The sequence below is a fragment of the Gossypium hirsutum genome, chromosome D01 (assembly GCF_007990345.1).
Source record: "Gossypium hirsutum isolate 1008001.06 chromosome D01, Gossypium_hirsutum_v2.1, whole genome shotgun sequence".
NCBI lineage: Eukaryota > Viridiplantae > Streptophyta > Magnoliopsida > Malvales > Malvaceae > Gossypium > Gossypium hirsutum.
In genome coordinates, this window is record NC_053437.1 from 28,711,810 (window position 1) to 28,783,898 (window position 72,089).

Consider the following 72,089-nt stretch of genomic DNA (forward strand, 5'->3'; position numbering starts at 1 on the left):
CTCGTGAGTGTCAAGGTGCTCCTAAAAACGTATTGTAAGAAATAACTTTCTTACCCACTTATATTAAAAAATAATATAAAAAATCTATAATTAGAATATGATCCATTGATGAAAGAAAATGAGTGATTGAGATTCAAGAGTAGACTTTCTTTTTAAGTTGAGAAATTAATACACTAAACTAAAATAAAGGTAATTTTGTCTTACCATTTTTCTTGCTTTCCATTTATATAGAAAAATAACTTTCTCACCATTATCAATGGATTCACTTTCCATTGTTTGTGAGAAAGTAAGACTTTGTTTGGCTTCTGAAAATATTTGTTGTTTTTATTTTTAAGTCTTCATTTTCTATTTTTTTTAGAAATTGAATAACACATTTAAATAAAAAAATATTTTTAATAATGAAAACACATGTTGATAACTATTTTTCTCTAATAGAAATAAAATAAAAAAACTGTATTTATATGAATACGATGGGTACTAGATTTAATATTAGAAAAACTGCTAATTTTTTTTTTTTGCGTTTATATGAGTTTGAATTAAGGTCAATTCATCTAAAGTTAAAAATTTTTATTTTCTTCATTTTCATTTTTGATAAAAAAAATTTAGTAAAAATATTGAAAAACAACTTTTTGTTATATTTTAATTTTCACAACTTTTTATTTTTATTTTTCAAATATCATTTTTAAAATTTTCAATCAAAACATATTTTCTTCAATGTTTTTTATTTTCCAAAAAAACAAAAACAAAAACAAAAATAACTTCTGTTTTCTGAAACCAAACGCAATTTGATTATTTTTCCGTTATATCCTAAAAAAACAAATCATTTTTTATCAAAAGTCTAAACCACATTCCAATTAATGTGATATTTTAAATATATTTAATTCTTACTGTTTTAGATTTTTAGAATAAATATTGATACATAAGGTGTTTTATTTCCATTTATTGTTAAAGATTTTTAAATGTTCATGTTAAATTCTAAGACACGTCATTGTAATTAAATTTGGATATATTAAACTTTTTTATTTCTACTAATTAAATTTAATTAAAGTAGAACCCATCGACCAAAGTACCCAACCATTTATAAGAAAAGACAAGATGAGAAGAACCTGAATCAATTTATATTACGTAAAACTGAATTATTACGTAAAACTGAATTTATATTAAGAATAACCTTTTTTAATAAAAAAAAATGAAAACAATTAGTTGGGTGATATTTGGCATTTAGTTAAATGATCTTTTAAGGTAATTAAAATCATTTTTAGACATATCATTTTCCAATTAGATGATATTCAATCCATAGAAATGAATTAATCTAAAGAAGGATTAGTTATGAGACATTTGGCATATAACAGAATAATTTTTTATAAACATATCAATTTTTTATTTAACAAATAAATTATATTTTGAAGTAGATTGAATCTTAGTTCGTTTACATTGGTATTTTTATTAGTGTAGGAAGACGTGGGTTCGAGTGCGCTGAAATATATTATTTTCTCATTTAAGGTTAAGAAAAATTATAAATAATCTTAGGCATTATATAAAAAATAGATATAATTGAAAAAAATTGAAGAAAATTGATTAATTTTAAAATATTATATATATTTATATACATCATAATTTACAAATTGAAGAAAATTGTAATTGCGAACCTTAAATCTTACCCCCTAAACTGCGAAGATAAAGTTTGAGTTACTTGTTTCTCTAAATTGTGGGCTTCTAAAGGAAAACAAACAAAAAAAAGTAACTCAATTCTGAAGGTAAAGAAAAAGTAATATAGGTACTCCATAGGACTTATTGTTTTTCTTTATTATTTTACTATTACATATTTAATGTAATTAATTACATTTTAAATGTTATTTTATATAATTGTATTTATTTTTATTTTTTAACATTTTAATTTATTTGTATCTTTCATCTTTTCGATTATCGGATGGCATTAATATTTTTATTTAATTAAATATTTTATATTTTTATCATAATTATATTCGTTTCATAATTTTTTAAGCGTTATTTATTTTCAAGCATCCATTTTTATCAATTAGAGAGTAATTATTTAGACATGAACGCTGAGCAATATTTTCAAGCGTCCTTAATATTTTTATTCTTTTTGTTCTCTTTGTAGAACATGTCTACGGATTGGCTGCTTTTTTCTTTTGTGTGTGTTGCAGTTGAGGTGAATTCGGCATATATGCCCAAAAAAATTTGGCAAAATAGGTCGGTATTTTTGAAATTTTTGGCAAAAATTGGTTGTTTTTCTTTTCTTATGATTATTCCTTGTATGGTATTTATAAGGTATCATCTTCGAGTATTCAAAAAGCTTGAACGCGTGACCGCATATTGACCGTCAACTAGGCCCCCAGTTATACTCAAACTCGTTACCGCATAACGACCGTTGATCAAGACCTCTACTTAGACTTTGTCCCATGACCGTATAAAGTATTATCACCCCAAAACCCCACTTCCAAAGGATGGATTTCTAAAGTAATGGTCCCATCTCGACAAAACATATGAAATGTGTCTAGCGCTATCGCATCACCGACGACTCAAGAATACCTTAAAACTAGCACACTCTCTACCTCAAACAAAAATAAATATTTTTGACGTAAAATTTAAACACTAAAGCAAGAGGAAAACCGAGAGAGAAAAATTTTGTAAAGTGGAGGGATGGTGGCCGAGAAAGATGATAGAGTAAGGGGGAGAGCCCCCTTTTATAGGCGCAGGGGAGGGTGACATTGAAAGGAAAAGAAAACCCAAGGTGTGCTTGAAAACGCGTCTTTTTCATCGAATAATAACTTCAATTCCATAGAAAACTTACCTGGATTCCCGAGGCGCAGGGTATCTACACAGGCTTTGGATGAAAATAAGAATAAAGATGCAGCTGAGGAAGAAGATGCAAGCACGAACGAAGGGGTAGCGGATAATCTTGGCGAATCTAAATCTGACCCTAATCCAATTTGGCTGTCCGGGTCGGATAGTTCGAAAATAATACTATTTTTTCTTAACCAGAGCAAATTCCAACTAAGTTAGAACCTTGCGGTTTTGACGGTGACGGTTCAGACAATGCTTCCAAAATAGATTCACGATTCAAGGCATACAAACCTCTGACCCAAATACATAATGTCGACCTCTAGACTAAGGGTAGGTTAGAGTTTTTGGGGCTCCCGCACAGAAGACCTAGCCATGCAAGTTTTTCATCAAATGTCAGGGAATTAGAAGTTGGCATGGAGTATTCCTCCAAAGATTCCTTTCTTGCTGCAGTGAAACAGTTCAGCGTCAAGAATGATTCGAACTACTATGTCACAAAATCCCGTAAGAGAAATTTCAAGTCAAGTGCTCAATACGTGACAATCGGTGCCAATGGAAAATCATGGCATCTTTTCGAAAGAAGATGGGGTTGTGAACAATAAAAAAGTATACCAACCCACATACTTATGTTGTCACAGGTTCGTTATGCAATCACCCGATATTTTTATTTGACCTGACAATGGTCTCCATATTTGCAATAATGTAATTTTGACTCCTCCTATTGCAGGTGTAACCCAAGATCATCCAAAGCTAGACTTTAACATGATAGCTGACATAATTTTACCTATGGTGAAAGTGAGTCCTAGGATTCCCGTGCAGATTTTGATTGTCAATATCTGTAGTCAGTACGATTACACGCCATCATACTACAAGGCATAAGTCACAAAACAAAATTCTATGGAGAACTTGCATAACGGGTGAGACAAGTCATAGAATGATTTGTGGCAATGGTGTCAAGTACTGGATCGATACATACTAGGCTCTGTAACCGATCTAAAAACATATCTAGCATACTTTCGTGATCATTTGGTCCCTAGAAAAAAAGCTTTCCATAGATTCTTTTGGACCTTCGACCAATGTAGAGAAGTATTTTGGTACTACAAGTCATTGGTACAAATTGATGGCACCTGATTGTATGAGAGGTATGAGCATCAGTTGTTGATGGTCGTTGCCAAGGATGGTAATTGGAGGATTCTACTGATCACATTTGCAATAAAATTGAGAGAAAGGGAAAATGAATGACATATGCGTCATGTTGTCCTATAGCCCAACATATGCGTCATCTCCAACAGGGTACCCAAAATCTTAGTCGTAATTGAATGACAAGGTAGCCTTTGAGATTGCACACACCGTATGTATTGTATAAGACACGTAAACTCTAACTACATGGAAAAATATGGTTTGGATAGTTAGCAAGAACAAGTCATTAACATGGGTGTGTAGTTGCCACTATTTCCACAATAATGTTATAACATATATAGTGTTTGCATTGATGACTATACTATTATACTTTTAATTTTCAACAGGGTATGAACTCGTCCAACACCTTTTCCATGAAATGTTGGATAACTTGCACGCCATCAACAGCCACAATGTGGTGTACCTCACTAACATACCCTTTGACCAGTGGACACAATTGTATGATGGGGATCTACGATACGGGCACATGATAACGAACCTAGCAGAATGCATCAATTCCGTATTAAAGGAGACGCGCCATTTTTCGATAACCTCGATTGTGAAAGAAACATACTTTTGCTTAGTAGCCTTACTTCCAAAGTGGGCAGAGAAATATGCTGGATAGATAGTGGGTGATCACATTTGGTGCGAGGATGTCATAAAAGAAATTAAACAAAATGTAGAGAGAGCAAACACTATGTATGTAGTGTGTCACTTGTGTTCAAACCTATCATTTCAGGTCACGGAGTACGCTAAACCCGACCAAGATATTATCGGGGAAGCATACCGTGTTTCCCTAATACGAGGGACCTACGATTGTATGATATTCTAGGCACTTCGATTCTCATGTGCACATGCAATTGCTGCATGTGCGCAAGCACAAATATAGTAAACATCATATATTAACGAAGTGTACAGACTGGAACGTATGTACAATGTATGGGAATCTAAATTCCCATAGATCCTAGATGAGAGTATGTGGTCGCCTGTGTCGAGCATCCCGTTCGAGGTGGTACCGGATATTCGATTGCGTTGCCACTCAAAAGGTTGACCGAATTCTACTCAGATACACAACAATATGAATGTTCGTGAGAGGACCAATCAACAGAGGTTATGCAATTATTGTAGGAACTCAGAGGCATATTAAGGAAACATGTCCACACAGTTGGGGGATACATTGAGTACAACACCTTGTCAACATATGTTTTTCATTTTTTTACACAATTTTATTCATTTTTATTATACACAAATTTATTCTTCGTCTTTTTTTGTACAAAATTTGTTCATTCTTTTATATACCCTGTTGAATCGTTGATATATAATTATCTATCAACGGCCAAGAATCGCTTGGTCACATTACATATTTTACTTTGAATTTTTCATAGAAATAAGTTATAGATAATTTTTACCCCATTTACTATTTTGTTTGCCAATGTTGAAATAATGAATAAGGATAAACCAGGTGTAATGGGTAGGTTGATGCTCTCTCTCAAGGTATTGGATTTAATTTTTGGGTATAGTTTATTTAATATTATTAAATTATGAGTTGATTTACACAATAATAATTTACCTTTAAAAATTTATAAAATTATCATTAAATGTTGATATCAATTATTATGGATGGAAAATTCTTATACAATATACCTTACAATTTAGCAAAGTGAATTATGAGTTGCAACAAAAATATAAAAAAACCATATTTTATTGATATAAATTATATTTACATCCCAAAAGTAAAGGGAAAAAACACCATCGACGTCCTCGGGCCAAATGTGTGTCATAGGACGGTGGTCGACGGTTGCGCATAGGAATCCCTTGTGCAAGTTAGGGTGGGGACTCCTCCTCTTCATCATCTTCATCTTCACCTCAACCCCTATCTTCATCTTCATGTCCTTCTTCCGTTGTTTAGTGTGGTGTCATCCTAGCTTCTCATCATGTTTCATCCATTCTACAATAAGGTGGTTGTGAAGATGAGTCGCTTTGATAAAACAATGACGCAAAAGTGTTTGAGACACCATCAGTGGATAATTGTACGATGTCGCATAAGTCGATTGCGTATAATATCTAGGAATTATTATTGTTGGCAAATACGTCGACATTGGTGTCGGCATCGATGTCGTCATTAGGGCATAATGTACTGGGACGGAGGTGTCGTAAGAAACACACTTAGAGGAGGTGTAGAAGCATGGTGCAATGGTGCATAGTGTGGTACTTGTGTAAAATACATGGGGTTAGTGAAAGGAACAAGAAAATATGAAAGGAAATGACTGGGATGTGGTGTAGGCATCAATGTCCCTTGTTGGGTTGGAATTGATAATAAATTCGTCATGCCACGTGCTTCGGACCTACGATTCTGGGGCAGTCGTCGTGGCCTTAAACAAATTTGCCTATGCCTCGCCTCCATTGACAGTAGATATGGCTTCCTGACGAGTCTAACCGATGGCATGTACTCCGCGAAGGTCATCGTATCCGGTGCGAAAAAGGTTCACGCATGGGTATGAAATCATTCCTACGATTCCAAATGTTGATATATTCCTTGTGAAATTCCTTCTAATTTTCATTGGTTTTCCCCCACAAATCAAGTTTATGCAGTGCTTCGATGTCTTACAGTGGCAACGAAATATTTTGCCTCCACTTGAACTGTCGCATCACTCGATCGGATTCATGCATCTCCATTGTCGTGTAAACTACCAAAAACACCTTCACGTCGCACATACTCTGATTGGTTAAATATTCAAGGGGATGTATTGTATGATTGTCAAGTCGACGTATGTCATCTATTCAAACTGCAGTACACAATTATAAATCTTGTTATCTACAAAATATTAAATTTGAAATCATTACGTAATTATTATATGTTTGAAAATTTTAATAACTAAATTCAAATTTCGAGCGTTGATCTAACAGCAACCGGATATCTTTGAGTTGCTCCGGTAGTCCCACATACCTTGGCCCATGGTTCCACCTACAAAAACAATATGTTAATTCGAGCAAATAATAAATAAACAGAATTTAATATGGTAACTATATTATTATCAAATGATTTTTACCTTGTCACCAATGGGAATGTATAAGGGGTATCCACTCGGGACGTAAAAATGGTAGCCGCCACCATGCCCATGACTGCAACAAGAGAAGACAACCACCAATAGACATCTTATTTGGTTTTATTACCCGATACAACTCCTGGTACAACGTGGCCAACACAGCTAATCCCCAACTCAGTTGACCACATTCTTTGAAGTCGACCAGACGTAGTAGCCACTTTATGTGTGCAAAATTTCAAGATTTATCGAGCATTAGAATACCCCCGATTAACCTCAGGATGAATGTTCAAGCGTATTTTTCTTTTTCGAAGGTAGTCATGTGATCATCAAGTTTGTCAAAATTATCTTCCAACTATTTCATCTCTATCCGGCCACCTTGAAACTTGTTCGGCACCTTCCCTAAAAATGTCTCGCAAAGGTCCTCCTTACCAGGAACGATTACTGCCCCCATAACGAATGTCCATTGCTAAACTGAGTTGTAAAGTTATGTTTTCGAGCGTAATTGTACACTCATCCATGTAAGATGGAATGGGTATGTTTCAGGTCTCCATCTTTCCACCAATGCGTTGATAAGTGTGGGATCCAATTTACAGCCCCTAGCATACGATATGCATATAACAATCTTGCATCTTGCAAATGAACACGAATTAGATTGGGTGCGCTCTTTAATAAATTGTGTATAAACCCCTCAAAAACCCGATTATCTGCCTATTTATATCAACAAAATAATTTAAAATTAACTTAATTAAAATTAATAAAAAAATTATACCATTGCAAATTGTGCGGCGGAAATGTACTTGTCGTCGAAACGAATAAGAGAACTTGCAGTTTGTGAAAATTAATCAAAATTAATAATTTACGAAATAATAAAATAAAGCTAGAATATTTTTACACAAATTTAATGGAAATTTGGAACTAATCTTGAGAGAATTGAAAGAATTGTATTTGAGTGAAAATAGTGGAAAATGACTTGAGTATATATAGGAAAAAATTTATTGTTGGATCATTTATAATTTTACTGTTGGCGGGATTTGAAATTTAATAATTGGGAATTTACTATTGGAGGAAAGTGCGTCCAGTGTCTAGTTGGACGCGCTTTCATACCCCCTCTCTCCAAAATCGACCACTTTTTCTAAATTAAAAAAAAGGCCATTTGAGAAAAAAAAATATTTTTTATTATTTAGTGTTGTAGTTGTTTTTCATTTTTAGCATTATTTATTTGGTGCTTTTTATTGTGTTATTTAACATTTCTTCTTGTTTTATTGAATGTTTTCTTTATGTGATAAGTTTTATGCATGATATCTTTTTATTGTGAAATAAGTCATGTCAGTACGAACACATCAAGTGAGTTTGGTGGTTAAGATTGATATAGGTTATAACTTTAAGTATGTCCTTTGACTTATATATGTTCATTAATACATATGTATTAAATTCTTTATCGAGAAGGCTTAGATCATATTTTGATCCATGTTTCAAGGTGGTTTTTCTTTTTTCTTTTATTGTCTTGGTTTAAATCTGTCAAATGTTCTTATACTTTTTGAAATTTAAAATTTAATCATTCCATTTTTTTTATTTAGAAATTTTGTTGCTCTTATACTTTTTGAAATTTAAAATTTAATCATTCCATTTTTTATTTAGAAATTTTGTTTTCACCGTTTAATTTTGTTGTTAAAGTTTGTTAATACTGGAGTCAACAAGGGAAGGATGCAAAGGGAATGAGAATGGTTGTTGAAAAGGTTGATTCACCCAGTTTGAGCAGAGAGCCGGAGGCTATATAGAATGATGGTAGGAAAAGTTTGAAGGCTAATGGTTGGGAGAATCTTGAGAGAGTATAGGCTTAGTATTCTTGAAATTTCAATTCTCTTTTCATCGGTCTTAAGGGTATTTATGGGTAGGGGTTCCGTGTAATATGGTGTTAATGTGTTGGACTTGTCATCTGGCCGAAGCACATGGGAAGAATGTCTTTAATGGGATGAGGATGCCTGTGATAAGACAAATATAGGATAAAAAAATTGAACCCATGTGATGTTTAGTGACTAAACGGTTCCATGTTTCCAATGAAGATCGGGCCATCTGTTGCCCAGATAGTCACTTCGAGAGGGTGAGCTCACAGGCCCGGCTTGCTGATGGCAGACTTATTGTTAAGATATCTCGTAAGTTTGGCACGTGTCTTGTCGTGGATGGGGTATAACAAAGTTAATGATGTCAAAGGTAAAATCACTTTTTTAGCCCTCAACATTTACAATTTTTTTGTCAAATTGGTCCTTACCTTTAAAAGTATATAGAAAATTTTAATTTTTTTCCCTATTTTAAATAAAAAACATAATAATTTATAATTTTAAAAAATGAAAATTATAATATGAAAAAAATAAAAAAATAAAAAATATTTTTAAAATACAAAAAAATCCAAAATTCAATGTTATCTAAAGCAAACTGTTTACTCAGATTCAAAACTGACCGGGATATCAGTCTAGTGAGAGTTAAAAAACCAATTTACATGTTAATTGGTATGGACTAATTGAATCGACGTTTGAACAAGTTTTGAATTAGTCTGACAAATTGGTTCCTAGAACGACTAGCTCAAAACAAATAAATTATTAAAAATAAAAATTATAAAAATTGGTTCAACTGCTAGTTCAACTGTTTGTAGCCTAGTTCAACCGATTTGTACTGTTCAGGAGTCAACCAAATTTTAAAATTTTTTAGCTCTCAAAATTTATTTATTTTTGTCAATTTAGTCCATACCCTTTAAAATTATGTAAAACTATTTAAAAAAATTAAAATTATTATTTTTTCATATTTTAAACAAAAAAATAAAAATTTTAAAATTATATTTTAAAAAATGAAAAATATTTAAAATTCAAAAAATAAAGAATAGTTTTTAAACAATATTTTAAAAATATAAAAAATTCAAAATTTAATGTTATCTAAACTGGGTTGATTGGACCAGGAATCAGCTAGTGGCGAAGCTAGAAAATTTTTTTTGGTGGGGGGCAGAATTAAATTGTATATTTTTACGATAGTAAAAATAGAATTTCACTATTTTAATGGTTTATATCTTTATCAATTTTAAAGGATTTAATCAAATTTTTATCATTTTTGGGGGTCAAAGTGCAATTTTATCATTACTAATTTAAAATTTTATAAATGATAAAGAGCCTAAATGGAAAATTTTCAATTTTAGGGGGGTCGGGGCCCCTACTAGCCCCCCTTGGCTTCTCCACTAGAATTAGCTAATGTATTGGTCTAATGAGAGGTAAAAAAATGATTGACCCACAAACTGATATGAACTTGTTGAACCTGATTAAAAATCAATGGAACCGATTTTATAATTTTATAATATTTTTAGTTTTAGCATTTTAATAATTTATTTGCTTTGAACTTATTGTACAATCGTTTTGGGAATCAATTAGTCAGACTAGTTCAAAATCAGTTCAACTACCAGTTCAACCAATCCGTGCCAATCCGATACTCCATTCAGTTCCTAGTCCAATCGGTCCGACTAGCCGGTCCAGTCAAGTTTAGATAACATTGAATTTTGGAATTTTTTATATTATAAATTTTTTTATTTTTTATTTTTTATTTTTTAATAACTTTTTAATCATTATTTTTAAATATTTATTTTTTATTTAAAACATGAAAAACAATAATTTTAAATTTTTTTATGTAGTTTTAAAGATAAGGATAAAATTGACAAAAAAATGTAAATGTTGAGGGCTAAAAAATGAATTTACCTATGACACCGTTAACTTTAACGGCAAAATTAAACAAAAAGATTAAGAATTTTAAATAAAAAAATATGAGAAACGCAATGTTTCAAAATTAAAATATAGAAACTAAATTTTAAATTTTAAAAGAGTATAGGAATCTTTTCGAGTAAATTTCCCAAAAATGTCATTTTTCAAAAAAAAAACATACTAGATTAAGTTGTATTTCCTAAAAATTACGAGACTAGGCCGTATTGACAGAAAAACGTTTCCAGCTGGAATCGTTTTCTGCCCCCAATATTTTTTTTTTACTTTTTTGGTGCCACCTCTTATGAAAATAAAACTTACAAAACAAATTTTTATATAGACCTCAAGTCTCATTTTCCTTATTTTCTTAAGCGATGTGGGATATGAGTCTATATAGGCTCATAATCCATTTACAATTTGTTCCTAGACAATGTGGGATTGCTTACTCTTTTTTCTTTGGTGAATTACAAGAGAAGGGCAAAGCCTTAACAACAACATGACTAATGCGACTCAAACTTAGGTCACACTTGGGGTGATGAACACCATGACTACAGGCCAGCACATGGAATTCGGATTGCTTACTCTTTTAACTAATAACATAAGATTAAATGCTACACATATTATCATCAATACGCAAATAGATTATGAGTCTATATAGACTCATATCCCACATCGCTTAAGAAAATAAGAGAAATGAGACTTGGAGTCTATATAAAAACATGTTTTGTAAGTTTTATTTTCACAAGAGGTGGCACCAAAACAATTTTTTTAAAAAAAAAATATTGGGGGCAGAAAGCGCTTCTAGTTGGAAGCGTTTTTCTGTTAATATGCTAAGTGTTTTTCTGTAAATCCGTTGAAAGCACTTCTAGCTAAAAACGCTTTCGTTATTTCAGCTTAGTTTCATAATTTTCAAAAAAAAAAAACCTAATTCCGTTAATTTAAAAAAAACGATAATTTTGAGAAATCTACTCTATCTTCTTAATATATTTAAACCTACTGTCTTTTGTTTTGTGGTTTTGTTTGTTTTGCCTTTGAGGGGTGTACGAGAGAGCTTAGATTTCCTTTTACTTGGCCTCTGTCCCTTTTATGAAAGAAATGTTCATTTTATGAAAAAAAATAATCTAATACTGATTGTAGAGTATATTTAGACATAAGCCTGCTATAAAATAAAAGAAAATTGACAAGAGCTCCTTATCAATTTGATTATTAAAATAAATAATAACTTATTATATGGCATCATTTATATAATAATTTTGAATAGAGATATTCAAACTATCAATTTGATTTTTTTAAAAATAAAAACAAATTAAATCAAATTAATTGTTTAAAAGCACCACAAGCTCTATCTTGTTGAAGAGCTCCCAACACCTCATTAGGCGGCACATCGAAAATTCGTAAGCTTGACTTCCATGCTAAGCAAAGCTTAGCCAAATAGCCCGCAATTAGAATTTTCCCTTTGGGCACATATCTGACCCGACACTGTCCTATAGAACGCATAATCCTTTGAACTTGTCTAAGTATTGTGATGCCTGAGTCTTCCAACCCCTTATCTGTCAAGGTTTTAGCCACATCTAAATTATCTGTCTAAACTGTGGCCCATTTGTATCCTTTATTTAATAGAATGAGGATCCCATCTAGGATACTCTAGAGTTTCGCCTCAAAAGGAGTACAACTACCCAAGTAGCGATTATATCCCAAAATCCAATTGCCTGTCTGATCTCGTAACACACCACCAGAGAAGCATTCCCAGTGGTTAGCTCCACTGCACCATTAGAGAATAGGTGAACCCACATTCCTTCAGTGTGTGTTTGGTAATTCACATTTAGGTAATTGGGCTTATAAATGTTCTGACTTGATTCAAATTGTTGTGCCCAACTAAAGGAAGCTTTGACAGTTTCGTAAGTTGACCAAGTAATGTTTTGAAAGATGAAGAGATTTCTATTCTTCTGAATTCGCCAACTAATTAGACCAAAGAGACATGACCAAATAACTCCATTATCCTGCAATTTCATGTGACAAAAAAGATTAGAAGAAAACCAAATTTGAAAAGGGTTAGAAAAGAACCTGTTTTGCTGTTCAATTGGGACCACATGCATCCATGCTTCTTTTGCAATTGAACAATCCCGAAGTACATGGAGAGTATCTTCTGTTTCATGGCCATTTATAGGGCAAGAGATGTTGTAACCCAATCCTCGCCTGGTGCATTCCGAGTTAGTTAGTAATCTCTGCTTGTAAGCAAGCTAAAGAAAAAAAAACGAACTCTTTGAGGTCCTTGATATTTACAAGTATTCTTCCAATGGATATATTTGGGATTCCAAGAATCTTGTTTTAATGACCAGAATGTGCTAAGAACAAAAAAGGAACCTGAAGTCGAGGAAGCCCAAATCACCCCATCCAAGCCTGAATCAGGATGTGGAGGAGGAATACTTACTATTCGTTGAATCACCTTGTCAGATAGTCACACACGAAATAGATCAAGATTCCAAGTTCCATCAGATGTAACCAAATCACTAAGGATGCAATCCAAATCTAAATTTGCACGAATATGAATATGCGAAATTAAGGGGCCAATTCTCGGGACCCAAGAATCCTTCCAGCATCGAGTATTGTTACCACTACCCACTGACCAAGCTAAGTTCTCACATAAAAAGGGCCATACCTTAGAAAGAGACCTCCATAAGTGTGGACATCGGCTTCTGGTAATGGGATTCGAAAGTTGTTCCTTTACCCCATATTTCGTACGAAGAACTCGTACCCATAAGGCATTATCCTATTAAATATCAAATACTATTTATATAATAAATTTATATTAGACATATTGGCACTAATTACAATATATAAAAATTGAGCAAGTATTTGAATTTATTCAAATTATCAATTGATGTCTTAATTCAAATACGTATCCTTCATATCTTACATTTTTCTAATATAACCACATCCATTTTCATTTATTTATGGTCTAAACATAGCTTTATTCTAAGTCCAAAAACAAACATAACCCTATTCAAGTCATTGTATTCTTTTACCACGTCGGCCTCTCACAACCATCATAATAAAAAGTATATTTATAAAAGTATATATATGATATAAAAATTAATTATTACATAAATTTATATAAATAATTTTAGTAGGAAGTTCAATTTAAAATTAGGGGAAGATGATTATATAGATTTACAAATATATATATTAAACTTTCACATACTTTTTTTTAAATAATACTTTCACATGCTTATAATTTATCGATAATTTTTATTGTATGAAATATTTTAATACATAAACTTAGATTTATAGTTAAAACCTTATTGCTAATTTTTATTGTATGAAATATTTTATTACATAAACTTAAATCCTTAGTTAAAACCTTAAAATATAGAAAATAATAAAATAGTTTCGAGCTCGATTGGCATAATTATTATTGTCAATATAAAAAAATTAGTTGAGAAAAACATTATCTGAAAGAAATATTATGAAAACTTATAATAAAATTATTTAAAAAAAAATAATATAGCAATGCTAACAAAAATAACCTTGCCTTTAATTTTTAATGAGAAGAATTTTTATGGAAGCTAGGCGTTACGATTTAACTGGTGAAAAAAAAAGGAATAGCACCATTCTAATCGATTTTTCCTATTTTATTTTTAAAAATATTCAATATTTTTAAGTGAAAATTAACTTATATTAATGTAAAATTAAATTAATTTTATCTTTTATACATTTTTTATATCGATTAATATTTATTCATAAAAATTATATGTGTAAAATTTGATAAAATTAAAAATATTTATTTTATATAAAAAACTTTAACGGTTAAATAAATATTAATATATAATATTTTAGATCGATATTATAAATATCTCAAATAAATTTAAAAATTTATATACATAATAAATAAATTAAATTCATAAATTTAATAGTTAAATATTTAAAATGTTAATTTTTCAAAAATTGAAATATAAAACTAAAATTTACATTGGATTAGAGGCGGCCCGGCCCGACGGCCTGTTCAAAATATGGGAGGGTTCGGGTAAAAATATAGGTCCGAAATATGGGTTTGGGCAAAAAACGAGGCGAGCCTGGCCTCGGGCACCACTTTTTTGGCCCGGGCTCGGCTCGGCCCGGCCTGAATATAATAAATATATATTTTTATTTTTTAATTTTAAAATACTTTTTTATTTTTTTATTTTTAAAATAAATATTTGGTGTTTATTAAAAAATAGGTCGGGCCGGGCCGGGCTCGGACTTACAAATTTTTCTCGAGCCGAGCTTAGACAAAATTTCAGGCCTATATTTTGGGCCGGACCCGGGCCTAAAACACGGGCTAAAATTTTTTCTGGGCCCAGCCCGAACCCGGCCCATGAGCACCTCTACGTTGGATGCATTTTTTATATATTAATTTTGTTTTCAATTAAAGTAGTAGTAGCAGTGAGATGGAAAATAGAGATGAGAAGCTATTCATTTTCTCGTAACTCTCCCCTTTTAGCTTAAAAAAGAATACCCCAAAATATATAAATCAAATTGGGATTATTTTTTTTTCTCTCTTTTCATTTTTGAAGATCTAGTTCTTCCTTTTCCGAGTAGATCTGTATCGGGTTCTTGGAACTAAGATGGAATTCTGAACTGGTAAGGCTCTTTTGGGTTTTAGTTAAAGTTCATTTTTTTCTTTTAGTTTTGCTTGAAAATAAACTTCGTTTTTCTTAATTTTTCTGAGTAGATCTGTATAAATCTCTCCTTTTTATTGGTTTCTTTGAACTTAGATGATTTTTGAACTGATTAATTTTGTTTGGTTGGTTTTAGTTTAAGTTCATTTATATTTTTACTTACAAGAAACTTTGTTTTAGATATATATGTGAAATGAATTGGTCGATCACTTGCAAGAAAAATATTTTTATTTTAACTTTCTCTTTTAGCTATTTAAAAAAAAATTATAAGAAAATTTAATACTGTTGACCACTGAAAGATTTGTTGCAAGATTTGATATTCTTTTAATAAAGCTTATATTGATTTCCTAATATTAGTGATAATAATCAACTTCCATTTTTCCTAAAATTGTTAGTGAAACACTATGTTTTATTCTGACAACTATGTCTGAAAGTGTAGGAAAATATGTTGTAATAATTTTATCTTCTTCCGAAGTTTTCTGTCTTGTTTTTTAAATCCGTAATTCCACGTTTAATTTCCACTATTGTTTTGGTTGACATGTTGTTGATAAACACTGACTTGACCTTTGCTTTTATTTTCTTTCAATCCCTAGCGGGTTTATCATTTTTTTCCTAATAATGTCTTCTGGAATATTTGATTCTAATGGTGTCCTTTTTTCATTTTTTTCTTTTTTAAACTTTCAGTTGGATTCTTATCAAATGAAAGTATGTGCTGTGGATCGGAGCGATTAAACTCGAAGCTGACTCCAAGAACATCGAATTCTTCTTTCGAAGATAACAGACTTCCTCGTGTGGATATGAATCACTTGACTGTAGCAACTGAAGATACTTTTGCAAGTCTGCTTGAGCTTGCTGCTAATAATGATGTCGAGGGCTTTAAACGATCGATGGAACATGATCCTTCTGGTGTTGATGAGGTTGGATTGTGGTATGGTCGTCAGAAAGGCTCGAAACAGATGGTTAATGAGGAGAGAACTCCATTGATGGTTGCTTCTATGTATGGTAGCATCGATGTTATTAAGCTGATTCTTTCGTCTTCGGATGCTGATGTTAACCGACTGTGTGGCCGTGACAAAAGCACTGCCCTTCATTGTGCTGCATCTGGTGGGGCTGATAATGTTATCGATGTTGTGAAGCTGCTTTTAGCGGCTGGTGCTGATGTAAATACGGTTGACGCAAATGGTCATCTTCCTGTTGATGTTATTGTTGTTCCTCCAAAGCTTGGAGCTGTGAAATCAACTCTTGAAGAACTCCTTGCAATCGAGGGTTCTGGTTTTGATTGGAATTCACAGTTGGCAGCCGTTGCAAATTCCGACTCCTTCCCTCTATTGCCTTTGAAGGAAAATGGGTCATTGTCATCTGGTTCAGATTCCCCGATGAAGTCAAAGCCAATTGATGCTCCAATTTCTTCAGCATCAGAGAAGAAAGAATATCCGATTGATCCATCTCTTCCGGACATCAAGAATAGCATCTATTCAACTGATGAATTTCGGATGTATTCATTCAAGGTGCGGCCTTGCTCACGTGCCTACTCCCATGATTGGACCGAGTGCCCATTTGTTCACCCTGGGGAGAACGCTCGGAGAAGGGATCCTAGGAAGTTCCATTACAGTTGTGTTCCTTGCCCTGATTTTCGCAAGGGGACTTGTAGGCGCGGAGATATGTGCGAATATGCTCATGGTGTTTTCGAATGCTGGCTACACCCTGCTCAGTATCGGACCAGGTTGTGCAAGGATGGTACTAGTTGTGCTAGGAGAGTTTGCTTCTTTGCTCATACAGCTGATGAACTTCGTCCTCTGTATGTCTCCACTGGTTCTGCTGTTCCTTCTCCTCGATTGAGTACTTCTGGTGCTACAGCTATGGATTTTGCTGCCGCCATGAGTGTCTTGCCTGGATCACCTTCATCTGTATCTGTTATGTCTCCCTCACCATTCACTCCACCCATGTCTCCCTCCATGAATGGCATGTCTCATTCTAATGTTGGCTGGCCACAGCCTAATGTTCCAGCCCTCCATCTTCTGGGAAGCAACCTTCAATCCAGTCGCCTGCGATCTTCTCTTAATGCTAGAGACATTCAAGCTGAAGACTTTAACTTGCTGTCTGATTTTGATGTGCAGCAACTTCGGCTGATGAATGAATTACCCAGACTTACTCAGCCTTCAATGAGTTCAAGTTCTTTTAACCGATCTGGTCGAATGAAGACCCTGACCCCATCAAACCTAGATGACCTCTTTTCTGCTGAGAGCTCATCTCCACGATACTCTGATCAAGCGATGGCTGCTGCTGTTTTCTCTCCGACCCATAAATCTGCCGTTCTTAATCAATTTCAGCAACAGCAAAACATGCTATCACCTATAAATACAAATTTTTCTCCTAAAAGTATCGAGCATCCTCTCTTGCAGGCTTCTCTATCTGGTAGGATGTCCCCTCGAAATGTCGAACCTATCTCACCAATGAGCTCTCGGGTCTCAATGTTAGCTCAACGGGAGAAGCAGCAACAATTTCGTAGCCTAAGCTCTAGGGAGCTTGGCTCTGGCTCGGCTGCCATTGTTGGTTCCCCGGTTAATTCATGGTCAAAATGGGGATCCTCTAATGGGAAGCCAGACTGGGCTGTCAATGCCGATGGGTTGGACAAGCATCGCAGGTCTTCCTCGTTTGAGCTTGGTAACGGGGATGAGCCCGATTTATCATGGATTCAATCCCTTGTAAAAGAATCTCCCACTGAGATCAAAGAGAAAATAGCAGCACCAGTCTCGGGTGAGGTTTCTAGTGTGAATGCAGATCCGGTCGATAATGCAGTGTTGGGTGCTTGGCTGGAGCAAATGCAGCTCGATCAACTCGTGGCTCAGCAAAACTGAAATCGTTTCGCTGAGCCATCCTGAGGTAGAGATAAGAAAAAAACGTTTTGGTAAATAACATCCGTAATTTTTTTTTTGGATTTTCAGATTTTGGGATTCTGTTAGTGATTTGGATGTTGAAGGAAACTAAAGAGGAACACAAAGGTGAAGCCAAGGTCAATTTGACAATGGAAACTTCAATTTTCACCATTTATTGTTATTATTACAACAAAAGAGTTAGAACAGGTTGAGGATAATCTCCCTCTTTATGTTTTAAACGAATTATGACCAGTTTTAGGTGCTCTTATTTTTTTTCCCTTAAAATATTTCTAAATTAGATTTCCGTTACTGCCATTTCAAAATTTATGATCCTTTGATGATGATGATGATGATGTAACATTCAACTACAATTTATTGCTTAATTCCTATTCCATATAGCTTCATTGTTACATAAAATTCTTTTTTCGTTTCTCTTATGCCATTATTGTTTTGTTTGTTTGAGATTTGGATTCCAACAAATACCAGTTATGGCATCTGGGGATTGTTGTCATTAAACCAATTCTTAATTCTTAACAGGGAAGATTAGATGCCAGGATTTTTTAATCTAAGGTTTTAGGATTTGGATTCTTAAATCTTCAATTTGATTGATGAATCTTATTTCCCATTTTAATACTTTTGCATGGAATGAGTAATGTTGTTGTTATTATTATTATTATTATTTTTTAAGTTGAAAAATGTGAGGACGGCTAGATTTCCATGACAAATTAAGGCTAGGAGGATAAAAGGATGGAAAGATGCAAAATTAAAAAGAATACGTATCTTGTTTGCATGATAGAATAAATAAAAAGGGTGATATTTTTTTGGTAGGATTGAAGCATAAGATAGAAAGCTAAAAAATATTATTTTATTATTAAAAATAAAATTAAAAAAATAAATAATGTTATAAATATACACACTTAACTTTTCATTATCATTCTCTTTAGTTATCCTTTTAATTCGAAATGAGTTGTTTTTTTATTAACAGTTTATGAGAAATAATTCTTTTAAGAGTTAATAGGTAGTTGTCATCTTTAACAATGATTTTTTTTTATTTAGTTGGAACTGAATTTGTATTCTGCTATAGGCATTATCTCAATTTGTTAATGTTAATTTTTTTAAGGGTTAATATATAGGTTATCTCTTGAATGTTATTATAACTTGTTCAAAAAGTACTTAGTTGATACTTGAATTTGGTCAAAAAAATTATATTTCTTAAAATTAATTTATATTTTTAATAATATCTTTAATTTTTTTTTAATTTATGCTCGTTATATGTCATATTGAGAAATTGCCATGTTACTATAGGATTGGTCATCAGTGCCACGACAGTACAAAATAATGTTGTTAGTGTGGAGGTACTAATTTGGGTGACGGAATACAAGTTCAAGCTCTAATTAAGTACAAAAAAAAAATTTAAGTGCCAACTAGGTACTTTTGAACAAGTTCAGAGGCAAACTACAAATTAACCATTTTTATAAGTATTTTATCTCTAAATTTTTCATCTTTTATCAATCTATTTAATTTTCATTTTGTAAGGGTTCGCATTCGGTAAAAGTACTCTACATATTTATATATGTTATATGTATAATAGCAAGAAGCACATTTTAGTCATAGAGTGAACTACCCAAATAGTTATTGAAGTTTTAACGTACTCTTATTTACTCATTCTAAAATTATGATTTACCCTTATAATTAATTAGAATATGAAATTGACTTAGCATAAGTAACTATCTAAGTAATTTACCATTATGATTTTAAAATGATTTTTTTATTTGAAAAAAAAACTGTTCAACTTTACAAAATGGATTTAATTACATGATATCACAATAAATTAACATGTAACTATCAAGTTTTTTCGGAAAGAAATTATTCAAGTTTTTCAAATTACAATAGATTATATGAACATGTCATATCATTTTTTAAATTAATGTCGTATTATATAATTAAAATTACCTCATAAAATTAACTATTTTTTTCAGTCGTTACAAAAGTTACTATCCTATAGTTCCCATCCTTGCTTGAGACTCCTTTAGTTGTCCGAATGTAACAGGATTGTTGTGCGAGTCTTAGGATGGGCCAATAGAAATGTTGAATGGGCTCTTTTTCACACAAGTTGATTGCATTAGTCCAATCGTTTGTGACTTTCTTCATCCATCTTTGGCAAGTTGTGCTATCCTATAACTCTTTTCTCTCTTGTGTAACAAATTTGCATTACTCTCAGCCTTTTTTTTTATCTTCTTTGCTTACATTCTTGTTGCCATGGCTGATAAGATAAATTCCTTATTGTCCAAGATGAAGTCTACTGATGATGAAGTTTAGAGTGTTACGGCAGATGACAATGAGGAATTGGTTCATACGGACTCTGACTGTTGGGCGATCGACAAACTAATTATTCAGAGGACCTGTCATAAGGATGCTCTTTTTAGGGTGTTTAGGAGCATATGGTATACAACATCAGAGGTACAATTATCTTCTCTATCTTCTTATTTAATACTAGCAAAATTTGGTCCACAAGAAGATAGGAGGAAGATTTTTTTCCTTAGACCTTTGATAGGTCCTTGTTCGCACTGACTGAATATGTTGAGGGTCTTCCTAATGATGAATATAAGTTTACATTGGTCCTTTTCTAGATCCGTTTCTACAAAGTTCCACTAACATGAATGACCTCGTGCTATTGCGCTACAAATGGGGTCACTTGGGGAGGTACTTGCAATTGGCTGGAGGGATTAGGAATGAGGATGGGGTGAATACATCCGAGTTAGAGTTAGAATTGATATTACTAAAGCATTGTAGTGTGTGGTAAAAATTAAAGGCTTTAGGGTGCTGAGTGCATGGTTTTAGTCAAATATGAGTGCATGCCCAATTTTTGTTATGGTATGGGCTTATTGGACACTCGATGGATGTTTTTCCAACGATTTTGGTTCAGGATGGGATGATTGTAGCACCCCTAAAATTATTATACTATAAGGACTAATAAATCAAGATTATGTATAATTGATTTCTTGATAAAATAGATAAAGAAATGAAAGTGATAAAAGAGAAGGTTGGGGAGTACCAAAGAAAGTTGAATTGAGAAGTATGTTGTGGTGTACTAAACTAAAGTAAGGACTAAATCGTAAAGATGTAAAAAATTTGGAGGTTCAAGTACAATTATTCAAAATTTGAAGAGTTGAAGAATAAATATGAGAAATATTCAAGACCAAAAGTGAAAATAACCTAATTTCTTGTAACATGGGATTGATGTGCAAAGACAATTGAATAAGTGGAGAAATATGAAGGACTAAATCAAAATTTTGCCAAAAGTGAGAAGCGACTCAAGGATGGAATTTTGAAGAAACATGAAGGGTAAAATGGTCATTACCCAAAATAGATAATTATATGGTGTAATAATTAAAGAAGAAAATTGTTGAAATATGATTGGTTAAATATTTTATTATTTTATAATATATTTTATTATTTTAATTAATTAAATAAATGGGATATTTTTACAGAAAAGTGTAGAAAACTCGTCCATCTTTCCATGCTCCTCCCATCACTCTATATATATGAAGAGGAGAGTGTCATTTTGTTACAATTTTGTCTCTTACCATGAAATCCTAACTTTTCTCCCAAATTTCTCGAAAATTCCCATTGTCACCCAAAGAAGAAGTGAAGTAGAGATGTTAGAGAATTAGAATATCAACTTAGAAGCAAGAAATCAGTAGATGGAAGTAAAGAAAAATAGAAGAAAAAAGAAGGATAGTGATAAAATTGAGAAAGAAATAGAAGAGAAACAAAAGAGGTAAGTGTTCATTTTAATTTTATTGATATTTCAAAGTATTAAATTAAGGTATATAATAAATTGAGTGTTAAATATGCGAATTTTATTTAAGTAGTAGTGATGGAAAGTATATTATAAATGTTATTTCATAGACAGAAATGTGTTATGAGAAGTTTTGATAAAACTATATGTTAATGATATATGAGCTTTAAGGATTAAGTTGAATAATAATTTAAGTGTGATGATATACATAATCAAGTGATCTTGTATAAAAATTTAATAGTTGGTTAAGTAAAATAAATGTTAAATGTTGGTATGAGTGATATAAATCATAATAAGAAAATATATTCATTAAAACAATTGTGGACAACAATAGTAGTTTAAATTTGAAAATTCATTAAAAATTGTAGAAATCGATTTAGAGGTTAAATTAAATATTTAACTAAAGCTTCTTGAGTCTAGTGTTGCATAAATGAAACGGTGTAAGTAATGAAATTGTAGATTATTATATATATGAATTTTTGTGAGACAAGGTCAAGATGATTTTGGGTTCCCTTATTTTGACTTTGAAAAATTATTACAAATTGTAAAAAAAATGGTTAGGATATTAAATTTATATAATTAAAAGATTGACAAGTTTATTTTAAGGGAAAAAAATGGCAACATTATACTAATCCCGTATTGAGAGATAATTAATTTTTAGTAAAGAAGAGTGTAACACCACAGACTCAGCATAGTCATTATGGTCGAATATGGTGTGTCACATTGAAGTGACTTCCGAAAATTTGACTTGTTGGTAAAAATTTGTTTCTAAGTTTTTAAAACCCCAATGTTATTATTTAACAAATCATTTAACTAAGACGTTTGCCTTGTTGTCTGCTTTTGTTATAATAAGTTGATCTAAAATCGCGAAAGCTTTTTAAACTCTGTTGTTTAAAACTCGTGTTTTTGAAAACAATCATTATTTTAAAAATTCATCTTCTCTTAAACTAGCAGTTTAAAATAAATAAAAAAATTCCAATTAAAATTTTAACAAATTAAAGGCTTTATTACAAAAACAAAACCCAACATAAAAATTTAAATTAAAATAGAAGCAAGTATAGAATAGCTGCAGTTGTGTGACCACCTTTGAGTCCCTCGCAACACCAAATCACCTAAGGCTGAGGATTACCTGCACGGTTAAAAGGAAAGAGTGTGTTCATGAAACTCAGTGTGTAATCCCTTATCAGTCAATCAGTATACAACAAGCAGCGATAATCAGCCTGACCCTATTCAATAGTTGTACAATGTGGGCCTTAGCCCAATACAGTAATAGTATGGGCCTTAGCCCAATACAATATCAGTATAGTGCAATAATACAACCTATCCCAATCCAGCCAACATACCTGTTCGTACCACCAACACACCATGTGGGGATAAAATCGACCCACCCAGCCAACACACCAAAATCGCAGCAAAGCTGCCAGTAATAGTATCGCAGCAAAGCTGCCAGTAACAATATACTTCTTCCATAATAGTATCCCAACACCATACAGAATGTCATGTCATAAATCATACGTGTATGTAGAATGTCATACTCAAATCATAGTCATCCATATCATAGAGCAAATCAGTTATACATAACAAGTGGATCCATATTTTGAATTTTGTACAGAATTTAGTATTTGCTACTCAAGTAGACAGCCTTGTTAAGAGTATATATGTAATTAGTAAAATCATAATTAATTTTGCGTATAGGCATGTTATACTAAAATTCATAAATTCTCGTATAAATACATGAACTTATAAGATGTGGAATGGAGAGGAAAAGGAGGAAAAATAATAGAAGAGTTGTAATATTAAAAAGTTGTTATAAGTGATGGAATTGTTAATATATAAGAGAAGGTTACATAAACTGTTGAAACATTAAGTGAATAATTTGTTATATGATGTATTAATGGACTTACTTGTAAAACTTTAATAGTTGTGTTAATCTTATAAATTTGATTGAGAATCAGTTGGTGTTGAAATTAGAAATAGATACATGTGAAAGATATGTTGGGTGAAATTGTGATATATATAAACTTGATTGTAGGTGATGAGAAATGATAGAATGGAAATCAATTGGACACAGAATCGACGTTGTAATGACAAGTTCACCACGTGAGACAAGCTCAAGTCAATGGGTGATGTTGCAATGAGGAATCCCCAACATTGCAACATCAGCTCGGGGTTTCAAAAACTTTGTAATTTGACCATTATTCAATTATAAACTATTAAGAGAGCTACCAGAAGCTAGAATTGAATTTAGATAAGTTTTTAAATTGTATTGTAAACACTTATTTGAACTTAGCAGTTCGATTAAAAGGAAAAAATAAATTGAGTTTAACGATAGTTACTCCAATACGAATGTAACATTTTGATACCGTGACCCAACGATTGGGTCAAGTATGAGTGTGTTACATTTAGTGGTATTAAAGCTTAGGTTTTGTCGATCCTTGGACAAATATTGAGTTTAGAAATACATGTTGCATTAGAAAAATGAATGTAAAATTATGAAATGTGAATATGAAATTTTAAAAGATAGTAAAATGAACCTTAAATCATTCCTGACTAGATGATAATCTTAGCATGATTTGTGGCAGTCGGTATGAAATATAAACATGTGAGAAAGAATAAAATTTGAACTTGAGAAAATGATGAAGAAATAAGGGTTATAAATAAATATGGCATGTGATGCTGAGAAGAGAGGACTAAATTGTAACAAGAGTGAAGTTAAATTATAATAACAATTAATATGAAAGTATGAGTATGAGATTAGCAATGGAGGAAGATAAAATGGTCAAAGTGAATTAATGAAAATAGCATTTATATATATAGCTTTAATAAAGATAGGACTAAATTACAAAGAATACCAATGTTATTGTATGAATTGAAATGATAAGTAAAAGGCTTAAATAAAGTATTTTACATGAATTTGAACAAAGTAAATAGTGTTGAATATATTGTGTAGTGGTATTCATATTAAAAGAGCAAATGAAGAAGAAAAGAGTTGATCCAAGTCCCTGGTTGTAAGTACTTCAAGAATTTTTCTTTACTTTAAGTACAAAATGTATGTGAATGGTTATCTAGATGTAGTTATGTTCATGTTATATAAGAAATTTATTAAAGAGTAGTAGTGAATGTAGTTGAAATTTTATTTTGTGAAAACTTGAATGAATATTTTGAAAAATAAAATAAAATAACAAAAAGGACTTAATTGTGAAATATGCCAAAAATTTGACATGTGAAATAATATATGTGGTGAAGTAGAATGTCAAAAAAATATAATGTTTATGAGAATAAAAGAAAAATGGAAATTGTAGTGAAGTTGGAAGTATATTGAATTATTTGTTGATAGTGATTAAATTGTAAAAAGTACAAAATTTGCATTGTTTCATTCATTTTAAGCAAAAGAAGTGAAATGACTGTAATTAAAGCCCGTGTAGACAAATGAGAACTAATGGGATATGATTAGCACTTCGGTGCTTTTGTAGCACTTCGATGTAATACTGTGATTATGCATTTCGATGCAATTAATATTGGCACTATGGTGCAACTGATACTGGCACTTCGATGCATTACTGTTAATGTTCCACATATCCTATGAGTTCTTTTAAGTCTATAATGGGCTATACAAGTGATAAATGGTAAGAGAATGATTAATATGGTTTGGTATATGATTTGGGTGTTAGGTATAAAACTAAAGAATAGTTAATGAAAAAGCATGAGAAATAAGGAAAGTGAAAAAGTGAAAAAACGAATGATTAAATATAAAAAAAATAAGTGAAGCCAATTTCAAGAATATAAAGTGAAAGAATGCAAATGTTATGGAAAGCATAAAAGCCAAGCATCTATATGTAAAAGAAGAATTAGTATGAATAAGTTTATAAAGGTAAATTCAAAGGAAGTGAGTCACATAAGGATTGAAAAAAATATTTTCTTAAAGAAGGTGACTAAAGAGTACTACTAATACAAATGAAACTTTCAAGAGATGACATTAACACATGTTGTCAATCCAATAAAAGAAAAACATCAGTTTGAAAATTATTGATAGTAAATTATATATAGAAAGGATAAAAGGAAAGAGGGGGTCCTTAGAAGTAAACATTGTAAAGAAGAGAGAAAGAAAAAAAGGTTTATAAGAAATTAGAAAATGATGAGTTTATTAATTAAATAAAAGAAATCAAACGAGCATAAATATATATTAGAGTACTCTAGAAACTAGTAATGCAATAGTGAACAACTAAAAAGTTTGTGAAAGATATTAAGATTGAATAGTAAATGAGTATAAGGGAAATAAGTTGCAAAGTTGGGAAAGACAAGTATGTATTTGGTATTTAAGGTAATATGATAAGATAAATCAAGTGAAAAGTAAAGTTGATAGTTGACATGAAAGGATAGTTTAAGACTGGATTAAGTGAAGGAGAAAGAAAATCAAGTTTAAGTAAACTTATAAGGATTCAAGGTGAAATTTTTATAAATTAGTGATATTAACATGTTTCTTTCATGAGAAAGTGTCTAATAGTGATATGGGATTGATGTTTTGATTTTTTGATCTAAACATAAAGAGAGAAATAAAGATATGGAACCAAGAAATATGACAAGTGTAAAACGATTGAAGAAAGGTGGAAGAAAGCATAGGAAGTTCAATTAAGTAAAATTGTAATTTGAAATCTTATTACTAGGGATAACGGATAAGAAGAACGCACTGACATATTAGTTTAATAATACCATTGAGGTGATGTGTTAATTTTATTGAAACTACTAAGGTTTATTATAATAACTAAGTAAGGGTAAGAAAGAGCATAATGAATCTTAGAATTAAAGTAATGTTGTAAGAAAGTGAGAATAAATTATTTAATTTCAAAATTAAAATGTTAGTATATCTTGTACTTGGTATTGAAAGTCATGGAGTAGTATAGTAAGTTATGTGTCAATGATATGATACAAAATAAGTGAAGAATATATTTTGGTTAAATAATGGAAGGTTAGGCTTCATGATAAAAGTTTTAAGAATGACATGAAGTTTATAGATCACAATGAATTGAAAAAAAATATAAGTATTTGATATCGTGAAGAAAAGAAAGAAAGAAGATTATGTGAATTAGAAGGATCAAGTATAATATATGTTCAAGAGATTAAAGAAATTAGAAACAAGTGAATTGTTACAATAAAGGAATTTTAGAGATATGAAATACAAAGGAAAGAATGTAAGGATGATATTGATCTAGGAATAATTTGAGAAAGGAAAATTGAAATTGATCAGAGATTATTTAAAAGTAGTTTTAATAGACAGAAATTCTTAGTAAATATTAAGAAAAAAGATACTAGATATAGTGTGGGAAAAAGTAAATTATGTGATTAAAGTGTAATAAGAAAGAAAATTAATTTAATATGATTAATTAGTGAATATTAAATTTTTATGACAAAAAGGGATTAAAGTGAAAAGTTATGAAAGTTTACAAGAAAATATTTGATAAGTGAAGAATGTAGTAGGAAACGCAAAATAATGTTATGTAAACAAAAGTGTAGAATAAAAAGAATCGTGAAGATGATCAAATTGAAAAGAATTGAAGAGTAAATAGATAATGAAATTCATGGTTAGGAAATCAAGGAAATTTTGAGGACGAAATTTATTTTAAGGGGGAGAGAAATGTAATACCTCTAAAATTTTTATACTATAAAGACAATAATAAATCAAGATTATGTATAATTGATTTCTTGATAAATTAAAATAAAGAAATGATAGTGATAAAAGAGAAGGTTTGGGAGTACCAAAGAAGGTTGAGTTGAGAAGTATAATGTGGTATACTAAATTAAATTAAAGACTAAATCTTAAAGATGTAAAAAGCTGAGGTTCAAGTACAATTATTCAAAATTTGAGGGGTAAGAATAAATATGAGAAAAACTAAAGACCAAAAGTGAAAATAACCTAATTTCTTGTAACATGAGATTGGTGAGCAGGGACAAGATTGAATGAGTGGAGAAATAAGAGGGACTAAATCACAGATTTACCAAAAGTGGAAAGTGACTCAAGGATGAATATTTTGAAGAAACATGAAGGGTAAAATGATCATTACTCAAAATAAATAATTATGTGGTGTAATAATTAAAGACGAAATGTGTTAAAATGTGATTGGTTGAATATTTTATTATTTTTAAGATATTTTAATATTTTAATAAATTAAATAAATGAGATATTTTATAGAAAAATGTAGAAAATTCTTCCATCTTTCCAGGCTCCTCACGTCACTCTATATATATATGAAGAGGAGGATTTCATTTTGTTACAATTTGTTCTCTTACCATGAAATCTCATTTTTTCTCCTAAATTCCTTTAAAATTTCCATTCCCATCCAAAATGAAAATTGAAGTAGAGATGTTAGAGAGTTAAGACTCTCAACTTAGAACCAAGAAATTGGTAGATGAAAGTGAAGAAAAATAGAAAAAAATAAAATGATAGTGAAATAGAAGACAAGCAATAGATGTAAGTGTTCGTTTTAATTTTATTGATATTTCAAAGTATTAAATTAAGGTAAGTAATAAATTGAATGTTAAATATGTGAATTTTATTTAAGTAGTAGTGATGGAAAGTATATTATAAATTATAATTCATAGATAGTGATATAATTTTTGTTATGAGAGGTTTTGGTAAAACTATATGTTAATGATATGTGAGCTTTAAGGATTAAATTGAATAATAATTTAAGTGTAATGATATACATAATCAAATGATCTTGTATAACAATTGAATAGTTGGTAAGTAAAATGTTAGAGTTGAGTAACTCGAATCCTTGTTAAAATAAAATACAGTGGTAAAATAAAATAAAAGTAAAATCCATATAGAACTGTACTTCTTTTATTTTACATTGATTATAATAAGGTTTTTCAATCTATAAATAGATGTAGTCTAAACTCTTGTATAATTCGAATTCTACATTAGTGAATTTTGTTCTCGTTTGCCCGTGGTTTTTCCCAAAAGGTTTTTCCATGTAAAATTTGTGTGCTTTATTTTTCTTTTTCTTATTGCTTTATGATCGTTCTATATTTCCATTATCGACGTTAATTCTACAAACTAATATCAAGAGCTTTTCGAGTTGCTTGTCTCGATCACGATAATGGTGACAATGAAGCACTAGATTCGTGTTGTGGCAAGTAAAGATGCAAAAATGTTCTTGCGCAGATGGATTTGGAGGATACCCTGCTAGGGTTAGATAAGATGCCTTCGACATTGATGGATAAAGAGAAGAAACGTAAAGATCGAAAGGATTTAACACAATTACAACAACATCTGTCGAATGAAATTCTACAAGACGTGTTGAAGGAGAAAACCGCCACTGCATTATGGAGGAAGCTTGAGCAGTTTGGAGGAATGTGCATATGTGTACGAACACTTAATTGTGTTTAAAGAAATTCTCTCAGACTTAGAGGCCATGGAGGTTCAGTATGATAAATAAGATTTAGGGTTAATTCTGCTTTGTTCGTTTTCCCTGTCTTAATCAACCTTTAGAGATACAATTTTGTATAGTTGCAAATCTCTCACAGCTGATGAAGTCTATGCTTCTTTAACCTCGTATGACAAGGTAAAGCAACTTGTGGTTGGATTCGACTTTCAAAGAGAGGGTTTCATTGTTCGTGGGAGACAAGAATGAAATACTAATGATAATCGTGGGAGGATATAGGAACGAAATCCTCGCAGTAAATCTAAGGGTAGATCAAGATCTTAAAACAAAGGTAAAACCTATAACTTCTACAAGAAGAAAGGGAACATTAAGTCTGAGTGCTATAAGTTGTAGAACAAGATCACAAGGGAGGCTGTGAATCAAAAGGGGAAAACAACCAGAATATTCCAGTGAAGCTGATTAAGTAGAAGACTACAGTGATGGTGAACTTCTAGTTGTTTCTGCCAACAACTCTAAAGTGAGCAAGGAGTGGATCCTCGATTCTGGTTGCACGTTTCATAACTCTTGAAAAGAGTTATATTTCATGCCCTTAGACTTAGTTAATTGCCTATACTTAAGTGTTTTTAGTTGCATTTTAGGATATTGAATTGACATTTTTAAAGCATTGCATTGAAGAGCTAGGATTGCATTTAATTGTTATTACATGTTGTTTTTAACCGCTTGTGGGAGGGATTTTTTAGGCGATTGTTTAGTAGGTGTAGAGTGTAAAAAAGAGAGCAAAGGTTGAAGGTTTGTCGTGGCAAAGTATGGACAATTTGCCAACATAAATGTCATGGCAGTGCTTGAAAGATGCCTAGTCAGCACTTAACACGTACCGTTCTTGGCCCCACATGTACGTGTCCTAGATATATCTACCTGGAAAATAGAGGAAGTATCGTGGGCTGATGGACCTACCCTAGAAGGTGAAACTTATAAAAGCCAAGCAGGGAACCCTAACTAGGTCGAACAACCTTGGTCAAAATAGAGAGTATCGAGTAGGGCCAAGAACGAGGGTGACAGAAGAAGGAGAAAAATGATTTCAATCATCTTTGGTAGCCACAAGACTTTTCAGTACCTGTGTTGAGAGCTGGATAGGCAAAAGCTGTCATCTCAGTTTCCTCCTTTATTTCTTAATACTTCTTTTAAAGCTTATTTGTTATTGATGATGTTGGTTATCGTATTAAACTCAAACTTTATTTGCCCAACCATGAGCTAAATCTCTTAGGCTCTAGATTACTTTGATGAAACTTTTATTTCTATTAACGTTTAACGTTTAAGTTTGGTTTGTTCTACTATTTTATTCAATGATATTTCATGTTATATGCATACTGTACATTGACAAATGTGCGGTAGGATTATAAAGATAACTTAATTCTGATAGGGTTAGGTTAATTGGATAGAAGTTGGATAATATGAGTGAATGATTAATCACTTATTCATAGCAACCTCTAGACATAGAGCTTTGCCTCATACAAAAGAAGGTAGAAAATATTAGTGGTAGCTGAATTCAAAGCCTATAGACATATAGTGCCCTAGGGTAGGTAACCCAATGTCTTGCTCTCGAAAGAAGCAGACTACTGTAGAAACCTATCGAGTAGTAGAATACTCACGACTTTGCTGTGGCTGTAACAAACCATTTCTATAAAGTGTCAGAATAGTGATTTCGGGTCCACAAATCCAACGTGTGAGCCCTTAAATATTATTATTTAATATTTATGAATATTATATGGTGTAATGATAAAATTAGATTTAATGATTTGTGTTAAATGGAAGACCAATTAGGTTTAAGTGTTATGACCCTAAAGTCAAGTGGTTTTAGAAAATGATGTATCAGGACCTCGTTTCTACGAAATGAGCCATAAATATTTTTATAAATATTTATGGAGTGTTATTAAGGTTTTATTAAAGTTTTGTTAAGAAATTTTAATGTTTTGATAGTTAATTAATTAAAAAGGACTAAATCATAAATGATGTAAAATTTGACCACTATTAGATTTGGGTGATTAAATGACTTAATGAATAAATGTAAAGGACTTGAATGGTAAATAATCCATTTAAGGAGTTAGTGGAAAAATATGGACATGGATTTGGTGTTTTAATTTAATTATTAACCAAGGTTAAAAATGGTAATATGATAAATTGAATTAAATTAAATAAAACAAAAGCTATTATAATCTTTTACAAGTCTTCTTCACCGAATTCTAAAGAAGAAAGAAGCCATTTTAAACCTTGAAGTCTCGACAAGTTCAAAAGCTAGCTTGGTATGTGATTTTAGCCCCGTTTCTAATAATTTTTATGTTTTTGATATCGTTGCAACTAGGTCCAGCTAGTCCTTACCTTCGTTTTTGAAACTGTTAAAGATTTTAAATTTTACCGTTGATGAATCTTTGTGATTTTAGATGTTAAATGATGAATTTGAGGTATTAGTTATTATTTATAAGCATTTTGTTAAGTGATTTTTGATGAATTTAACGATTAGGGATTAAATTGTTGAACTAGTAAAAGTACAAGGATTTAATGTGTAATAAGATGAAATATGGGTTGTAGTAAGTTTCCAATAAATTTGGCTAGCTCAAATTTGAGTAAAAAAGGTTAATTTGCATGTTTTAAGCTCAGGGACTAAATTGAATAAAAGTAAAAAATTGGGGGAAATTTTGTAAAATTATCAAAAAGGACTAAATTGCATAAAATGAATTGGTTTTGCTGTCTAAATTAATGAATCGAATGAAATTGTTAATTTATATCAAGAACGAGTGTAAATCGAGGAGAAGAGAAAATTACCAAATAGCCCCTGTACTTAATCATTGTCGCAATTTAGTCAGGTAAGTTTGTATGAACTATAATTGCTTTAATGTTGCTTGGAATGAATAATTATTATGTTGTTTTGATGTAAAAGAGTCAATATGTATAAATATATCAATGCTATGATAAATTGTAGATTATCGAGCCCCATTTGAACCTTAGGAATATATAGGGTACAAATGACATGTCATTAGGGTTACCATGTTTTGGGTGCTGGTCTTGAATGTCCTACCGATGACTAAGGTCCTGCATTTGTTGCGGATGCTCGTCAGTTTGTGTGAGTAGCATCATGTAGCTTACATTCCGACCGCCAGCTTGTGTGAGCAAACCCATTTTATGGCTCGAGTGAGCAACAATGTAAAGGAAAAGGGAAAGGAATGATTTTGACCATATGTTTAACACACTTTGTGTAAGCTTTCCCACGTATCCAATATTATTCTAAGTGGTTCAACGGGCATGAAAAGGAAATCAACGGTAAGTGTTCAAATGACTTATGTCATGAATCCATGAAAAGGATTGAAAAGGAAATGTTTAATGAAAGTATACTTATGTTCATGAAATTGATGATTTCAAATGATGCTGTTCATGTATAATGATTTACCTCATGTTATTTCAAGTGAATTATGAGTTGATGCACTAGCATGTCTTGTGGATGATGCTTACGCTTGTGCTAAGCTTATGGTTGGACTATATCATGCTTTATCTTAATGATATACATCGAAATGGTAAGTGTCCAAGTGGAAATATGCTTATGTGCATGAAAAGGTTGTATGAATCAAAAGATATGTTTTCTTATGAAATGTCTTATCATGTGGTTGATTCCAAAAAAGTTATGTATAAATGCACTAACTTATCTATCGATGATGATATTTAGGCTTGTGTGAAGCTTGTGTAATTGGTTGATGTTTATGATTATGTCTTGTATTACGTAAATGATATGGGTAAGAAAAGGTAATGTAACGGTAAGTTCATAATTAAGATGTATTATGATGATATATAAGGATTGATGAGTTAAAGAACATACTTATATGTGAAAAATTTACTTATCTATAGATGAATTTACCTATGTCATGAATAAACACACTAATTCATGAATTGATAATGTTATTTAAGCTTATGCTAAGTAAATGGAATGGTTCTTCGTATTAAGAAAAGGTTGATGATTATGTAATACAACTAATAGGATCTTATTATGTTACGAATGAAAAGTATACATGATGTTGAGGGATTTACTCATTTGTGAGTTGATGGTTATGTAGTGTTCTAAATCTTGTGGCATTGGTATAGGTTTATATTTACCCTAGAAAGTTCATTATTGAAATGGAATGTTATGTTAAAAGTTTATACGAGCTTACTAAGCATTCATTGCTTACGTAGTTATTTTTAGTTACTTTACAGATTATTAGAAGCTCGATTAGTTGGAAGCTCGTTAGAGATCTATCACACTATCTAACGATTATATCGGTAGATTTGATGTTTTGGCTAAGGTTATAATGACATGTATAGTTGGACTTGTTTCGATATCTAATTGAATGTTAGTTGACGATATTGACATGTATAAGTTGTTTTGGTACCATTTGATGTCGGTTGGTTAGTGTCATTTTGGTACTTATTGATGCCTTTCTAGAACGTGTTATTATGGTTGGTACACTTTTGGTACTTATGGCACTTTTGATACCTTGATGGTAGGTGTCATCATGGTTAAGTTATAATGGATGATTTAATGGCCAATATGGTATGTGTTGGAATAGTTTTGATGTGGTCAAAATAGGGTAAGCTTTGAAATGGTATTGATCTTGATAGGTATGTATGAAATGTGGTAACGTTTCCATGTTTAGGTAAGATATGGTTGAATGCATTTGAGGTGCTTTGTTGGCATATTGGTTGGATGGATTTATGGTTCATTAAATCAGTTGTCTTATGCTTGAATTGGTATGTTTAGATGCTTTGGTTAAGGGTGGAAATGGCTTGTATGTACATGCTTGAAATGGTGAAGGAAATGGCTTGATTTTGGCCAATTTCTTGTCCACACAGCCTAAGAAACGGGCGTGTGTCTCAGCCATGTGTGACACATGACCATGTGACATGGCCGTGTGTCCCCTATAGGTTTTAAAGGTTTCAAATTAGACAGTTACACTTCCTAGCACACGGGCGTGTGAGGCCATTTCAAGTGTTACACGACCTGGCATACGGGCGTGTGGCATGGCCATGTGACCCAACTCAGAGAGTTACATGGGCACAGACACGGGCTGGGACACTTTCGTGTGTCCCTCTTTCAATTCTTACACAGCCAAAGACAAGGGAGTGTGTCTCAGCCATGTGAGTCACACGGCCTAGCCACATGGCCATGTGACTCCTGCAATTTAAAATTTTTAAATTTTTCGTCAATGTTTCGAAATGTATCTGATTTAGTCCTGATTCATTTCTAAAGTATTTCTAAGGTCTCGAGGGCTCAATTAAGGGATGATATGCATGTATATGAATGGACTATGCTATGTTTATATTAATGTTTGGAAATATGTTTTTATGTTACGTTTTTATGGTAATGCTCTATAACTCTATTTCAGCGACGAATACGAGTTAGGGGTGTTATAGTGGCATTAATAGTTAGTGAAGGTAGATTCATTAGTAATCCTAGCCATCCAAATTAACATTGTAGTTCCTCTACCCTTTTTCATAGTGATTTTTCCATGGAATTCTTGTTCCGTTTACCTGTGTTGTTTTGCACATTTTACACACCATCATTCTCTCATTTTGCCACTACATTCTTATTATTATTTTGCTTTAGCATTAATCAAACTTGATTATAATAACTCGACCAAATTATACCTATCTAATCCATGTGGAGACGATATCAATCATCACTTTATTACTTGTTTGACGTGTATACTTACATGATTTGCATATCAGCTGTGCAACCAACAAGTTTTTGGCATCGTTGCCGGGGATTGGCAATTGATGAAATTTGTTTTTGTTATTTTTATTTTGTTTCATTAGTTTTATCTAACTAAGTTGTTACTTAACTTTTACAGGTTTGCCATTAGCGCATGAGTGGAGGCATTCTTGTTAACGAAGAGCATCCTTTTGACCCAGAGATCGAGAGAACTTTGCGAAAAAGGAGAAGAGAATTACATAATATGGCTAGGGATGAGAATGAACCTGTTCTGAATGATCAATTAAATCCTAATGGTCAGGATGTTAATCTTTCTATTCATTGTGTGATAGATGACCGAGACAGGCCAATTCGGGAGCATGTGGTTCCAATTTTGGATGACCTGAATGTAGGGGTAGTTAGACCACACATACAAGCTCAGCACTTTGAGTTGAAACCGATAATGTTTCAGATGCTGCAAATAGTTGGACAGTTTAGTGGGTTGCCAATTGAAGATCCAAGACTACATTTGAGAGTTTTTCTAGAAGTCTGTGATTCGTTTTGACAACATGGTGTTCCTGAAGAAGCATTGCGGCTCAAACTATTCCCATATTCTGTGAGAGATCGTGCAAGATCGTGGCTTAATACTTTACCATTGGGAACAGTGGCATCATGGAATGACCTTTTCCAAAGGTTTTTCCTACGATATAATCCACTAAACATGCATGCCAAGCTCAGAAATGACATAACATCTTTTTAGCAATTAGATGATGAAACACTGTACGAAGCTTGGGAAAGATTTAAGGAATTACTTGGGAAATGTCCTATGCATGGTTTCTAGCACTAGACTTAGATGGAGATGTTTTATAATGGGCTGAATGCACATACAAGAATGGTAGTCGATGCATCTTCTAATGGTACTTTTGTAACATCTCTAACCCGTATTCGTCGTCGAAACATGGTTACGGAGCATTGCCAAAGTTTACAATTCAAATGGACAGAAATTTAAAAAATTTCATATCATAGAAATGAACATATTAAAACCAAGTCAAATCATACATATTGTCCCTTATATGAGCCCTCAAGGCCCTAAATATGCGTTAGAAACAAGTCGGCAGTAAATCGAAAACTTAGAAAATTTTTCAGGACACAAGGAAAATTTTCAACGCTGCAGGGGTCACACGGCTGTGTGGCCAGGCCATGTAGGCATTCAAAGTAGGGCCACACGGCCGTGTCCGTACACGTGTAACTCACTGACTTGGGTCACACTACCAAGTCACACACCCGTGTGCTAGGCCGTGTGCTAGGCCGTGTAACAGCCTGACTTGCAACCCTTTGAAAGCTACAGGGGACACATTCTCTGCCGTGTGGACGAAAATAGGTCATTTTACAAGCCATTTTTCTCACCCAAATTGGCATGTACCTGCACACAACATTGCACATACTTATAAGCCATAACAAGGCATCCAAATCAAGCATAAACAAGTCATATATATGGTATAATATCATACAACCAATATGCCCTTAGGCACCTCAAATGACAATATATAAACATGCCTAACCATGTATTCAATTGGACCAAATAATCAACTAACTTGCATGCATATTTGCATCAATACATACCATATAATTTACTTACCCAAAACACAAACATTTGGTACCAAAGTGCCATTCTATAATTCGCATCATTAGTCATTTAAGCTATTCAAACAAAGTACCAATTCTCAACAAGTCACAAGCCATATAATTTATACATATTCATCTATCATCTCATCTTCCATCATTCAACCATATTAAGTCATTCATCAAACATTTTAAAACTACTTGTTTACATACCAAAATATGCCAAAACACAAGCCAAATCAAATGGTCATATTCACAACAAAACATATAGGCCAACATTAGCCAAAATACCTATACATGCCATTATAACCAAAATTTAACAACCGAATGTACCAAAAGAGCCAATGGATAGTGTGATATAGCTCCGACAAGCCTCCAACCCAAATGAGCTTTCGATCCATTATAAAACATAGAAAAGCAACACAGAGTAAACATTTAACCTTAGTAAGTTCGTATAACATAGAATTTAACTTACCATTTAGTCATATAATAGGTAAGTAAACAAGCATATCCCAATACAATGTGGCCAAATGCCTAAGCACATATACACCAACCATGTTAGCCATGTAATTAAATATATATAAGCCAATAAACTTAGATGAACATAATAATTGATCAAGTTCCATATACATGTATCATCCAATTCAATTTTTCATATACCATGTAACAACATTTCCATGTAATTCATATGTGTCCTTGTATTATTCTGTATTGAACTCTTACCAATTCTTATTAGAATATTGCCCGTTGAACCGTTTAGAATACCGTTGGATACTTGAGATAGCTCACACATAGTGTACTAGCTCATATAAATGTAATCCATCAATTCATGTACATGTATGCTTATACGAGCTGTGAATCGATATGCTCACTCGAGTTGTAGATCGGTATGCTCTCACGAGCTATAAATCGGTATGCTCACACAAGTTGTGGGTCAGAACATAACTACATGATGCTACTCACACGAGCTGTGGAGTATTCGTAACACATGCAGGACCTTAGCCATCGGTAGGACGTTCAGGACCAATACCAAAATCATGCAAACCCTAATGACATGTCATTTGTATCCTACGGATTCCTAAGGTTCAAACGGGGATCGATAATAGTCGTACGTTGTTGGATATGCAATCAGTAATTATGCATGACAATTCAAAACATATATATTTCAACTAGAAGCCTATAAACTCAATTTAATTACACGAACTTACCTCGACGAGTATATGCTGATATGGAGGCGATTAATTCGAGATTTTCCCTTTGTCCCAATCTAACTCGTACGAGGTCTGTCTTGATCTATATGGATAAATTTAACTCATTCAATTTAGCCCAAAATCATATTTTGGCAAAATTATTATTTTTCCCCTACACTTTTAATTTCTTTACAATTTAGTCCCTAGCTCATAAAAATGGAAATTCGTGAAATTCCATCAAAACCCACTATGGTCGAATATCAATTAGGTCCCTAGCATGCCCTATATTTCATTTATTTCATAATTTCACCATGTAATATTTTATAATTTTCAATTTAGTCCCTATTTGACAAATTTACCAAAAATCCCTTTACAAAAGTTGTTTATGTAACAACAACCATCCATTTTCTATCATCAAACTTCAAAAATCATGTACATGCATCAATGGAAAAACCCTAATAGTTTAACAGTTTCACAAATTAGTCCCCAAGCTAGCTAGATTAAGATAGAACCATCTCGAAAACATAGAAATCATTAAAAACGGGACAAAAATCACTTACCAACGAGCAAGATGAAGTTTCTAAAATTAAAAGCTCAAAAATGGCTTCTCCAACCCTAACATTCGGTTGCAATTGATGAAAGGAAGATGTTAACTTAATTTGTTTTATTATAATTTAACTTTATTTATTAATTACTTAATTAACCTTTAAAAAAATTAATATTTACACATTTGCCAAGCCATGCTCATCCACTAACATATAAATGGTCTAATATTCATATAAGGGCTCATACTTTAAGGTTCTATAGCTATTTAATACTTTTAGCTACTAGAACTCAACTTTTTCACTTTACGCGATTTAGTCCTTTTTATCAAATTAAGCATGTAAACGGTAAAATTTCGTAACAAAATTTTGATACGATATTACTATCATGCTGTAGGAAATAAAATAATAATAAAATAAATTTTTTGACTTCAGATTTGTGGTCCCAAAACTACTATTTTGATTTTACTGAAAATGAGCTATTACAACTTTGTTGGAAAAATCTTACAATGAAGCATACGAGATTTTGAAAAGGATTGCCAACAATGATTATTAGTATCCTACCACGTGAGTTGAGACTTGAAGGAGAGCTACTGGCACCATTAAGCTTGATGCAATAATTTCATTGACAACCTAGGTATCTTCTCTAGCTAATATGTTTAAGGCAGTACAAAAACTAGCTGCGGTTTAGGAGCTAAAATTAGCCCAGACATCTTGTGTTTATTGTGGTGAAGACCACGTGTTTGATAAATGCGCATCAAACCCAGCATCTGTTTACTACATGGGTAACTTCAACCGAAATAATAATCCCTATTTCAACACTTATAATCCCTAATGGAAACAACACCCAAAATTTGGTTGGAATATTGGAAATTCAATTGGGAATTCAAACACTGTTGTTAGACAGAATGTCGAGAGTGCATTGACTGGTTATAATCAACCTATGCTGCAGAAAAATATCCAACAAGGTCAGACATTAGCTTCATCATCTATTGAATCTCTACTGAAAGAATATATGGCTAATAATGATGTCGTAATTTAAAGTCAAGCCACATCCTTACGAGCCCTTGAGAATCAAGTGGGGCAAATAGGAAATGCTTTAAGTTTGAGACCACAAGGAACTCTACCAAGTGATACCGAGAATACAAGATCACAGGGGAAAGAGCATTGCAAGGCAATCACTTTTAGAAGTGGGACTTAGCTAGATGAAGTTTTTAAAGATGCAACTGCAGAAATGAACAACTTAAATCTCAACCATAAAAAAAATCTCAAAACAACCCGAAAAGCACAGTGCAATTGAAAAGGCTAAATAGAGCACTACTGAAGTAGAATCAGGTAATTTTATTGATAAAAATACCATAGCAAAACAATCTCAACAACCTGAAGGTTGGCCACCTCCACCTTTTCCTCACTGCTTCCATAATCGTAAACAAGATCACCAGTTCAAAATATTTCTGGATGTCCTTCAACAACTTCACATCAACATACCTTTGGTAGAAGCTTTGGAGAAAATGCCCAATTATGTGAAATTCATTAAAGATATATTGTCAAAGAAACGAAGATTGGGAGAATTCGAATGGTTGCTCTAACTGAAGGGTGCACGACTATGTTGACGTATAGATTGCCTCTAAAGTTGAAGGACCCATGGAGTTTTACTATCCCATGCTCAATTGGAAATCATTCTGTTAGGAAGGCACTGTGTGATTTAGAAGTAAGTATCAACTTAATGCCCATGCCTATGTTCATATTTAGGAAATTGGGAATTGGAAAAGCAAGACCTACTATAGTAACATTGCAATTAGCTGGTCGATCCTATGCACATCAAGAAGGTAAAATTGAAGACGTGTTGGTAAGAGTAGGTAAATTCTTTTTTCCAGCTGACTTTATTATTTTTGAATATGAAGCTAAAAAAGATGTGCCAATTATTCTTGGAAAACCTTTTCCTGCTACAGGCAGAACTTTGATTGATGTGCAAAAGGTTGAACTGACCATGAGGTTGGATGATCAGTAGATTGCTTTCAATGTATTCGATGCTCTGAAATGTGCTGATGAGAATGAATATTGCCATGCCATTGGTTTGCTAGAAACAACAGTGGAAGAAGAGTTTACAAGATTTTGACATGGTAATTTAGATAATGATACAAATTCGATTAAGCTGAATGAAGTAGAGACCTTTGGAGAAATTAATAAGTTCATGGAGGCAAAGCAAATTGTTGATAGACTAGGGAAAAAGTTTGAGACCTTGTATTTATCGGCTCGCACCTTCAATCTTCCTAAATCATTCAAAGAGGAGCTTCCTACACTAGATTTGAAATCTTTGTCGTTGCATTTTAAATATGTTTATTTGGGAGAAAATAACACTTTGCTAGTAGTTTCTTCTGCGGAGTTGACACCCGATCAAGAGGTAAAGTTGTTAAAAGTTCTCCAGAGATCTAAGAAGGCATTAGGATGGACAATTACCGACATCAAAGGAATCAACCCTACTCTATGCATGCATAAAATTTTATTGGAGTATTGCCATAGCAATTCTATTGAACAGTAGGGAAGGATGAACCCTATCATGAAAGAAGTTGTTAAGAAAGAGATAATCAAATGGCTTGATGCAGGTATTATCTATTCAATCTCAGATAGCTTTTGGGTGAGTCCTGTATAGTGTGTGCCCCAGAAGAGAGGTGTCGTAGTGGTCAATAATGATAATAATGAGTTTGTACCAACTGGCACTATCACGAAATGGAGAGTGTGCATGGATTATCGCAAGCTCAATAAGGCAACTTGGAAGATCACTTTCCCTTGCCTTTTATTGACCAAATGTTGGACAGATTAGCTGGGAAGGCCTTCTATTGCTTCTTGGATGGATATTTGGGTATAATCAGATTGCTATAGCTCTCAATGACCATGAGAAGACAAACTTCAGTTGTCCATATGGTACTTTCACATTTAGGAGAATGCCATTCAGTTTATGTAATGCCTCGGCAGCATTTCAGTGTTGTATGATGGCAATATTTTCTGACATGGTGGAAAATTTTCTCGAAGTCTTTATGAATAATTTCTCTTTCTATAGGAATAATTTGTAAGGCTGTTTGAAAAATCTAGAATTGGTTCTTCACCGATGTGAAGAAACGAGTTTTATATTAAAGTGGGAAAAATTCCATTTCATGGTCCGTAAGGCATTGTTCTAGGGAATAAGGTACCGAAGTAAGAAATTAAAGTTGACAAGGCAAATATTGATGTGATAGAAAAATTATTGCCTCCTACCAGTGTCTAGGGCATTAGAAGTTTGTTAGGCTATGCAAGTTTTTATAGATGATTCATTAAGGACTTCTCAATGATATCTAAACCCCTGTGTGCTTTGTTGGAGTAGAATAAACCTTTCATCTTTGATGAACCTTGTCTGTTAGCTTTCGAGGAGTTAAAAAAGCGACTGGTGGCTGCACCAATTGTAATAGCTCTTGGGTAGACATTGCCATTCAAGCTCATATGTGATGCCAGTGATTATGCTATGGGAGTAGTGCTGAGGCAAAGTAAGGGCAAGATATTTCATGTGATCTATTATGCAAGTCAGACCTTGACTGGTGCACAATTTAATTACATCACCACCGAAAATGAATTATTGGCTGTGGTATTTGCATTTGATAAATTTCGATCATATTTAGTTGGTACCAAAGTCATGGTTTACACAGACCATTCTACCATTAAGTATTTGGTGACCAGGAAAGATGCAAAGCCAAGACTGATTCGGTGGATACTCTTGTTGCAAAAGTTAGATTTGGAGATTCAAGATAGAAAGGGAACTAAAATCAAGTGGCATATCATTTATCAAGATTAGAAGCTGGTAATGAAGATGAAAATATAAAGCTTATTAAGGAAAACTTCCCAGATGAGCAGTTGTTAATTGCCACGACATTGCCTTGGTATGCCGATATTGTAAACTTCTTAGTTAGTGGATTGTTGCCACTTGATCTGAATAGCCAGGGCAACCAGAAATTCTTGTGTGATGCAAGATTCTACTACTGGGATGAGCCTTATCTATATAAGTAGTGTGCTGATCAAATAATTTGAATAGGTATTCCTGATAAAGAGATGAACAGTGTATTACTACATTGTCATTTAGCCTCGTACGTAGGGCATTTTGAAGGAGTAAGAGCCGTAGCAAAGGTACTCCAATCTGGGTTCTATTGGCCAAATTTGTTCAAAAATGCCCATGAATTTTATAAAGCATGCGATCGTTGTCTTAGAATAGGAAACCTATCAATGAGACACGAAATGCTGCTGCAAAACATTCTGGAAATCAAGTTGTTTGATGTTTGGGGGATAAAATTTATGGGACCATTTCCACCCTCGTTCGATAATTTATACATTCTTGTGGTAGTAGATTATTTCTCCAAATGGGTAGAAGCCATAGCACTACCTACCAACGATGCCAAGTCAGTATTAAAGTTCCTATAAAAGAACATCTTTACGAGATTCGGTACGCCTCGAGCCATCATCAATGATGAGAGGTCTCACTTCGATTGCAAGCTCGTTGGCAACAATTTACAAAGGTACGAAGTAAAACAAAAGATTTCCACGGCATATCATCTGCAAACGAGTGGACAAGCTGAAATTTCCAACAGGGAAATTAAACAAATTTCCAACAAGCATATTAATGATGATGGTTATCATATTAAACTCAAACTTGATTTGCCCAACCATGAGCTAAATCTCCTAGGCTCGAGATTACTTTGATGAAACCTTTATTTCTATTCAATGGTATTTCATGTTATATGCAGGCTGTACATTGATGAATATGCAATAGGTGTATAAAGATAACTTAATTCTGATAGGGTTAGGTTAATTGGATAGAAGTTGGATAATATGAGTGAATGATTAATCACTTATTTGTAGCAACCTTTTGACATAGAGCCTTACCTCATACGAAAGAAGGTAAAAAATATTAGTTGTAGCCAAGCTCAAAACCTATAGACATATAGTGCCCTGGAAGAGGTAACCTAAGGTCTTACTCTCGAGAGAAGCAGACTACTGTAGAAACCTATCGAGCAGTAGAATATTTATGACTTTAATGTGGCAGTAATAGTTAATGAAGGTAGATTCATTAGTACTCCCAACCATCCTAATCAATATTGTAGTTCCTCGACCTTTTTTCTTAGTGATTTAGCCGTGCCATTCTTGTTCCATTTACTTGTATTGTTTTGCACATTTTATACATCATCATTCATTCATTTTGCCACTACATTCTTATTATTATTTTGCTTTAGCATTAATCAAACTTAACTATAATAACTCGACCAAATTATACTTATCTAATCCCTATGGAGATGATCTCACTCATCACTTTATTATTGGTTCAACGTGTATACTTGCATGACTTGCATATCAGATATGCAACCAACAATATTCCTTATGAGTCCCAATCGAGATTGGTTTACAACATATGAAATTTTGTGTGAAGGTGTTGTTTTGATGGGAAATAATGCTTTATGTAAAATCGCAGGTATTACCACGATCAAAATAAGCTTTTTGATGGAGTGGTCAACACACTTAGTGGCGTATGGAATGTACTAGAATTGAAGAGGTATTTGATTTTGTTAAGTACTCTTTATTCAAAAGGGCACAAGTACATAGCTGAAAGTTGAGTTTTAAAAATTAACAAGGGTTCTCTTGTTGTGATGAAAAGGCATAGAAAGACTGCCAAGTTATATGTGTTGGAAAGTTCAACTATTACTGGTGATGTAGTTGTCACTTCCTCTTCCTTGTCAGATGATAATGTTACTTGACTTTGGCATATACATATAGGGCATATGATTGAGAACAACATGACAGAATTGAGAAAAAGAGGACTTCTTGATGCATATGGCATAAGTAAACTGAAGTTTTGTGAACACTGCAATTTTGGGAAACAAAAGAGAATTTGATTCACAAGAGGAACACATAACATGAAGGGAATGCTGGATTATATTCATTCTAATCTTTGGGGACCATCTAGAGTGCCTTCGAGGGCGAGAGCTAATTATATGCTGACGATCATTGACGATTTTTCTAGAAAAGTTTTGGAATTCTTCCTAAAGCAAAAAAGTGATGTGTTGTCTACGTTTAAGAATTGGAAGACTATGATCAAGAAGTAGATAGGAAAATAGATAAAGCACCTCCATAGAGATAATGGTTTGGAATTTTGTTCTGATGAGTTTAATTAATACTGCAAATCAGAAGGGATCGTGAGACACTTAATAGTTTTCCAAACTCCACAGCAAAACGATGTTGCAGAACGAATGAGTAGAACAATTATGGAAAAGGTTCGATGCATGTTGTCAAATGCTCATTTATCGAAGTCGTTCTAGGCTGAAGTGACCACAAGTTACCCTCTAGCACATATATTAATGATTTTATGATTGATATAGTGTTGGGGTTTGTTGTTGTTGATAGGAGAAGAGTGTGTGGTGATAGACAACCCTCTAGCAAGTTAAGGTTTTTGAGTAGTTGCTGAAGTTTGTGGTAAGTGCTTGTTTATGAATATAGGGATTGTTTCTTTGAAAAAGAGTGAATTTAAGTTGTAATTTTTATGTTAAATCAAAGTTGAAATCGTTGGTTTGGTGTCGTTTGTGGGATTTTAAGTGTACGACTATGTGAAGGATCAATCTCGCTAGCAGGTGTGTAAAAACAACTCTAAAACTCGATAGAAACTCGATAAATCATGAAACATGGTTTATTTTTGGAAACTGCCCAATGGAACACGGCGGTGTGGTAGGCTGTGCGGAGCACACGGTCGTTTGAAACATTGTAGACTGTGTGGCCAGGCCGTGTGGAGCACACGATCGTGTGAAACTCTACAGACCGTATGGCCAGACCGTGTAGGGCACATGGCCATGTGAAACTTTATAGATCGTGTGGATCACATAGGCTAGGTTTTTGGGTCGTGTGGGTCTTTTTGTCCAATTTGAGGGCATGATTAGGGGCCGTTTGAGAGACTAAAAAATTGGATCCACAGTCACCGTATGGGGTCGAAAAAGCATAGTTTTTGTATGTAAATACATATGGATAAGCTTAAAAGGTATGTTGAGTTGGATAATTTACAAACAAGCTATGTATTATGTTATGATCTATATGAAATATGAGTGTAGGTATGCCATATGTTATATGATATATGTTTGTATGTTTTATGATTATGATATGCGTATGTTTGGGGTTGGTTATGATGTGATGGAGAAAGTGCTATACGATAGTTTATATTGCAGTTATGGCGGCTAGACTGCAAATTTATGTGTGGCAGCTCAGCTGCAATTATATGAGTGGTACACCGCCACATATTGGTGCGATTGGATGGATGGACTCTTGTAGTCCTATATGGTATGATTGGCTAGATGCAGATAATGTGTAGTAGATAGGGGTAGGATATGATATGAATATGATTCAATATGCCATGTTGTGATTCGATATGATATTTTTCATAAAAATATGATAAAATGTGCTCTGCATTAAAATCTGATATGATAAGAAATAATATGATATATGCCATGAAACTGTCTAAAATATTTGTTTGCTTGTACTAGGATTATGGGCCAAATCACACACTAGGCTTAAAGCTCACGATTTGTATGCTTTGTTTCAGATAATCCTCTGACCTAGGAATGGATGGTGACTCAGGAGCTCAGGTTCCATGATTTTAGTTTATGCATTATGGACTTTTTATTTGTTTATTATGAAAATTTTTTGGATTGTTTTGGGTTTTTATTTTGTTTTGGACATTTTAATTTTGTTTATCTCGTTAGGACTATTTTGGTTATTTACTATGCAAAAGCTTTAAATGTTTAAGAGTGCTTAACTTATGATAATGAAAAATGAACCATGATTTTATATAAAAAAAGCTATAAGGTTTTCCGTTGCAAGACTAATCGAAATTCTCCCAAAATACTTAAGCACACAAATATTTTCAAGTAAATTGGTTTCGATTTTAGTAACACAATTAAGTTGTGATTTTGGAAAATTGTTGCGTTTTTCAAAAGAGTCAATTAATTAAATTTTCTATTTGTTGAAGTTGGTTTTCATCAAAGCAAAACATTTACTTCTCTTTCTTGTATGATGTAGTCTCCATAATCCGACCGTAACGTCTAGACTAGGTATAGAGTGTTACATTTGGTGGTATCAGAGTCAGGTTACAAAACTCAATTATGTATTTTTGGGTCCAAAATATTTTGAGAAATAAATCTTTATTTTAAATTGGAATCTTATTGAAATAATCTTTGAATTTTTGGATAATTGAAACTGAGACTCTAGCGTCGATCTAAGTAAGAACTCTAAACTTTAGTTATGGTTTAGAGATACTTTGCATGTGATACTTTAGTATAAGAAGGCCTTTAGAGACTATAGAGTAGTAAAACACTGTAGTATTTTGATAAAACTTTAAGATTAAGGTTTAAAAACTTAAACTAATTCATAAAATTTGTAAAATTGTAGATAAAGACAATGAGTACTCGTGGTTCTTGTGTACATTGTACCCGTGAGCGTAGTGGGTGCTGTCGGGGGGCTCAGATTGAGCCTTCTTCGATGGGCCCCAATAAGATACGTGTGAGACTGTAAAACCTCCAACTGTTGAGCCTGAGTTTGCAGCTCAAACTATCAGGGACAACGCATTGTCCCAGGCAATGTTGAGGGTTTTGGAGATGGTCGTTGGGACCTATACGGATTTGGATCTAGGAGCTGAGGGTCGATAACTGAACGACTCTAGTCCTATGGAGTTGAATTGTTTAGGGGCGTCACTAGAGTTGCCTTAATTATGGTTGAATATTGGTTAGAGGCCATGGAAAGGATAATGAATGACTTAGACTGCGTCCCTGAGCAAAAATTGAAAGGTGCAGTATCCTTGCTTCATGATAAAGCATATCAGTGGTGATTGATGGTGCAGGAGGGCTTTCAACTTGAGCAGCTAATAGGGGATTACTTTCGGAGTGCCTTCTAGAATAAATATATGAGGGCAAGCTATATTGAGGCCCGTAGATGCGAGTTTATGGGGTTTACTTAAGCCAATAGAATGGTGGCCGAGTATGAGGTCGAGTTCTTGAGATTGAGTAGGTATGCATGTGGGTTGGTGGCTACTGCCTAAGCGAAGAGTGTTTGTTTTGAGGAGGGTCTGAGGTATGACCTTAGGGTTCTGATAGCTCCACATAGAGAGTAGGTTTTTGTAGTCTTAGTTGACAAGGAAAATATTGTGCAAAAGGTTAAGTACACTAAGCATGAGAAGAGGGAGAGGGAGAAAAATCAGAATAAGAACAAGACAGATGTGGGTTTTTCTAGTTCTTCTCAACGGCTAGCGAAATGGGCTATGTATGAGAGACCTTCGCATGCAGAGCTAGTTCCTAGAGTTGACCTTGCTGTCACAATTGAGCACGGACTGATTTGTAGGTATTGTTATAGGCACCAACCAGGCGAATGTTAAAGGAGGACTAGGGCTTGTTTTAGATGTGGGTCCACTAGGCACAAGATTAGTGAGTGTCCTTTTATGGTTGAGCTGGGACGAGCTTCAATTAAGGTTTAGATTCTACCTCAAAGGGTTGGTCAGTAGCCTACTAGGGGTTGTGGTCAGATGAAAGGGGATAATGGTGGTGGACGTGGTTAGAGAGCACCGAGCAGAGGTGCGGGTCAGGTTGAGGCCAGGTAGCCAGCCTTGGTTTACGCAACGAGACGTCGTGAGGATAGAAATGCGGTTAATGTGATTTTTCGGTATGTTCACTATACATTCTTTATCTTATTTTCCTCTGATTTATTATAGATTTACGCACTCTTATGTATCTAGTAGTATAGAGGGTTATTTAGGGGTTTTGGCTGAGGACACTAGTTCTGAGCTTTTTGTGATTAGTCTTTTGGGTCAATCTGCTAGAGTTAGTAAAGTATATAGCAGGTGTTCGCTTGAGGTTTAGGGGTGTGTGTTCCCTGCTGATTTTATGGAATTTTTGTTTGGGGAGTTTGATTTGATTTTGGGTATGGATTGGTTGATGGAGCATCGAGTTGGATTGGATTGTGAGTCTAAGAGAGTGACCTTTAAGGTTGGAGATGATATGGAGGTTGTGATGGTTGGCGAGCGTTGAGATTACCTCTCACACATAATCTTCACTCTGGTGGCTAAAAAGCTAATTTGTATGGGTTGTGATGCATATTTAGCTTATGTGCACGACTCAGCTAATTTTTTAAACGTTTTTCTTGAGGAGTTACTAGGATTACCTCCTAATAGGGAGGTTGAGTTCAGAATTGAGTTACTACCAGGGACAGCTTCGATGTCCATCGCCCCATATCTAATGGCACTGAAGGGTTCATTTGACCTAGTATGTCCTCGTGGGGAGCATTGGTTCTCTTTGTTAAGAAAAATGACAGTTTTGAGGATGTGTATGGATTATTGTTAGTTGAACAAGTTAATGATAAAGAATAAGTACACACTTTTGAGGATTGATGATAAGTTCCTTGGGGCCCTGATATTCTCAAAAATTTATCTTCATTTTAGGAACCATCAGCTGAAAGTTAATGAGATCGATGTGCAGAAAACTACATTTAGGGCTCGTTACGAATCTCATGAACTGAGTCTTTCAACCATATCTAGATCAGTTCATCGTTGTGTTTATCGATGACATTTTGGTATATTCTAAGACTGAGAACAAGCATGATGGGCATCTTCGAACAGTTCTTTAGACTTTTCGTGAAAAGGAATTGTATGCTACATTAAGTAAATGTGAGTTCTAGATGGGTAAGGTTATGTTTTTAGGGCATGTGGCTTCTACTGAAGGTATCCAAGTGGATCTTAAGAAGATAGATACTATTCTGGATTGGAAGCAGCCTAGGAATGTGACTGAGCTTTGAAGTTTCCTGGGTTTAGCAGGATACTATCAGAGATTTTTTGAGGGGTTTTCTTTGATAGTAGAACATTTGACTAAGTTGCTATGTAAGAATGCTTCATTTTTTTGGGCTGTTAAGTAGCAATCGAGCTTTAAGAAACTCAAATCGGTTTGACTCAGGCAACTATTTTAATTCAACACCAGCCTAGAAAAGAGTTTTTTTGTTTATAGTGATGCTTTGCATACTGGTTTAGGTTGTGTGCTGATGCAAGAAGGTAAAATGGTTGCTTATGCATCTAGACAACTTAAGCAGCACTAGGGTAATTATCCGACACATGACCTTGAGCTTGCATTATTTGTATGGTGAGAGACGCATCATTTACACCGATCATCAGAGTCTTAAGTATCTCCTCACTTAAAAGGAGTTCAATCTTAGGGAACGTCGTTGGATCAAGTTACTTTAGGATTATAATTATTTGATTGAGTACCATCTCAGTAAGGCCAACATGGTGGCTGATGCACTTAGTAGAAGATTTATGACTGATTTGAGGGTGATGTTTTCTCACCTAAGTTTGTTTGATGACAGTGGGATTCTAGTCGAGTTACAGGTTAAGTCATCTTGGTTGGATGAGATTAAAAGTAAGCAGCTGTTGGATGAGTCATTGATTAGTCGGGTTCAACAGATGAATGAGGTTAAGACAATGGATTTTGGGTATAATGATGATGATATTTTTTGTTTTCGAGGTTGTATTTGTGTGCCTAAGGATGTAGATTCGAGACACTCTATTCTTTTGGAAGCTCATAGTAGCTATTATACTATGCATTCCGATGGTAGTAAGATGTATCGTGAGCTCCGTGACTTGTATTGGTGGCCTGGGTTGAAAAGTGAGGTAACTGATTTTTTGTACTGCTGCTTGATGTGCCAGCAAGTTAAGGTTCAGCACCAGCTTCCTTCTGGATTGCTTCAACCAGTTAAGATTCCATTATGGAAATGGGAACAAGTGACTATGCATTTTGTTAGTGGGTTGCCTTTAACACCAACTAAGAAGGATTCAATTTGAGTTATTATGGATCGGTTAACTAAGTCTGCTTACAATATTCTGGTCAGGACTGACTGCTCTTTGCAGAAGTTGGCGAAGCTTTATGTTTCCAAGAATGTCAGACTTCATGGATTTCCAATATCTATCATTTTGTATTGGGATCCTCATTTTACTTCTCAATTTTGGAAGAATTTACATGAGGCTTTGGGTACTCGACATGATTTTATGATGACATTTCATCCTCAGACTGATGGTCAATCGGAGAGGGTAATTCAGATTTTGGAGGATATGCTTTAGAGCTATGTGATTGATTTTTGCGGTAGTTGAGAGGAGTTTCTGCTGCTGGCTGAATTTTCTTATAATAATAGCTTTCAGTCAAGCATTTAGATGGTGCCTTATGAGGCTTTATATGGTAGGAAATGTCGCACTCCATTTTGTTGGACTGAGTTAGGTGAGAGGAAAGTCTTGGGTCTTAAGTTAGTTATAACTCTTGAAAAGAGTTATATTTAAGCCCTCTAAATGGAATTGTTTGTAATTAAGTGAATACATTTTCATTTTTAGGATGTTTTGAGAAAATTGAATAACAAAGCTTGGATTGCACTACATTGGTCATTATTTATTACTCTTATCACTTAGGGAGGAAATGTGTGGTTTTGTGTGAACACATGTGTAAGAAGAAGAAGAAGATGATGAAGGAAAATAAAGGAAGTGAAATATTATCGTGACAAATGGTGAGATTGATTGCCAATAGAATTTTCATGGCAATTCCAGAAAGATGACTCAGCACTCTATCCACGTCACTCTCAGTCAGCTGGACGTGTACTAGAAAAACCAACCTGAAAGAGGAATGAAAAATTTGTGCTAAGGTGGGTTGGATCTACCCAATAAAATAATGAGAGAGAAGAAGAAAAAAATAATAGAAAATCAACGTGAGAAAGAGAGTGGTGACAACAATTTTCTTTCTGTGCAAATAAGAACTCCATTGGAGAATTCTAGAGAAAGAAAGGGTAGCAGCTTAGAAGAGTGCAGAATACAAACGTGAGGAAGGGGAAGAGAAATCTATCCTAGATTCACAAGCAATCTAAGGAACAAAGAGGAGCTGGAGTGTGGAATTAACTTCCTGCAGTTTTACCTTTATTTTCTAGATTGAATTTTCTGTGATTCAAAATTAATTGAGAAATCTTGATGAATGATTCTATTTTGGTGTTTACTTTTCCACCCATGAACTTAAACTTTTCTGGGTTAGAGTTGTTTGGGTGAATGTTTTCTCATCTTTAATGCCTAAGATTTGAGATTGTCTATATCACTGTTACATTCGATTCATGCTTATTTTAAACACATGCATGCAAGCTCTAGACATAGTTGAATGTATGTTGTGTTCTTAGGTGTTTTTAATTCTGAAAAGGTTAATAATATTGGATCTTGAATCGTTTGATGCAAGTGAATACTTGACAGAATATTCGTAGCACTCTAGACATAGATGTTGCAAGCTGTATAGAGAGAACGTTCGTTGCAGTTATCAATCCCAAGTTCTTTAGACGTACATGAACTTAGATTTTTAGCTTAAGATCTAGCTATCGAAAGAGGAAAGTCACAGTAGCGAATCTCCGGGTAATAGATTAGACAATATTTTTCCATGTCATTATCTTGATATGAACATTTCTCCTGAATAAATCGAACCCTATTCATTCAAAAACAAAAATACTCTTGATATTCTCTGTGAATTGCCATATCATTTTCTTTGCAATATAAATTCTTTGTTATTTATCATTTAATTTCAGTAATTCATTATTCTAGTGTCTTATTCACTTTGAGATTATTTCCTAACATTTTGGTATAATTAACAATATTATAATAACATACTCAATTTCTTACCAATTTTTGATCCCTTTGGAGACGATACTTATCAATTTATTACTGGAATGGAGTGTACACTTGCACAATTGCATTAGTTATTTTACATGCAACAAGTTTTTGGCGCCGTTGCCAAGGATCGACAATATTGGTGAAAAGTTGATTTGTTATTATTTTTGTTATATTTGTTTGATCAGTAATTAGTATTTTAATTTTATTTTTTAGGTTTGTATTAGTGCATGAGAAGAAGTATTTAAGAGGATACATAACATTGTTTTGATCCTAAAATGTAAAGGACATTAAGGCGAAGAAGAAAAGAGTTAAGAGAAATGGAGAGAATTAGAAATGATCCAATCATAGAAGATCAAGTGCTCCAGAATGAAAGGAATGATAATATTCCTCGAAGAATAGATGATAGAGACAGACCCATCAGAGAACATGTAGTGCCGATTTGGGATGATCTAAATCCAGGAATTGTTAGGCCACATATTCAAGCTCAACACTTTGAATTAAAACTAATAATGTTTCAGATGCTACAGACGATAGGACACTACTGAAGATCTGAGATTACACTTAAGACTATTTCTTAAATTTCGTGACTCATTCAAGCAACAGAGTGTTCGTGAAGATGCCCTTAGATTGAAATTGTTCCCTTATTCATTGCAAGATCGTCCCGGATTCTGGTTGAATGCGTTACCATTAGGTACGGTGGCATCTTGGAATGAATTGTGTCAAATATTTCTACTTAGGTACAACCCTCCCAACATGAATGTGAAGCTTAGGAACGACATTACATTGTTTAGGCAATCTAAAGATGAGAAATTATATGAAGCATGGGAGCGTTTCAAGGAAGTAATTGGAAAATGGTCGATGCATGGTTTTTAGCATTAGACACAAATGGAAACGTTATACAATGGATTAAATGCTCATACGAGAATGGTGGTGGATGCATATGTTAATGAGACATTGCTTGAGAAATACTACAATGAAGCATATGAAATTCTGGAAAGAATAGCAAACAATGATTATCAGTACCCCACTACCAGAGTTGGCACTAGTAGAAGAGTTGTTTGCGCAATGGAACTCCATGTGATTACATCTTTAACAGCTCAGGTATCATCTTTAATAAACATGATTAAAACTCTGAAAAGACCCTCTACAGTGTAGGAGATGAAGTTTGTTGAATTAGCTAGGTATACTATGGAGAAGATCATGTTTTTGATGAATGCCCATCCAATCCTACCTCTTCGTATTACATGGGGAATTTTAATTGTAGCAACAACAATCCCTACTCCAACACATACAATCTAGGGTGGAAACAACATCCAAATTTTAAATGGAGTAATCAAGGAATGAGAAATGAAAGCAATGTTAATCAACAAAATGTGGATGGTGTACCACCTGGATCCAATCAACCAATGCCACAGCAAAATGTGCAACAAAGTTCGTCATCTTCAACCTCAACTATGGAAGCTCTATTAAAAGAATATATGCCTAAGAATGATGTGATTATTTAGAGATAGCAGCTTCCTTAAAAGCTCTAGATAATCAAGTGAGAAAAATTGCCACTGCATTAAGGAGCATTGCCTAGTGACACAGAAAGTTCTCTATCTCAACGAAAGGAAAAATGTAAGGCCATAACACTCCAGAGTGGCACTCAGCTGCCAGGAGTTGTGAATGATGCCTTTACTGAGGAGGAAAGTTTAGAAGTTCCTGAAACAACAACTTTTGAATCAATAGTGGAACAAACTACAAAAGATGGGAGTAAACAGAAGCATGCCGAAGCAAATTCATCTTGCAGAGCCAATACAGATGCTATGGGAAAGCAACCTCAATAAATGGATGGAAGGCCACCGCCACCTTTTCCCTAGAGTTTCAAAAGTCAAAGTAAGATGCTCAATTCAAGAAATTTCTTGAGGTCTTGAAACAATTACACATTAACATACCTTTGGTGGAAGTATTAGAACAAATGCCTAACTATGTGAAATTCATGAAAGATATCCTATCTAATAAGAGAAGGTTAGGGGAGTTTGAATCTGTTGCACTTATTGAAGGGTGCACAACAATGCTGAAGAACAAATTGCCACTAAAATTAAAAGATCCAGGGAGTTTCACTATACCTTGCTTGATTGGAAACTATTATGTAGGCAAAGCACTATACGATTTAGGTGCAAGTATCAATCTAATGCCTATGTCTGTTTTCAAGAAACTCGACATAGGAAAGGCAAGACCTACTACAGTCACACTACAACTAGCTGATAGATCATACGTCCATCCAGAAGGTAAAATTGAAGATGTACTGGTAAGAGTTGAGAAGTTCATCTTTCTAGCAGATTTTATTATTTTGGAATGTGAAGCAGATAAAGAGGTACCCATAATACTTGGACAACCTTTCTTAGAAACTGGTAAAACATTGATCGATGTATAGAAATGTGAGTTAACCATGAGAATTAATGATTAGTAGTTGGCATTTAACATGTTAGATGCTTTAAAGCGTGTAGACCCAGATAAAGAATGCCATGCTGTTGAACTTATTGACATTGTAATTTAAGAAGAATTTTCAGGACATATGCACAAGAATTCTGATGCAGACTTTGCTAAATTAAATGAAACATAATTGACTGAAGAATCTGGAGAACTGATGGACATTCAACAATCTGGAAATGGATTCAGAAGGAGCTTTGAATCATTAGACTTATCAAGTCAATCTTTGAACCTTCCTTGATCATTAATAGAATATCCACCTATGTTGGATTTGAAGCCATTACCAGTGCATTTGAAGTACGCTTACTTGGAAAATAACGATACACTGCCTGTGGTTATCTTTGCCGAGCTTACAACAGATCAGGAGATGCAATTATTAGAAGTCTTAAAAAAATTCCAAGAAAGCTTTAGGATGGTCAATTGCGGATATCAAAGGAATTAGCCCAGCAATCTGCATGCACAAAATAATACTTGAAGATTGCCATGACAAATCTGTTGAACAACAAAGGAGATTGAATCTTGTCATGAAGGAAGTAGTTAAAAAGGATATTATCAAATGGTTGGATGCTTGAATTATGCACTCGATTTCTGATAGCTCTTGGGTGAGCCCTGTTCAGTGTGTACCCAAAAAAGGAGAAGTCACTGTAGTCAGTAATTCCTTCACGATGTTAAGCAATATTACTGGGATGAGCCATTTCTATTTAAGCAGTATGTAGATCAAGTAATTTTGAGATGTATTCCAGATGAGGAAATTCAAAGTATCCTACATCACTATCATTTTGCACTTTATGGTGGACATTTTGGAAGCATGCGAACTGCTGCAAAGGTTCTTCAATCTAGTTTCTATCAACCCACCATGTTTAAAGATGCTCATGAGTTCTGTCAAAGCTGTGATTGCTGTCAAAGAACTGGTAACTTATCAAGGAGACACGAAATGTCATTGAAAAAATTCTAGAGGTAGAATTATTTGACATGTGGGGAATTGATTTCATGGGTCCATTTCCACCATCCTGGGGACAAATCTATTCTTTTCATTGTGGATTATGTCTCTAAATGGGTTGAAGCTATGGCTTTACCTACAAATGATGCCAAGTTAGTTCTAAGATTCCTGCATACAAATATTTTTACTAGGTTTGGTACACCTCGTGCCTTAATTAGTGATGAAGGTTCATATTTTGACTACAAATTAGTTGCCAACGCTTTGAATTGATATGGGGTTAAACATAAAATTGCCATAGCATACCACCCATAGACAAATCGACAAGCTAAAATTTCCAATAGGGAGATCAAGCAAATTTTGGAGAAAGTTGTCAATCCCAATCACAAGGATTGGCCAGTGAGGTTGAATGAAGCATTATGGGCGTATCGCACAGCCTTAAAGACAACATTGGGAATGTCACCTTTCAAGCTTGTCTATGGTAAACCATGTCATTTGCCAGTGGAGCTAGAACACAAAGCATTTTAGGAAATCAAGAAAATACATAAAGACTGGGGTGCTGCTGCCAATCATTTCTTACTAGAGCTTGATGAGATGGATGAATTTCGAGCTCAAGCTTATGAGAATGCGAAATTTTTCAAAGAAAATTTTTCCACGACAATTTGTACGTGGACAACAAGTCTTGCTCTTCAATTCCAGACTTAAACTATTTCCTAGAAAATTAAAGTCGAGATGGTCTGGACCATTCGAAGTCGAGCGTATATGTAACACCCTTAGCCCGTATCCATTGCCGGGTGAGCTATGGAGTATTACCGGAGCATAACATCATACAATGTACAATTAGTTAACATTAATAATTCATCACATAAATCAGAACAATATCAACCAAAGTCATACATGCGGTCCCTTTTACGAGCCCTCGAGGCCTTAAAAAGACATTAAAAACAAATCGAGACTAAATTATAAACATATGAAAATTTTTGGAAAAAGTTAAAAATTTTCAAACTGCAGGGGTCACACGGCTGTGTGGGTAGGCCATATGACTTACATGGCCAAGAGATACGCCCGTGTCTTAGGCCGTGTGGACATTCGAAATAGGGACACAGGACCATGCCCCAGCCCGTGTCCATACCCGTGTAACTCACTGATTTGGGCCACACATCCGTGTGCTAGGTCGTGTAACAGCCTGACTTGCAACCCTTTTGAAAGCTACAAGGGACACACATGTATCACACACGGTTGAGACACACCCCCATGTCTCTACCCGTGTGGACGAAAAATAGGCCATTTCCAAGCCATTTTTCTCACCCAAACCCACACCTCATACACAAGCCAATTGCACCTAAAATAAAGCATTCAAAACACACTTTACATATGCATATTAAAGCTTACACAACATAGAAACCATCCATTCAACCAATATGCCAAAATGACACCTCAATTTCAACAATCAAACTTACCTAAAAACCTAACCAATTCATTCACTAATTGAACTACCAATTGAACCATTTCAAAACCACATTTATCCATAGGTTCATTTACCCAAAATTCATGCACAACCAATATCAAATGTCCATTTCCAACACTAACATGTACCATACCAATTTGACCAAAAGATGATCACTATCAAATTACCAAATCAATCCGTTAACAACATTTATGGACTATTTTTATTCATACCATTCACCATTTCATAAAATACCATTACCATATCATTTCCCTACCATCTTTTTTAACCATCACAACATCAAAATAACAACCACACAAAAATACCATATAATTATAATATCATACCCACTATATCATCAACCATAATGTCATATATATACAAGCCATACATAATGGCTAAATTTCATCAAACAAAACACCTATACATGCCATTATAACCATGACTTAAAATCATCAAAATATACCGATATAACCGATGGATAGTGCTATGGATCTCCAATAACTTCCAATCTAAACGAGATTCTGGTTATCTAGAAACACAAAGGAAAATAACACGAAGTAAGCATACAATGCTTAGTAAGTTCATAATTCATAAACAAAGCTTACCATTTCAATTTATAAGCATAAAAACAATTTGAGACAATCCAAAATGGCTTGGCATTAGCCTATGCTACAACAACCTTTCAAGTTAGATAATCACATAGCTTAGCAAATTATCTTAAAACATCATAGCTTTTATACATACTACTTATAAGCATTCATATTTTGAAGCATATGGCTAAGCATATTCTTAAACATCATTAACTCATAACTTTTCATACTTTCATAGCATCACTTATTGAAGCATTTGCTGAATCTTCCCTTTTTCATACCCGTTGAACCACTAGAATAATATCAGATACATGAGAATCTCGCACACTATGTGCCAACATGTGGTCAAAACCACTACTATCTCATATCTCGTATCAATGCTCTCTCTCGAGCCATAAATGGGTCTACTCACAGAAGGTGTCAGTCAAGATGTAGCTACACGGTACTACTCACACAAGCTGTCAAGTAACTGCAACACATGCCAAAAACTTAGCCATCAGTAGGACATATAAGACCAGCATTCAAACACGATAACCCCTAATGACATGTCATTTGTATCGTATATATTCCTAAAGTTCAAATGGTATCTGAAAGTTGTCGAAACTTCGTTGGATATTTTCGTAGAGTTGAAACATTGATGTATAACATAAACGCATTTAATTTGAACATAATTCAATGTTATTTAAATTAACGAACTTACCTTAAACACGAACGGAGAAATACAATCTATTAATCCAATACTTTTTCTTTTCCCTGATCTAAATATGTACATTGCTTTTCTTGATCTATATAATCAAATTTAACTCATTCAAAATTTATTCTATTCAATTTAATCTAAAAATCATGTTTTGGCAAAATTACATTTTTGCCCTTATGATTTTGAATTCATTTCAATTTAGTCCCTGGCTTATAAAAATGAAAATTCATGCAATTTAGTACCAAACCACTATAGCCGAATATCATCTATGCCCTTAACAAGCCCTACATTTCATTTATTGCATATTTTCACCATGAATATTTTTTCTATTTTTCAATTAAATCATTAAATGACAAATTCAGCAAAAATTCCTTTACAAAAGTTGTTCAACTATCATCAAACATTTATTTTCATCCATCAAACATAAAAAAACTAACATACATTCATGGTAAAATCCTAGATTAAGCTACAAGGACTCCAAAAATATAGAAATCATTAAAAATCGAGAAAAACTACATTTACATGCACAAAAGGATTAGGGCTGAACCTTGGAAAGTCTTTAATGGCTTTCTTTGTTTCTAATTTCGGTTGGAGAAGAAGAAGAAAGATGGTATCTTTCTTTTATTCATTTTATTATATATTTTTTAAGTTATTTTATTAATTACTAATTTAACCTTACTTATATAACTTTAAAAGTACTAAAAGAATGTCCAACTTTGTCCACTAATTATATTAATGGTCTAATTACCATTTAAGGCCACTCATGTTTCCAATTCATAACAAATTGACACCTTTTTCTAATAGAACACAAGTTTTGCACTTTATACGATTTAGTCTTTTTTATCAAATTAAGCATGCAAACGACAAAATTTCTCCACGAAAATTTTATATGATGCTACTATCATGCTGTAGACATTAAAATAATAATAAAATAAATTTTTCAATGTCAGATTTGAGGTCTCATAACAACTATTCTGATTTCACAGAAAACGGGCTATTGCAGTATATACTCTCATAGAGCTGTCGACGTTAAAGATGGAAAAATAGGATCAACTTTCGAAGTCAATGGTCAACGCCTAAAACATTATTTTGGAACTCCTATAATGCATGAAAAAAAATATATTTCTCTTCGAAATACTTGAAAATTGTTATTTTGCAAAAATATTCTTTATTTATTTTATTTTTACTTTTTCTTATTTATTACCCAATAAATTTATTTAACTATTTATTTTGTCTTGTTACAGGTTTCTCTTAGGCAAGAATACATACAAATTGAAGCCATTAGCCCAAATTCTTTTAATTCTCACAAATTTGTGCTAATTCCATTTTCTTTTCCCTTTAAATGTCAATTGTTTTGCCTTGTTAGCCTATGATTAAGGCTAGTTTTATCAATCACATCACAATTTTTTCTTTCTCACGTTTTAACCTAGCCGATTCAGTTTCTTCCCACATTTTCATCCCGCTTTGTTTTCTGCATTTACCCCCTATTTCCTTTATAACCGCAATAAAGTCTAGAATTTTTTATTTTCAAGCTTTCTATATTTTCTTTAATGGATTCCCAAACAACTTTTGCTTTGACCTCTACCTCTCCACGCACCTTCTTCAATAAACTTGCTGAAGAGAAATACCATAAAAATATTTCAAAATGGTCATTCTGTTTGATGAGGACTCCATAAATGCCCAATATGGACTGTTTGAAGGTCCTGACGAGCATGCTGACTTTATGAAGACAATGTCCCCAGAGTGCTTAACCCAGGTTCTCATTGATGTTTGTGTGGAAGGTACACAGTGGTCAATCTCAAGAAATGATTATTCCACTACCGAAAAAGTATCATAGAAGCCTCAATGCAAAATTTGGTACCATTTCTTGAAAACTCGTCTCATTCTGTTTACACATAATGCTTCAATCTCCAAGGATCGATTATTACTTCTCCACTCTATAATAATGGGCTGGAAGATTAATGTTGGCAAGATTATCTCTCAGGAGATTCATCGTTGTTCCCAAAAGAATACTGGCACCTTAAATTTCCCCTCCCTGATCACTACACTCTGCCAAAGATTCAAGGTTCCCCTATCACCAAATGAAGACCACCTTACAAACAAAGGGACTGTTACTACGCACATTGCATAGAAACTGGTTGGCGAGGAAATGCCAAGGCAAACTAGCACACCTCTATTTTCTCCTCCTAGGACAACTTCTGTTGTCCCCTCGACTTCTTACACTAATTTTGAGTGGCGAACGCTTGAAGCTGTAGAGGGGTTGAAACAACAGTTTTGTGTGTTAGAAAGACATAAGAAAATGCTTGTCACTGAATTTGGAAAAGCTCAAGAGGAAATGACTATCTTTTGAGGATATGTGCATCAACATGATATTTCCATTTGTAAATCCCTGCAAAAGAGCTTCTCGAGCCCAATGCCACCATTTCCTAATTTTTTCTAAGGAACTACTATTGAATCTTGAAGCAAAAGATGAAGAACTTACTATTGCCCCCATGCATAACCAAGATCCACAGAGAGATGAAGCCTAGATAGAATATGTCTACATTGAATCTGATGATGATGGAATGGATACCACTCAGACTACTGCACTTGCACCACAATCAGTTCATCAACTGATTGATGAAATCACAAAGTCAGATACCAACGATGATGAGGAAAAGGTACCCATCAACCAGCTTAAGAGAAAAAGATTCAACAAGGCTGCTTGTAAAATCGTTCAAGCTGGTAGTGATGACTAGGACAGGCTGCAATGTTATAAGAGACCTGCAAGGAAATCCACACAACCTAAGTAAAGTAACATTCTTCCCTTCCAAGCTTTGATTTTTATATTTTCATTTTCATTCACTTTGGTTTTTCTCTGTTTCATGCATTCGTATAGCTTGTATTTATTTAATTCTTTCATGTTCATGTATTGAGGATAATGCAGCCCTTAGGTTTGGGCGTGTATTGTGCATATAGACTTCATTGTTAATTATTCATACAGTCCTTTTGCCATAACATTCAATTTCCATTTAAATGCCTGCTTATGTGAGGATATGGTTATCAATGATGTTCAATGAGGACAATAACTCTTCTTAGTAAACTTAAAAAATAGTGTGATAGTTTTTTAGGCATGTTTAGCATAGGACAATTATTGAAAATGACTTTCTAAAAGTAGAATAATTGAAATATAAATGCAATTAGGCTATAGTAGCATTATTTGAATAAATTTAGGACTTCTTGACTTAAATTCAGTATAGTAATGATGTATAATTTTAGTCATGGTAAAATAATATGAATACTCCAATGTTTGAATCTGTTGAGTAGGTCAGTAATATTTTGTTTGCTCCATTATATTTTTTACCAGAAAAATGAGTTCAGATATAAGTGTTTTTTTGTACATATTTTAAAGACATTCGAATAAATTTTGAGGCTAAATTGCTAAGAAGGTAGTTGTTTGCACCATCCATCTTTCTAGTTAAAAGCTTTTGTTCATGAGTGATTTATATTCAAATTGTGACATGATATAATACATGGTAGTCTAGTGCATGCTAAGCTGAGGTTGTCAAGTATAAAAGCATGTGACAATAAAATTTTGTGTTGGAAATTGAATAAGTGTCTAAAAAAACTGAGTTTACGAGAGAGATAACCTAGGTATATTCAGAAGAAATTTTCTATAGTTTTAATTGCTAGAATATTTAGAAACATTTACTTTTAGGAACCATTTTCTGCACTTTATTTGCTAAACACGTTTGCAAGATTTGTAAGCAATTTTTCTTTGTTTCAGTAGAAGATTGATGAGAATAGAGGTACACTATATGCTCATTATGATTTGGCAATATAATTGGTGACTTATTATTTTGGCAATTTCATGCATTCATGCATATTCATACATCATTTGATTGAGGACAAGTAATAATATAGGTTTGGGGTGTGATAACTCTTGAAAAGAGTTATATTTAAGGCCAATAAATGGAATTAATTGTTTGTAATTAAGTGAATAAATTTGTATTTTTAGGATGTTTTTAGAACATTGCATAACAAAGCTTGGATTGCGTTACACTGGTCATTATTTGTTACTCTTATCACTTGGGAAAGAAAGGTTTGGTTTTGTATGAACATAGGTGTAGGAAGAAGAAGTTGATGAAGAAGGAAAATGAGGGAAGTGAAACATTGCCGTGGCAAATGGTGAGATTGATTACCAACTAAATTGTCGTGGAAATTCTAGAAAGATGATTCAGCACTCTATCCACGTTACTCTTAGCCAGCTAGACGTGTACCAGAAAAACCAAGCTGAAAAGAGAATGAAAAATGTTTGTTGAGGTGGGATAGATCTACCCACTAAAAGAAGGAGAGGGAAGAAGAAAAAAGAGAAGAGAATTAGCGTGAGAAAGAGAGCGGTGTCAGTAATTCTCTCTTTACGCAAAAATGAAATCCATTGGAGAATTTCAGAGAAAGAAAGGGTAGCAACTTAGAAGAGAGCAGAATACAGACGTGAGGAAGGGGAAGAGAAATCTATCCTGGATTCACGAGCAATCTGAGGAACCAAGAGGAGCTGGAGTGTGGATTAAGTTCCTCCAGTTCTGCCTTTATTTTCTAGATTGAATTTTCTGTGATTCAAAATTAATTAAGAAATATTGATGAATGATTCTATTTTGGTGTTTACTTTTCCACCCATGAACTTAATCTTTTCTGGGTTGGAGTTGTTTGAGTGAATGTTTTCTCATATTTAATGCCTAGGATTTGAGATTGTCTTTATAATTGTTACATTCAATTCATGCTTATTTTAAATACATGTATGCAAGCTCTAGACATAGTTGAACGTATGTTGTGTTCTTAGGTGTTTTTAATTCTGAAAAGGTTAAGAATACTGGATTTTAAATCATTTGATGCAAGCAAATACTTGATAGAATATTCGTAGCACTCTAGACATAGATATTGCAAGTTGTATAGAGAGGACGCTCATTACAGTTATCAATCCCAAGTTTTGTATACGTACATGAATTTGGATTTTTAGCTTAAGATCTAGCTATCAAAAGAGGTAGGTCACAATAGCGAATCTCTGGGCAGTAGATTAGAGAATATTTTACCATGGCATTATCTTGATATGAACATTTCTCTTGAATAAATCCAACCCTATTCATTTAATAATGGAAATACTTTTGATATTCTCTGTGAATTGCCACATCATTTTATTTGCCATATCAACTCTTTGTTCGTTATCATTTAATTTTAGTAACTCATTATTCTAGTTTCTTATTTACTCTAAGATTATTTCCTTACATTTTGGTATAATTAACAATATTATAATAACATACTCAATTTATTACCAATTTCCAACCCTATGGAGACGGTACTTACTTACAACTTTATTACTTGACTAAAGTGTACACTTGCATAATTGCATTAGTTATTTTACACGCAACAGTTACTGGGTGAGATTGAGGATAAAGTTTGTTTGACTTGAGATTGACTTAAAGCCGCCTCTGATAGATCTCTTATGTGGACTTTAAGATACGAGAGATTGAGTATGTGGTCGGGGACCATGTCTTCATTAAGGTGTCTCCTTGGAAAAACATTCTCAGGTTTGTTCATAAAGGCAAGCTAAGCCCTCGTTTCATTGGGTCGTATTAGGTTTTGAGGTGTGTTGGGCCAGTTGCTTATCAGCTTGAATTGCCTCTGGAGTTGGATCTCATCCATGACATCTTTCATGTGTCTATGTTGAGACGTTATTGATCTAATCTTTCACTTGTGGTTCTAGTAGAGGAGATTGAGTTAAGGCTAGATTTGTCCTTTGAGTAGGAGTCGATACATGTTTTGGATCATGAGGTTAAATTTTTTAGAAGAAATACCATTCCTTTTGTTAAAGTACTTTGGTAGAATCATGGTTCCAAGAAAGCCACTTGGGAGCCAATGGATTTGATGCATTAGCAACATCCTCATCTCTTTGAGTCAGGAAAATTTTAAGGCTGAAATTTCTTTTAGGAGGGGAGAGTTGTAACGCCCCAATTTTTTTGGATTTTTGAAAGTGTTGTTTATCAAGTAATTTCGTTTGGTATGGTGGTTATGTGTCTTAGATGTTTGCCTTTGGTCTTATCTTCAAATCCCGTTGTGTGCAAGTGTGGAATTTTTTTCTTTATTTTGTTTAGTTTTCATGGATTTTTGTTATGTGTTAGAGTTTATTTAAATTCTATAAAATATCTGGTGGTTGGATTGGGATTAAATCTCTTATTTGTTATTTGATTTTATTAATCAAATCACTATTCTTTCTCTTTTGGCAACTTTCAAAACCACCATCTCCGTGGCTGCAGGTTTCTTCCGTTCTTTCAATTTCGTTTTACATTTCGTTTTCTTCTTCTTTCTTTCCTTATTTTTCCCTTCGCCAACACTAACTCATTCTTTTGCTATTATGTCAATTGCAAAATCCTTCTTTTGTTGCGTAAGAACACTGTTGAGGCTTGTTATGATTTCGTTGTTTGCTTGTTTCTTTATTTTCCTCGTGGTGGCTTGTTTGTGTTATTAAGTTGTGTGGAAGATTAATTCTTTTCTAAGGTTGGGGTTTTATTGTTTTAAGAGAAAATCCATATATTAATGATTTTATGATTGATATAATGTTGTGGTTTGTTGTTGTGGATAGAAGAAGAGCGTGTGGTGATAAACAACCCTTTGGCAAATTAAGTTTTTGAAGTAGTTGCTGCAGGTTTATGGTGAGTGCATGTTTATGCATATAAGGACTGTTTCTTTGAGAAATGAGTGAATTTAAGTGGTGTTTTTCATGTTAAATCGAAGTTGTAATCGTTGGTTTTGGTGCAGTTTGTAGGATTTTAAGTGTACAACTGTGTGGAGGATCAATCTTACTACTAAGTGTGTGAAAACGACCCTAAAACTAGATAGAAACTCGATAAATCCTGAAACAGGGGCTATTTTTTGATATTGCCCAGTGCCACAAGGCCGTGTAGAGCACACGACCTGTGGGGGACATAGTCGTGTGAAACTTTGTAGACCGTGTGGGCCACACGGGCTAGGTTTTGGGCATTGTAGGCTTTTTTGCCCAATTTTAGGGCCCGATTAGGGGCTGTTTGAGGGACTTAAAAATTGGGTCCGCAGGCATCGTATGGGGTTAGAAAAGCATAGTTTTAGTTCTTAAATACATATGGATAAGCTTAAAAGGTATGCTAATTTAGATAATTTACAAACAAACTATATGCTATGTTATGATCTATATAAAATATAAGTGTAGGCATGCCATGTGTTATATGATATATGTGTGTAAGTTTTACAATTGTGATATGCATATGTTTGGGGGTGGGTTATGATGTGATGGAAGAAGTGTATGAAATTTTATATTGCAATTATTGCGGCTAGATCACAAATTTATGTATGGCAGCTCAACTGCAACTATATGAGTGGCACACCACCACATATTGGTGTGAATAGATGGATGGACTCAATTACAAGATAATTCTTCTTTCTTTTAGGAAATCTCCTCAGGTCCATTTCATGCCATCACAAGAGATCATCGATGGAGGTCGTAAGTTTTGTTTAGAGACCTTCTCCCATTCAACTTTTGAGAATATGCAGTGTTTTTTATGTTCAGTTTCAATAATGAATGATTAATAAATGCATGACATGTACATGTGACATTCTCTTTCTAAACTATATGACATGCTTATCATACATAAGCATGAACATATTTTAGAGTCAATTTAAATTTCATCATGCTATCACAGGAAAACTTAAAATTAAATGAATTTGACCAGTCAAAGTTTCCATAATTCCATCCTAGAAAAAATAATAAAGAAAAATTACAATTGTTACCCCAACGCATACTTTGGGTCTTCTAGGTGAAAGCCAAATAACCCAATTTTTGTGACTTGAAAAGTATTGAAGGGATCTACAGTTGAACTGTTATCGTCACCATGGACTTTCATTGCCTCGACAGTTGACATCACCGTCATCGGGTCATCGCCATTTCTACCGTCGCATCGCTGTTGACCACCATCAAACCATCGGCAGCCTCCGCTGTTGGACCACCATCAATATTTTTTCAATTGGCTAAGTCGAGTTTGTGTCACCTTGATTATTAGTCTTGGATGTGTCTCGATTCTCCGGGATTCATCGAAAAATTCAATTACATAACACTTATGTTCATTTTCGAATCACATGAATTATTTTAAAATAAATAAAATAATTCCTACGTGGAGATGATAGTCTAAGATCTAATTACATATCCCAAAAAATTAGTAAAATAATAATTACAACCATTTTAATTTCAAGGAATCACAACTTTGGCAAAATTACATTATCGTATAAATATTAAAATAATAAAAAATACATTCATTCACATACATAATCTAAAATATGCTAATAATTATAAGAATGCCACACATTATAAAAAAAATTAACCAAACATGGAGAAGAGAGAAAATTTCAGTATTGATTTATACTACAAACATAACACAACCTAGCTCTGACACCAATTGTTGGAAAAAAATCTTGTTCAAACACGGTTTTCTTTTACAACAGAAAAATAAAAAATTGAAAACTGAGTCGGTTTGTGATATTTATAGCAATAAACCTTTCCCGAAATTACCTATGCTTTGTGTGAGATGGATCCTTGACATTCTCAACTTTCAACCGAATGACCTTATCTGCTATTCTCGTACCACGAATCACTTTAAGTGTTGGCTTGGACAATTATGAATAAAAAACATAACCAAAAATAATTTTCTTACTTTCTCCAGGATAGAAAATCTCTCTCTATTTCTCTCTCTGTTTAGAAATTGGTAGAATTGTTATTCACAGAAAATAAAATTTATACTTAGAAATAAATTTTGACTATTTTCAGGCAAAATAACAATATCCCAAAGTTGTGTAAAACATTTTTTAACCTTACTAGTGTTATTTATTTCTAGGGAGAGATAGAAAAATCTTGGTTGAATTAGCAGAATACAAATAATACTTATCTTATAGAAAGACTAGTCCCTTAGTTATACTAAGAGAGAGGGGGTAATATTAGGCTTCTCATGTATTGGGTCCAATTATATGTGCTTCTGGGAATTTTAACCTAATACTTTACAATTTAATCCAACTTAATTCATGTTTTTCTATTTCCACAAATAAATATTATTTATTAAATTAATTTTCCAATTAAATAATTTTTTCAACCCAATTCTAATTTTGTTAAAGTCATGGTAACTTTTTCGTAAAAGAATTTATGAGAAAATATATTTAATTTATACATTCAACAGATTCACAATGACCACTTAAATTAATTCCATTTTTGAAATTCAATTGTTTACCTAAATTATAATTTGAAAAACATAAATTAATTTTCAGGTCATTTCCATACTTAGTAAGAAACCACATTCATTTTCGAATGTAACACATTTCTCTAACTTTATTATTTCTATTCATTTATGTTTATTTAGTTCTAAATGAAATTCATTTATATGTTTTCAACAAGTTAGCGGAGGGACAGACTAGACATATGTGATTAGGACACAAATGATTCATATTTAAGTTATAGCTTTTTGTGTCACACCTAGATCCTAAATAAAATCTAATTTATATGAATTAGGGCCACTTAATTGAACTCATGGAAAGTTGTTGGACTTTACTTGGAATTTTGGAAAAATCGATGACTGACGAGAAAATAATTGGGTTTCAATTCTAGTTTACTTAGATTGGTATCGGCTGGTTTCATAATGGGAGACAAAATGATTAAGGATGAACGGCTATGATGGCTAGTGAAGATCATATCAAAGGAGTATATATATAGGTGGGTGTGGAGACAAAATTTTCTCAATTCTATTTTAAAAAAACTTTCTCCATAGAATCGTCTTCTCCGGTCATTCCGAATGAGAGGATGAAACTGAAAGAAGCTTTATATGTTGTAGGTGTTATGTGGATTATAGTCTAGAAGTAGAGAAATTGAGTATCATGTAAGCTTCATTATCCTCCAATACCTGAGAAATCAAGAAAAGAGAAAGTAAGGGTTCCTGACAAGTTTCTGTAAATTGGATTCTAGGTTTTAAGGTTGAATAACTTTGATTTAGTCGATAAATGGTTGTCATGTTTAGTTGCCAAGATGAAAAAGGCTCTGGCATTTAGACAAGCTAGGCTGATGAGGATTAAGGAAAAAATATGAGTCTCTGGGCTCCATCTCTGGATGATTTAAGAGATTGAACCAATGGTTGTTGTGTGTCTATGTTGTTTTGTCCTGTTTGAACTCATAATACTGCATGAATATGAAGACTATGTGTGTTGGATTGTATAAATATTAAATGTTTGTTTAGTTTCGAATTGAAGTATTTTTGGGTGGTGAACCACATGTATAACACCCCTAACTCATCTTCATCGTCAGATTAGGGTTACAGAGTATTACAGTACAAATCGGAGCACTTAACTTCAAATAAAAAATTATACAAATTAAATAACAATATTCAATAATTTATTTTAATCAAGGTAGAAATACACTTATGGGCCTTAAACTGAGCCTACGAGGCCCTAAAATAGTTTGGGAACGTTCAGGGACGTTCGGGGATGATTTTGAAACAAATTAGAAAAATTTGGAAAAATTGACACGGCCGTGTGACAAAGCCCAGGCCATGTGGCATAGGGACATGGCCATGTGGCCAAACCGTGTGATAAAGCCCAGGCCGCGTGGCATTGGGACATGGCCATGTGGCCAAACCATGTAACTAATTGTGCCCGTGTAGACCAACCTACACTAAAATAAATAAGACACATGATTGTGTGTGGCACACGATCGTGTAACAGCCCATGTGCATCCAAATGACTTCAAAATCAAGCAATTTCATACACCATTTCTTAGGTATCAAGCCAAACCATTTCCAACCATTTTCACCTATTCAAAATACATTTAAACATGCCAAAAACATACCAAAAACATTCAACCTATGTGCCTAACCAATGTGCCCTCATTGGTACCACACTTCAAGCATTTAAAAATCCAATTCACATACATCATTTACAAAAGCATAAAACATGTATCCAAGCATTTCAAAAGCATGAATCATACCACTTATGTATACTAGACTATACAAAACCAAAAATACCTACTAGATAGTACCTTAACCATTTTTATAAAGTTAAACATGCATAACTTGGTTATATATATTTGTGCTTATAAACTTTTAATACATGTTGTTTATAACCTAAACCAAAATGACCATTCCACAATAGTAATCAAGATAGGCATCAAGTGATAAACTACCAAATTCAAGTCACCAAAACACTAAAGACGTGATTTCATCCAAAAGGCACAAATTATAACCATTGTTCTTATAACATACAAAGCCAAAACCCTATTTACGTACCACTTATAACTAAACTAAATGAACAACTAGCTATCAAATAAGTTGCCGAATAGTGTGATCTCCAAAATCAATCCAATCGATAGCTCAAATCTGATAATCTACAAGCAAACCAACACAAGATAAGCTTACATAAAGCTTAGTAAGTTCGTAAAAAATATAAACTTTCACTTACCGTAACGGTTGCAACTTAAATATTTCTCAACTAAATATAGTAACAAGGTCAAGATTTCATCATTAACCTATAGATATCATAAGTCTCACAAGGTTAGTGAGTTTATATATACAAAACTTATAACTATATCATGTTATAAAACATATACAAGTAAACATATTAGACATACCATCTCATATAACCATTTGATATTACACCATTAACAAACAATCATTTTGTAAATCACATTTCATTTTAATAATTCATATCAATTTCTCCATTCAATGTCTCATACCATATAATGGTTTAATATACCCATTTCATTTTATACATTTAACAACAATGTTAAAAAAAACATTAGTCCTGTCAACCACGATCATTCAATAGGTGAGTTTTATATACATGAGTTGCATAATCTATTCAATCATATAAGGTCAATCAAATCATGATATAATATCGAAAACCATATAAACATTTATATAATTCATTAGCAAGTCATTTAACCATTGAAAATCTACCCGATGAACGATATAACAGATACGGATACGCGGTTACCCACCAAAACACACAAACGAGCCAAACCAACTGAGAGCATGCCTTGGGACCAAATGCCTAGTCTGTAAGCTAACATCCCACCAAAAACACACCTAGGCACCAAGTGCCAAGCCCGAAGGCTTTTCATCCGCCCCCGGTAACACAACAAAATCACTATAAATATAACACAGTAGTCCATATAATAGTTTACATTTCAATCCATTTTCTCACCAATTCAATTGTAATATTTCAGGTTATAATCAATGTCATCAAGTTACATGATTTTAATAATAACATTAGAAAATAAACAAAATAATATCGTATGAACTTACTAAACAACAATAGCTACAAACATTTCAACGAGAATTACTCGACGACTTTTCCTTTCCTGCAATTATCAACCAACAGATCCTTTTCTTGATCTAAATATAATATTTTTATTCAATTAACCAATTAAATACTTTAAAACACTTAAATTCACATATATAATCCTTTATCAACATTTTACACTTTACCCTTAACTTTTACCTTTTGTTCAATTTAGTCCTAAACCCGAAACTTTTACAATTAAACATATTTAATCCCAAACCATACTAGCCGAGTGTAATAAAATCTTTGAACAGCCCATATTTCACAAGAATTTCATGCAATTTTATTGTTTTAACAACTTAGTCCCTATATACAAATTAACAAAATTTACTTAATCAACTAGTCCTTAAACATTTCAAAGCTTCCAAATCTAACGATTTCTATAAAAAAATCTAAGATTCATCAATGGAAATTTCTAAAATCTTTAACAGTTTTGAAATCGGAGATACAAGTTAGTTGGACCTAGTTGCAACGATCTCAAAAACATAAAAATGGCAAGAAACAGGCTCGAAATTAGCTTACATGCATGATTGAAAGCTTGTGTAACACCCCAAACCTGGCCTAGGAGTTATGGCCGAATTTGGCGGTGTCACATTGAGGTGTTTAGCATAAAACTTTTTGTCGTTGAAATCCTTAAAATCACTTAATCATTTTGTTATTAAACGGTGATTCCAAAACGAGTTGTTCATTTCCAAGCGTGCATCATTAAAAGCTAATCCCTTTTAAAATGTTATAAAATTTTCCAAAATCTCATTTATTGCGAAAGTTTTTTTTAGGAAACGTTGCGAAAATGTGGTGTCTTTGAAAACAATTACCTTTTGAAAACCCATCTTTTTCTACAACTAACAGTTTATCAAACTAATAACTTTTAACCCCAATTTAAAGTTTATAACTTTAAAGAGGCCTTTTTACATAAAAAAACCCAAATTCAGTTACTTATAAATCAGAAGCTAGAAACAAAAGCTGATGCGATTGTGTGGCCACCACCGAATCCCTCGCAACACTGACCCGCTTACAACTGGGGATTCCCTGTACAGTTAAACGACGGGGTGAGTTTATGAAAACTCAGTGTGTAATCCCCTAACCAACAAAGAGTCAATTAAATAGTAGATAAATGCAGTTTGGGCCTGAGCCTGCTACAATAACAGTCCAGTTCAGTATGGGCCTAAGCCCTTTCCCGTAACAGTAAATGATTGGGCTTGAGCCCATCATAAAGCCAGTAATCAGTAGGGCCTTGGCCCATAAATGTAACAGATATCAGTCATACAGTGAATAGTATGTAATATCATTAATCAAT

The 72,089-nt window shown here is 33.4% G+C and overlaps 1 protein-coding gene and 2 non-coding genes across 3 annotated transcripts; 1 reads left to right on the forward strand and 2 right to left on the reverse strand.

The window, feature by feature from the left end:
* The first annotated feature begins 15,176 nt into the window (after positions 1–15,176).
* On the forward strand, positions 15,177–18,709 carry LOC107922180 (zinc finger CCCH domain-containing protein 30). The gene is made up of 2 exons (XM_016852074.2): positions 15,177–15,385; positions 16,108–18,709. The coding sequence occupies exon 2, from the start codon at positions 16,131–16,133 to the stop codon at positions 18,279–18,281; it is 2,151 nt and encodes a 716-aa protein (XP_016707563.2). The 5' UTR covers positions 15,177–15,385; positions 16,108–16,130; the 3' UTR covers positions 18,282–18,709.
* Positions 18,710–35,926: 17,217 nt separating this feature from the next.
* LOC121214337 (small nucleolar RNA R71) lies at positions 35,927–36,033 on the reverse strand. Its single transcript, XR_005909920.1, has one exon. It is a non-coding gene; the product is annotated as a small nucleolar RNA R71 (small nucleolar RNA).
* A 17,000-nt stretch (positions 36,034–53,033) lies between these two features.
* Positions 53,034–53,140, reverse strand: LOC121214108 (small nucleolar RNA R71). The gene has a single exon (XR_005909695.1). It is a non-coding gene; the product is annotated as a small nucleolar RNA R71 (small nucleolar RNA).
* Positions 53,141–72,089: the final 18,949 nt, after the last annotated feature.

Coding starts and splice junctions, on each gene's coding strand:
- LOC107922180 (XM_016852074.2), top strand. CDS start 16,131: ATGTGCTGTGGATCGGAGCGATTAAACTCGAAGCTGACTCCAAGAACA.